The sequence below is a fragment of the Balaenoptera acutorostrata genome, chromosome X (genome assembly GCF_949987535.1).
Source record: "Balaenoptera acutorostrata chromosome X, mBalAcu1.1, whole genome shotgun sequence".
NCBI lineage: Eukaryota > Metazoa > Chordata > Mammalia > Artiodactyla > Balaenopteridae > Balaenoptera > Balaenoptera acutorostrata.
In genome coordinates, this window is record NC_080085.1 from 18,717,927 (window position 1) to 18,789,115 (window position 71,189).

The 71,189-nt window shown below is 43.9% G+C and overlaps 1 protein-coding gene across 2 annotated transcripts; it reads left to right on the top strand.

Annotated features, from left to right (window-relative positions):
- The first annotated feature begins 4,954 nt into the window (after positions 1-4,954).
- SMS (spermine synthase) lies at positions 4,955-55,360 on the top strand. 2 transcript variants are annotated; one of them, XM_057538963.1, is made up of 11 exons: positions 4,955-5,286; positions 22,111-22,231; positions 25,968-26,058; positions 26,639-26,703; positions 31,594-31,769; positions 32,769-32,923; positions 33,371-33,460; positions 45,703-45,817; positions 46,674-46,753; positions 53,352-53,467; positions 54,837-55,360. In XM_057538963.1, exons 1-11 carry the CDS (start codon positions 5,238-5,240, stop codon positions 54,874-54,876), a joined length of 1,098 nt encoding a protein of 365 aa, XP_057394946.1. In that variant the 5' UTR covers positions 4,955-5,237; the 3' UTR covers positions 54,877-55,360. The 2 variants fall into 2 exon arrangements, with proteins under 2 accessions (XP_057394946.1, XP_057394947.1); XM_057538964.1 differs by lacking the exon at positions 4,955-5,286 and adding an exon at positions 6,016-6,034.
- Positions 55,361-71,189: the final 15,829 nt, after the last annotated feature.

The window sequence follows — 71,189 nt, forward strand, 5'->3', positions numbered from 1 at the left end:
TCATTTTACAGAGAGGGGAAAGAGGCACAGAGAGGTCGGTGAACCTATTCACTGTCACACAGCTAGTAAGAGATTGGGTAGGGATTCAGCTCAGAAATTGGTGGAGATAGGCGATGGCTCCAGAGAGGAGGGGGGCAGGACACCCTCTCCAATCACACACTCCGTGATGGGGAGGGGGCGCCTGCTGGTGGGAGGTGGGCAGACTCACACACCTCGGGTTTGGGGAGTTATAAGAAAAGTGGGGACACTTTGAGGCAACAGGCAGGGCAATCAGAGGCAGCACCACGAAGGGGTGACTAGCCAGACTCTGGAGCCACCTGCCTGGGTTTGAGTCCTGGCCCCAGCACTTTCTAGCTACCTAACCTCTTTGTGCCTCAGTTAATCCATTTGTAAAATGGGGATAATTGCACCTACCTCTTAGGGCTATTGTAAGGATTAAATATGTTAGCATTCGAGGCTGAGGAATGCTTCTTTCTGGGAAAACTACAACCACGAGGCTGGTTTCGCAGCCGCCTTCAATTCTGCTCCTTTTTGCAAACATCTCACTTCAAGTCCACCCCATCAGGCATTTACTTGGAATTTGCTACAGGTGATGAAGTTCACTTAATTTCTATACAGCTTTACCTTACAAACTTGGTTTGGCTACATGTCTTTTTTTTTTTTTTTTTAATTGAAGTAAAATGTACATAACATGGAAGTAGCCATTTTACAGTGAAAAATTCACCGGCATTTAGTACATTTACAATTTGGGGTAACTGTATGTAATTCCAAGACATTTTCATCCCCCCCAATAGGAAACCCTATACCCATTAAGCAGTCACTTCACTTCCCTCCTTCTCCCAGCCCCTGGCAAGCACTAACCCGATTTCTGTCTCTGTGGATTTACCTATTCTGGACATTTCTAGTGGAATCATACAGTATTTGTCCTTTTGTGACTAGCTTCTTCCACTTAGCATAATGTTTTCGAGGTTCACCTAGGTTGTGCCATGTATCAGTACTTCATTCCTTTTTGTGGCTGAAAATATTTTGTTTATCCATTCATCTGTTGATGGAAATTTGGTTGTTTCCACCTTTTGGCCATTGTAAATAGTGCTGCCATAAACATTTGTGTACAAGTTTTTTTTTTTTTTAATTTTTATTTATTTATTTATTTATTTATGGCTGTGTTGGGTCTTCGTTTCTGTGCGAGGGCTTTCTCCAGTTGCGGCAAGCGGGGGCCACTCTTCATCGCGGTGCGCGGGCCTCTCACTATCGCGGCCTCTCTTGTTGGGGAGCACAGGCTCCAGACGCGCAGGCTCAGTAGTTGTGGCTCACGGGCCTAGTTGCTCCGCGGCATGTGGGATCTTCCCAGACCAGGGCCCGAACCCGTGTCCCCTGCATTAGCAGGCAGATTCTCAACCACTGCGCCACCAGGGAAGCCCCCAAGTTTTTTTTTTGAACAGCTGTTTTCCATTCTCTTGGGTATACAATACACCCAACAGGGGAACGGCTGGGTTGCATGGAAAATGTTTTCCACAGTGGCTGCGCTCTTTGACATTCCCACCAGAAATCCCTCCACATCCTCGCCAACACTTGTTATTTTCTCGCTTTTAAAATGTATTTATTTACTTGTATCAGAGCCAGCCTCATGGCTTTATCTATTGGGGTTCACACTGCTTTGGGGTTTGGCAGCGGCAGTCTTCACTTTGCACTGGAATCTCCTGGGTTTTTATATATTTATTTTAACAATCCAACGCCTGAGCTGCACCTGAGTCCGGGCCCAGGCAGCAGCAATAGCTTTTAAAGCTCCCTAGGTGATTCCAGTGTGCAGCCAAAGTTGAGAATCATTGTATCAAAGATTCCAGGCACCTCTCGGTTATACGCTCTTTTTAATCAGAAATTTAAATCGTGTTTAACTAGCTAGGCCAGGCCCACATTCATCTGAGAAATGGTGGGCTAGTGATCCAGATATCTGTCAGACATTGTAACCCTAACAGCTAAGGCCAGTTCTTTTTTTTTTTTAAGAGAGGAAGTGATTTCACCACAGCTGCACACAGGGGGCAGGGAGGCAGAATGTCTCCTAGGGTCCCAAGTGAACTGGTGAAAAAGCAAAAAACAAAACAGTAGAACAAACGGCTACTGGGTAGCCCTTGTCCCTGCCTCTCCCCCACCTCTCTTCACAAGGGAGGTTTGGACTGCAGCCCAATATAATGGCCTGTGCATTCTTCCAGCTGGGGAAGTTTCCAGATAGCACCCCAACTTCCCTACCACGGCCACTATCTTCTCCTTTTTAACAGAAATCTTTTCTGTTTTCCATCCTCTTCTTCCCAGGAGGTAGTTATTGTTGCTAACTGTGCAGGACAGTGTGGCTCTTTCTCTGAGTTTTTAAAAACTGTTGCAGACGTGCAAGTTGGCCTGACTGCCAATAAGCAGATGGGCCCATGTGAATGTGAGTTTTGGATAAGAGTAATATCTAACATCGAGTAGGATTTTGCTAAGAGGTCACTTTTCCGCTCTAAGTATTGACTTCAGCTTATTTTCACTGCCCTCCAGCCACGCCCCCCCACCCCTCAGGAGCACCTGCAGTGGAACAGCCGTGTACCATGGGGACCCGCGGGGCATCACAGCGAGAGGGCGTCAGGAAGGACCACACGTAGCAGTGGGGCCTGTGTCTGGTGCTTTGGGGAGCATTTAAGGAAGCCGGGCGTCGCTCTGGATTGGATGCTGTCAGGAAGCAGGGGTGAGTCCTGATCAGGAGTCTTAGTCATTTCACCTGAGAAGCGGGGAAGACCAGACAAAGGTTGGGATTGGTGAAGAAGCAGCAGTCTCTCCTAGGAGCCAGGACCCAGGGACGTTGGGTGGGTGACTTTGGTGGTTTGGACAAGTTCCTGCTTTGTCCGTGTTTTGACATGATTACGAAGTGGTCTTGTTCTTGTTCCGTCCCATCCTGGTCACAGAGTGGCCTTGTCTGATGTCGGGGTTCTGGGGAATTGTTTATGTTCAACAGAAGGGCACCTGGCCAGCTCCTGCTGGATGCCAGGTACTGCTTTTCTCTGTCTCAGGCCTCCTCTGGGCCAAGAGCAGACGAGGGCAGGCAAGAGGACATTAATCCATGATATCTACATTTTCACCATTGCCAGGATTTTGTTGATGAGGAAATGCAGGCTGGCATTGGGTAAGTCTCTCCTGCTTTTTTGTTGCAGGATAAGTTGCTGAATTCTCTGATGTGGTAACAGTTGCACAGGATACACTGGTCAACTCTAACACAAGCAGTTCCCACAAACAAAGTGATTATTTGTCCTCTAACAGGCCTTGAAGCCAGGGGCCTAGATTATAAAACCCAGGCAAGGAGAACACGTTACAGAATCCAAATAGGTACCCACAGCCCAGTTGGAGGTATTTAAAAAGGCCTCAAGCCCTTGATTCCTGTCCATGTCCTACCTGTAACAGTCTCGCCAGGATTGTGTCATTGGTAGGTAATACAGGCACTGTGAACATGCTTAAAATTACCCAACAATGCCGGCTCCATTTCAAGGCCCATTTATCTCTGATGCTATGCTAACATTATGAAGCGTTAGGGTTTTGTTGTGGCTTTCTGATTAGTTAATGGCAGAGTATCTCAGGGACTTTTATCTCCGTCTATTTTGCACTTGCAGAAGCAAGGCGGGGCACTATCGCTGGCCACTGCCACCTGCCCTGGAGGACACAAGCTGCTGAGCAGGACCGGCTACATAATTTGCAGGCCCAGTACAAAATGAAAACACGGGGCCCCTTGTTCAAAAATTATTCACAATTTCAAGACAGTGAGAGCAGAAAGTTAAACCAAGTGCAGGGTCGTTCTGAGCCTGAGGAGGCCTGTGGGGCCTTGCTGCCCCTGCAATGTGGCAGACAAGGACAACTGGGTTCCCGGGGACCTGACTCCGGAGGAATGGCCAGAACTGGAGAGCATCCCAGGAAGCAAGCAAGAGCTGCAGTCTGAAGAATAGAGACTGAAGGCTGAGATAGCAGAAGAGCTATGGAAATTGAGGACCCTGGGATCCACAGAAGAAAGGAAAACATGCAGGGCAACAAACAGGTGGCCTGGGCTGGAGAAAATTAATGTGGGGGCTGAAAAGGGGCCCCGGTTCTTAACAGGATGGTCTATTAAAGGACACTTCTGAAGACACTGCCCAGTTCCTGTGGAAAGGTGAAGGACTCAGCAAAACAGCCACTAGGGACTGTTTGCAGGAGAGATTAAGCTTAATATCTAGGTTCCTCCTGCCCTTGTGGAGGTACAAGAGTTCACTGATCTAGACTTTGTCCAGCCATTACAGCAATTCCTGAGGAGCCTGGGAACGCCTAGAGAGGCACAGAGGACTGATGGGATGATGGAGGCATTTGACCAGTGATACTGTCAGTGTCATAAAGAGGGCTTTAGTGCCCAGACACTGATGTTCTCTCCTTTGTCACATCTTGTTGATCACCAGCTACAACCCCGAAGTCAAAGACAAGCTCACAGCGAAAAGGTTCACTGCCACGAATGTAGACATCAGTGGTGGACGAGCAACTCTAGAAGCTGTAATTTCTCAAGTCAACATTAACAACGTTTTCCTCTCACTTGCTTCTTCCCCATTCCCATTTTTCGCAAAAACGTAGGCAACTAACTTGAATACCCAAGAGCTTTCTGTTCTGTGCCGAAACGCAGAGCCGGCCCTGGCTATAGATGATGGAAATGACAATTCTAATAGATTAAGTTGTAGCATTTGAAGAGTTAAGGAAAAGGCGGCAGTACTTTTAGACTCCAGGGTGGATCCCAGCATTTTATTTTCTTGGCTTGGCCAGGAAATCAGAGGGGCCTGGGCTCGGGGGGCCGGTCTGGGGGAAGTGCAGGGGGTGGGCCCCCCGGAAGTCGTGCTGCGTGGTTTAAACCTAAGGTGACCTAACGGATGGCGGGAGCGCCCGCCCGATCCTCAGCGCGGGGCGCGGCCATTGGTGACGCACGCCGGGGAGCACGGCGCCCACGTTTCCACCATTGCCTTAGCGCGGCCTCACACCCGGCGCTCGGAGTCCGGGGCTGCGGGCGTCCTCGCTTCCTCCCTCCCGGAGGCGGGCCCGACCCCGCCCCCGCGCCCCGGGTGGCTCCCGGCGGTCCCTCCTACCTCCTACCCTCGGCCTCCCCGGCGCGGCGCACTCCCCGCCGGCCGCAGCCTGACACGCCGCGCGGCCCCCCAGTCTCCCCGGCCGCCTCCCCCAGGCATGGCCCAGGGCCTCGCCTCACTATGGCAGCAGCACGGCACAGCACCCTTGACTTCATGCTCGGCGCCAAAGGTGAGGGCGCGCGCCCGCCACCTGCCCCGTCGCTCCCGCCGCCGGGCGGGTTGGGGCTGGCGGGGCCGGGCGGGGCGCGCGCCGCGGGCCGAACAATGCGGACGGCCGCGCGGCCCCGGCCCCGGCGCTGGCGTCTCCCGGGCTGCCGCTTGCACCGGCGCTCGCGTGGAGGCCGCGCTCCTGCCCCCGCCGCGCTCCGTCCCGGCGGCAGCGCGGGGCCCGGGGGGGCCGCGCCGGCTCCCTCCTCGACCCCGATCGGGCCGCCGTCCGGGGCCCGGGTCGCCCACCCGCGCCCTACTCGGGCTCGGCCGCCCCCGCCGGGGGTCCCCTCGCGCCCTGGGTGCAGGAGGAAGAGTCCGGGTGGCCGCGGCCCCCCCTGGGGCGGGGGGCGTGCGAGGGGCCCGCCCGCGGGACCTTTCCCCGTTCCCCGAGGCGGGTAAATTCCCCCGGGGGTGGGGGCTCCCCTCGTGCGAGCCGGGGCTGGGGCAGGACCGCGCCGCGCTCGCAGAATTCTCAGCCGACTGCGTAGGAGACAGATCCCCCGGAAAGGGACGGGGCACGGGAAAAGGAAACGATGATTATATTATTATTGGGGGGGTGGGGGGTGAAGTCCCAGCGCGGGAACTATAAGTCTCCGAATCGGGGAGGCTCGGGAGACTGCGAGCCGGCCAGAACAGAGGGCTGGGAAAGTCCGGACAGACTGCAGAAATTGTGGAGAGGAAGGGTATTTTGCATCCTTTTTTCCTGGGTACGTCTAAGGCGGAGGGGAGGAGGGGGGAGGGGTAGGACTGCTGGTCTTTTTTCTGGTGGATTTTTTTTTTTTTTTTTTGCCGGGCCCAGCGGCATGCGGGATCTTAGTTCCCCGACCAGGGATCGAACCCGTGCCCCCTGCATTGGGAGTGCGGAGTCTTAACCCCTGGACCGCCAGGGAAGTCCCTCTGGTGGCTTTTAAACCTGTGAGTGCCGCAGACTTGAATCTGCGCTTCCGGTTTGTCCCACTTGGAGCGTCTCACCCAGGTCTTGCTTTTTCACTGTCTTCCTCCAGTTGGCTGGAGCCACCTTTTCTGTTACCATTGAAAACATTACTTTCACACTCTCTTTCTCCCCTGCCCCTTTTTTTAAACTTATGAGTAATCACTTTGCATTTTCTCCTCCAGTTTAAAGGATTTTCGAAGGCATAAGATGAGGGGGAAAAAAAAAAGACCTCAGGGATTTGGACAAGACCTAGTTTTGTGTCCTGTGTTGATTGGCTCTGCTTGTGACTTTGGCTTTATTTCTCAACCTGTCTGAGCTGCTTCTTCCCTGTGGTAAAAAGGGGGAAGGGTAGGGCGCACTTCGTTGGGCACCCCCATCCCCCAGGGCTTTTAATGTTAATGGAGTTGCTGGAAAACGCTACAGGGTTGTGAAGTAATATCAGTGTATTTGGGTGGTGGGGAAGTGACTAGGAGAAAAAGCATTTCTTAGTTCCCTCCTTTCTTAGGTGAGGCTGGAGGGAAGGGAGGCGGCTGGGGAGAATCAGGAGATAAAATGGTGATTGGAGCCGGCTAAAAGGTTTTCTTGAGTAATTAGCCTGCCAGTTTCACTGGGAGGGTGAGGCTTGAGGAAGAAATAGTGGTTCAAGGCCACTCAGCTGCTGAGTTGAGTTTCTGGTGGCAGGCTTGTGTGAGCGCTCACCTGTGCTTATTGAGTGTGGGTTTTCCAGGCTCTAAGGAGGGTAACGATGAGGCCGGAAGATTCTGGCCCTTCCCTCAGCCTGAGTGTCCTTGCCTGAAGCCTTAAACAGCTTTCAGCTAAATTCAGGTGTTGTCTGTTGAAATGGTTGCTCCCAATGGACTTCTGTATTCTGTTGTAGAAGCCGGGAAAACCTTCCCTTAATTGTATGAAGAAAAAGTGAGAGAACTTGAACGTTTTGGGCAGGCACCGGCTAGGGAGGGAGAGAGAACCATGGACGTGCAGTTTGGAAGGGAGCAGGAGAAGCTGGCGGGCTCGAAGTTGGCGAGGTGTGGAAGTGGCATCTAAATAATTTAGTCGTGTGAAGAAAGTAAAAAATAAAAAAATTGAGAATTCCCAGTCACTCTTTTTTTTTTTTTTTTTTGCCTGCGTTGGGTCGTCGTTGCTGCGCGCGGGCTTTCTCTAGTTGAGGCGAGCGGGGGCTACTCTTTGTTGTGGTGCGCGGGCTTCTCATTGCGGTGGCTTCTCTTGTTGCGGAGCACGGGCTCTAGGCGCGCGGGCTTCAGTAGTTGTGGCGAACGGTGGCATGTGGGATCCTCCCGGACCAGGGATCGAACCCATGTCCCCTGCATTGGCAGGCGGATTCTTAACCACTGCGCCACCAGGGAAGTCCCCCAGCCAGTTACTCTTAATTCCCAGATTGTTGATCTTCAAGATGAGAAAGTTTTTTGTTTTTTGTTTTCAAAGATGAGAAAGTTTTGATGACAAGGTGAACATTCTAGAAAGAGATCCTAAGGGGACATGTATGTATGCGTCTGTATTAGATCTTGAGTCCCTACAGAACTGTTTTGGGAGTAAGAGGACCCTGATTCTTATTGTATTCCCCCCATCACTTGATTTTGGGGGGAGGCGTGATGCCCTTGCTGTCTGTAGGTATCCACCCTTGTAGAATAAGGGGATCTGGCTAAACTAGGATCTGTTTTTGGTTTTCATTAAGGGGCACTTGGTGAGAAGTCCACCACCTGTGAGGTCTTCAAAAACATTTATTTTAATTGATAATAATGAGTCAAAAGGCATTACTCTTGGCATGTGAGTATTGGATGTGACTCAAGGGTGAGTCAAATGCCTGTGGAGCCTGGAATTATGTTCTTTTTCTCATTTGTCAGTAATCCTTCCTCATGCTCCAGTTCCATGATGTGATTTTAATGGAATTAAACTTGAACCACTTAGTTATGTTATGTTGCGATTCTGTATAACTTGGTTACCAGTGCAAGCCAGCTAGTACCCAGCAGCCACTGGGCCACTGAGGGCAATTATAGGTTGGGCCTGGCGGTGCCTGTTTAGTTCTGGCTGATGAGGTAACTCAGGAAATTTTAATTTCTGCTGAAAAAAAATCTCACCTTTGATCCTCTCATAAGTGAAGAATTGGACTGTGAAGGCTCTTGAGCCCAGAAAACATTTTGTGACTTCTCAGCCTGAGGCTAGCAAGAATAAACATGTCCTACATTAGTATAGCTTAAGCATCTCTGGGCAGGTGGAGGACACGTGGTTTGTTTATGCTAGGCAGCCAGCGAGTGTTCTGCGTAGACCGAGTGAGGTACGAGTGAGGTACGCACGACCTCTGCCCACCCTGGAAGGGTAGGGTTGCAGTCTTCCTTTCCATGTCCATTTCTTCCCCGGGCTGGGAGTGTCTTTGAAGGGTGACCTCCAGGGTCTGTATCCTGGACACAGTTCTGATACATCATAGATGTTTGAGAAGTACTGGTTAAATGGACCTGATTGATGTTATGATAAAGGTGGAAAGCTAGTTCAAGTCCACTAGGGGAAAACAAGGCACACATTTACCTTTAGAATTAAGAGGATGGGTCCTGAGTGAGGAGATGTGACTGATGCTGTTGTGTCTGTCCTTTGGATCACTGAGTTATAGTTTACGTAGGGAAACAGAGTGACTTGTGTCATTCAAATTAACAAATTAGTTTTATAACAGAAATTTATTTAGTAAATTAAGGACACGGGAGTTCCCTGGTGGCCTAGTGGTTAGGATTCTGGGCTTTCACTGCCATGGCCCAGGTTCAGTCCCTGGTCGGGGAACTGAGACCCCACAAGTGCGCAGCGCTGCCAAAAAAAAAAAAAAAACCCAAAACAAAACAACAACAAAAAAACCATAAGCCTGCTTGGGAATTATGGGCTTAGCCGAAAAATGTTGAGGGTAAGGGTTCTTAAGTTGTGTGCCTTTGGCCCTCATTGGGGAAGCCTGTGGAGCGCTTCTCAGAATAAGAATTTTAAATGCATAAAATAACCCATTTATTTAAAATAACATTCTCAAAATAAAACCCCTAATATGTGACATAGTAAATAGTAATATGTGCTTCTTTCATAACACATTAAAATACAGTCTAGCTGCAGGCCTCATAATTTCCAAATTTCCGTAATTTCGGAGTAGAGCCGAGAAAATCAGTATTTCAGCTGTCATTTGATCAGGAAAAGCTGTGCTTCTGTTGTGACAATGGCCAGGTAGTTGATAATGTGTGGTTTTACAAGCATAATTGAAAAAAATGCTAAGTTTCAATTAGTGAAAATAAGGATGTATACTTTTTGCCATCCATGTTCACAGAGCCCGTGAATTGTGTCCCCTGGCCCTTGGGAGTCCATAGACCCCAGGTTCAGGCCCCCCAGGAGCTGGAGAGAGAACTGGGACTGTCATTTCTCTATATTGTTCCTTTTGGGAGGAGGTTTCCACTCAGGCCAAAGCTGTAAGCAAATGTCCCCACTTCTTCAAAACATCTTTTTGAAAACAAAAAAGCCAGTGTTTACTAATTGCTTCCTGGGCTACGCATTGCCCTAAGCGCATAACACATTATTTTATGTAATCCTCACAACAGCCCTATGGTGGGTTTTATCCCCATTTTAAAGATGAATAAATAGGCCCATTGAAGTTTTTCTCCTTTTAAGTGGGCTACCTGTGATTCAAAGCCCTGTCTATTTGATTCCAAGTCCTTTGTTAATTCCACAACCATGAAGCCTCTTAGTTAAGGCAATGGCTGCGTGTCCCGCCCTCCCCCCTGCGCCCCCCCCCCCCCCCCAGTTTATCACTATATGGAGACCTTTTTTGTCTCTTCACCTTGGGAGGTGCTACCAGCATCTAGTAGGCCAGGGGTGATTTTAAACATCCTACAGTGCACAGCATTGACAAGCCAACATATCTGTGGTGCTGGGGTAGAGAATCCCCGGTGTAAGTTCTAACCAGGTTGTTGCAGTGATCTGGATGACAAATCATCAGCAGAATTTCCCTGGTTCTTTTTGGAAGTGTCCGTGGTGCAGGGAAGGAGGATGGGCCTTACCTTCCCCTGAGGTTTGCACTGGGGCCAGTTAGCACTTCCTACCGAGCAAAGCCTGTGGCTTCAGGTGACCCCCGCTCCCATTTCCTGAACCATCTTGGACCTCTCCACCAAGCTCCCGCTCTTCCATGTATTTATTGAGCTCCTTTCTGGCGGAAGCATATCATCTTCATGTACTTAATTAATTAATTTAACATCTTTATTGGAGTATAATTGCTTTACAATGTTGTGTTAGTTTCTGCTGTATAACAAAGTGAATCAGCTATATGTATACATATATCCCCATATCCCCTCCCTCTTGCGTCTCCCTCCCACTGTATTTTAAATTTATTTATTTATTTTGGCTGCATTGGGTCTTCGTTGCTGCGCGCGGGCCCTTTCCAGCTGCAGCGAGCAGGGGCCACTCTTCGTTGAGGTGCGCAGGCCTCTCATTGCGGTGGCCTATTTTGCTGTGGAGCACGGGCTCCAGGGGCTCCAGGCGCGCCGGCTTCAGTAGTTGTGCCACGTGGGCTCAGTAGTTGTGGCTCGCGGGATCTAGAGCGCAGGCTTAGTAGTTGTGGCGCACGGGCCCAGCTGCTCTGCGGCATGTGGGATCTTCCTAGACCAGGGTTTGAACCCGTGTGCCCTGCACTGGGAGGCGGATTCCCAACCACTGCACCACCAGGGAAGCCCACCTTCGTGTATTTTAAATAGCTATAACTATAAGCATAAAACCTAAACAGGTTTTGATTGCATCTAGCTTTTTTGTTCTTTTGTTCAACAGTAGAAAAAGCTTTCTCCCTACCCCCTCAGCATTATGATTGTCCCATCACACTTTATCCACCACTGTGATAGAGAACACCCACACCCGCTTTAACGATGAAACCTTGGGCGGGTTATGAATGGGAAAATGCATGCGTGGGCCCCACTCTAGACTGACTTGAATCACAGTCTTTGAGGGGAGGGTGGTACCTGGAATTTACATTTTTAACCAGCTTTCCTCCCAGCAAGTCTGATGCTGATTATATGAGAACCAGTATAATAGGATCCTCATTAAAAACAAAAAACCCCCGTGTATCAGAAACCTTCGAGGCACCCATCCACGTCATTAAGTCCTATGGATTCTACCTGCTGCCCTCTCAGATTCCTTGCTCACCTTTTTCCTGGCTACAGCCCTTGGCCACAGTCTCCCTACTTGTCTCCCTCCCTTGTTTGGGAAGGGCTCAGTCAACAGAAACGCAACAGATCCCTGTCCCTTTTCCCATTTAAAAGCCCTCCTGTGAGTCCTCATTACTCTACAGATGAAGTTGAAACTCCTTATCAGCACTTCCAAGGTCCATGAAGGTCCATTTCTACCCGATTCTCCATCCTCACCCAACACACACTTGAGTCTCACACTCCTTGTGCTTCCAAGTAGAACCTGGACTCAGAATTTTCTAACAGCTCTGGGGAAGGTATTTTTCTGTGTGACGTAGGTGTTCTCTCATACCTTAATTGTCTTTGAAAATGTTTTCTGGACTGCTTGGGGGAGGTCCCTTGTTAGAGTCTGCCTACATTTGGCATGCTCCTTTGCTTTGTTGGGATTTTTAAAAAAACTCCCTTTTCCCCAACTCTGCAAGATTCTTAATTGCACTGATCATGCTCTATTTGACCCCAGGCTGAATAATTGCACATTGCTGGGAATTCATTTTGTGAGCTTGCCATTAAAAAATTGTGTAAACCTTAATGGTTTTTTAGAATATAGTTCCGCAGTTATACCTCTGTCTTTAAACCAGTAGAGGTGGTATATGGTAAAATTAGTTTGTGCTTTATATCAAAAAGCCTCATCTAGTTCCTACTTGGTAGTTCTCTATTGTTTTAAATGCTTTGGAAGGGATAACAGCTGTTTAAGAAATTGATTCCATAATCCAGGCGTTTAGGAACAATCACCCCAGCTAACAAGGGAGGTATTTTTTCAAGTAATCTGAAGCTCTGCAGGTGATGTTTCTTAAAAAGAGTGTTTTCCAATTTAATAAGCAACTGGTAGATTTGTCTTTAGGGTGTTTTGTCTGTTTTGTTTTTGTGGGGGAAAGCCAGTTTTGTTTTGCACTGGAGGAGTTACCAATTTGGAATCTTTGTATCCTCTTTTTTTTTTTTTTTTTTGGGCCTCCCTGCCTGGCATGTGGGATCTTAGTTCCCCCACCAGGGAATCAAACCTGTGCCCCCTGCAGTGGAAGCGCTGATTCTTAACCACTGGACCACCAGGGAAGTCCTGGAATCTTTGTATCCTCTTAATTGTATAATGAAATTGGCCATATTTGAATCAGCATTCAAAGGCCTTCCCTACCTTCTTGGGAGGTAGACTGAAGTGCTGTGGTCTCTCATAGCTTTGAAAAGTTAGAGCTTTTGGTGTTGGACTTGGGACCCTGGGTAAGATTTGGCATTACGGGCTTTATAATTTGAATTGAGACCACCGTGTTTATACTAACCCTTGGCACGTAAGGATTGGCTCGAAAGTTACTGGATTGTGGTTGGGCCTCTGTTTAAAAACGTGTTCAAGAAAGCTATTATTGAGTTTAGTTTTTGGAGTCACGCATGCTCTGCGCGTTTTAATCCACCATTTCACTGCAGTTGTAACCTAAGCCTGCTGCTGTGTGCTGCGGCTCCAACCACCATTTCATGGTAGTTTAATTACAGGCTCAGTTCTTTTGAAAAGTCAGGAAACCTCCTCAGTTGAATTCTGCCAGCCAAGTATGTAAACCATTGCACAAATGCTCTTTTAAACCCTTACGACTGGGCATTTTTCCAGACCCCAGGAAAAAGGCAACTCTGGAGCCCAAAGTTGTGGTGGGCCTGCAGTTCGTTAAACTGATGATGTCACCTGTGTTCTGGAATGAGCCCCTGAGTTAGTGGCCGCACTTGTGATCAAAGGCATTCATGGGCTAAGCGGCAAAGTCAAAAGGAGCTGGTAAGAGCCAGGAGCATGTTCTGGGTTCCTGAGCTGACTTGACCCTCTGGGTAGTTTCCCATGTACCTTAATTTCGCCCTTTGCGTGAAGGCACCAGTGATACCAATATCCCACACACTGTGTTGTTGGGTGGGATGTCCAATAAAATGTTTGGAAGAGTGTCAAATGATACATAAAACACTTAACACTAATTGCAGTACTTAGCGCTGAGTACTTTGAAATTGTGCCAGTGGGTAAAGATGATCTGTTATAAAGAGGTGTGAATTTCACTTACTGAAAGATAAGGAAAGTTCTGCTGGCAGAAGAAGAGGCAGAAAATAAAGGGTTGGCATGTGATTTGAAGGTTGGTCTACTTAAAGGACCTCTCTAAGTTACTAAAGCAGAATTTTATGAAGACATTTTGATTTTTAAGATAACACTTCCATGGGTTTGTGTTGCATGACTGTTTTCCCTGGAATGGAAATTTCTCCTGTGAGAATCCTGAGCAATTTCTAGGATACTGTTACATTTAGCACCAAATTGTCTCTTCTGAAGGACTGCAGATCACAGTGGTCAAGCAAGACCGATAGGATAATGGGCATTCTGAATTTCTAGAAAATATTAGAAGATTTCTCAAACTGGGTTCAACATGGGGCCCTTTCTCTTTTTTTTATTGAGGTGTTACTGACACGTAATATTGTATTAGTTGCAGGCTACAACTAATTACAACATCGTAATTCGATACTTGTATGTGTTGTGAAATGATCACCACAATAAGTCTAGTTAACATCTGTCACCATACATAGGTTGAAAATTATTTTTTCCTGTGATGAGAACTTTTAACACCTACTCTTAGTAACTTTCACATATGCAGTACCGTATTAAAACTATAGTCACCATGCTGTACGTTACATCCTATGACTTACTTATGGGACCCTTTTTCTTAGAACCAGTGCCATGGATCACACTTGGGGAAACAGTAGTGGTGTAGGTTTTATAAATGGTTTAACACTGAATTTTTGAACTGTTTAATGCTGCAGCTAAGTGGCCCAGTTGGTCTGGGGTTGTGAGGAAGGGGATCATGGGCCTGTCAGTCCAAGTGTTCCTAAGTGGGGTTTGTCTAGGTTGGAGAGAAAAAGAGCTTACTATCAGTTTATTCCCTTTGGAATATGATAGGTCTTAAAAAAAAAAAAGGCATTTTGTGAATGTTTTTTGTTTGTTAAGAGTTCCCATGTATATTTTTTTCTTTTGATGAAGGATATGGCTTTGCTTGAAGAAACTCCAGAAGCTGTTCAAATAATGGTTTATGCATTTGTCTTTTTACATGTTTTTGTTTAAGTTGTGTGCTCATTTTAGACTACCTGCAGGGTGTAGGGAAATAGAAAGGGGGAAACCCAGATCTCTCATCTTATCACAAGTAGATAACCTGTTGATGTTTTGGTGTCTGGTACAAATGGCTTATTGTCCCATATTTAACTAATCAGGGGGCAACACAGTGTCATGATTAAAAGCACTGGATCTTTGGAGCCCGGCTGCTTGAGTTTGGATCCTAGCTCTTAGCTCTACCACTTACAAGCCTTAAATGTGTATGTAACCTTGGGCACATCTTGACCTCTAGGCCTTATTGAGACATCCTTGCCTCCTTACTGATAGCATTCAGTCTATTACCATTAAGTAGGATGCTGGTTGTACGTTTTTTTTTTTTAATTTTTATTTATTTATTCATTTATTTTTGGCTGCGTTGGGTCTTTGTTGCTGCGCGCGGGCTTTCTCTAGTTGCGGCGAGCGGGGGCTACTCTTCGTTGTGGTGTGCGGGCTTCTCCTTGCGGTGGCTTCTCTTGTTGCGGAGCACAAGCTCTAGGTGCGTGCGCTTCAGTAGTTGTGGCTCGCGGGCTCTAGAGCGCAGGCTCAGTAGTTGTGGTGCACGGGCTTAGTTGTTCTGCAGCATGTGGGATCTTCCAGGACCGGGGCTCAAACCCGTGTCCCTTGCATTGGGAGGTGGATTCTTATCCACTGCGCCACCAGGGAAGTCCCCAGTGTACAGTTCTGAGTTTTGACCAATGCACACTGTCCTGTGAACACACCACTGTGAAGATGAGAATATCTGAGAGGATTTTTTTTTGCAATTTTATTTATTTATTTATTTATTTTTAAACTTATTTACTTATTTTTGGCTGCGTTGGGTCTCTGTTGCTGCACACTGGCTTTCTCTAGATTCGGGGAGTGGGGGCTGCTCTTTGTTGCAGTGCGCGGGCTTCTCATTGTGGTGGCTTCTCTTGTTGCGGAGCATGGACTGTAGGCGTGCGGGCTTCAGTAGTTGTGGCACTCGGGCTCAGTAGTTGTGGCACACGGGCTTAGTTGCTCCGCGGCATGTGGGATCTTCCCGGACCAGGGCTTAAACCCATGTCCTCTGCACTGGCAGGCGGATTATTAACCACTGCATCACCAGGGAAGTCCTCTGAGAGGATTTTTAAAGCAGATACTTGAATGATTTCAAACTGTATTTGGAGTCCATTTTCCTTATCTTCCTCTTTTAGCTTTAGGGGTCTGTCGAGAAGACCAGAAAGCTGGTAAACTGCACAACCCAAGCCTGGCTCATAGGTTCTGTGACATGAGAGTCTGGGGTTTTGGGGAAAGGATACCTGCATTTATGTTTCCCCTTGCAGGGAGCTGCAAACGGATCTGCCAACAGCTTCGGGGCCATCTTCCCACTGAGTGCAGATCTCTGAGAGGGGGAGGCGGGAGGAGGGGTGGGGCCTCTGACCTGGATGGTAAATGGGAAGTGTGCATGGAGGAGGCACGTCAGGGGGCTCTGGAAATTCCAGGGTCTGGGGAGTGGGAGGTGGGATGGAAGGAGGCTGGGTTTTGGGCCTCACCACTTGGGCATGGTGCAACCATGGGAATAATTAACCACCTGTTGGAGCTTAAATTGCCCCAGCTTTGTGGGAGAGAGAGACCTAGGAGACAGTACAACTGGGGGGGGGGTGGTCCTTGATGGTGAAGTGTGGCATTTCCAGCGCATATAAAGATAACGTTTAGCAAGAATAGAAATTCATCTTCTAATTTTATAAGCCAGGTGCTGCTTAAATGTGAGAGAGCAGAGAGGAATGCAGCCACCTAATTTTGCAGAGGGGACTAGTGTGGCTCTGGCCCGCAGCTGGTGCAGGGTGATGACCCTGCAGCGCAGAGACTTGGCTTAAAGCCCTCATACTTTATGTCCAGAGTTTTCTTAGTTGAAGTGTTTGAAGTTGGAAAAGACTTAAACGCACAAGTCATGGTCACGGGGTGGAGAGTCCCAGAGTTTTTCTGGAAGTGTGAGAATTGCTTATTTCCTGAGGGCAGCCTCTCTAGTGGAATTCACTTAGTTAAGGAGGTTACAGTATTTTAGCCTCTTGAAGCTGAGGAAGAGGGAATCTAACTGAAGCAGGGCGCCTGGTATAGATTTTTATTGGGCGGGACTCTCTTTTCTACTTGGGCTAGTAAGGTTGGGGGGCACAGCTAATCTACTTATGTCCACAGGGCTGCCCACCTGATGGGTAATGATTAAATGGCAGTGCCTGACTGTGAGGGACGGAGGGCTCGAACATTGGTGCTGGCTTCCTTACAGGAACCCTGTGAAGTGGTGCCTCCATTTTATGTTTGATGAAATCAGGTCTGTAAGTGAGGCCAGTGAGTTTGAGTGGTGCAGAGAGGCTGTGGTGGGGGACTTGTGGGAGAAGCTTCAGGGGACCGTTAAGGGGGATCTTAAGTGGCAGAGGGGTATTAACCATTGGTGGGAAGGAGTGGGGAAGTCTGGACAGTGTGGTGAGCATTTGGGTGAGAGGCAGGTTGCAGCTGGATGTACAGATTTGGGATTCGGCTGTCTGGAGCTGATGGCCAGGGTCAGAGGAATGAGGTTCATTCTCCAAGAGAGGCCTATAAATGGATCCCTGGGACAAAATGAGGCAGGGAGATGAAACCTTGTCTTCCCTTGTCTTCTTTTGACAGTGGTATATTTAATTTGGACTAGACCTCCAACAGACCTCCAAGTTGATTCTTCTTAAGTTATTGTTGAATAAACACACACAAAGTGGGCAGTGGTCTGGAAACGAGAGGACACTGAGTTGCCCATTGGACAAAGGACACATTTGCCCTGGGACAGGTCTCTGTGTTTCTGAGCACTTTGGAAGGCTCTGAGTGCTTCACTAGTTGCACATCATTCTTGCCTGGGCAGAGTTTTCTAAGAAGTTGTGCCAAGCAACATTTTATTAGCCTAGTTTAGATTACCATGTCTACCTGATAGCAGTGTGCTTATATCTCTTTTAGCATTGAATCTATTTTCATATTTTCTGATTCATAGGCACTTAGACATCTCTATTTTGTGTTCCCAAATTTGGGTGCACTCTGACCCCAGGCTCCTGCTCACGCATGTGTAGGGCATCTAGTAGTTCTCAAGGGACTGCATTGCCCGCCTCCCTTCTGCCCCTGGGAAATTGGGGTGTGGGGTCTTTTTTTTTTTTATTTTAACAAAGGCGGGCTCTTCTTGTATTTAGTGGGTATGGCTGGGATTATCAAAAGTCCTGTAAGGAACAGGAAAGTCATTTACACTGTATTTTCAACCCGCGTTGTGGAACCCTGATAGAGCAAGCCCATTTTGTTTGGTCGTGTTACATGCTCCTTACTAGACAGGCATAAAGGTTGAAATTGGATAATTAATTTCAGAGCATTTTCTGGGGGCCTGTCATGGGTTACCTGTGGCTATAGCTGGCAGGGAGTTTGGACTTTTTTCAGGCCTCCTGTTGTGTTGAATATTTTCTATAACCTTTTGGTGACTGGAGTGTAGTTAGCTTGGAGTTAGTGGGGGTTTATTTTTCTTTTTTTATCTAGTGGTTTAGATCAGTGGTTCTCACACGTGGCTGCACATTAGAATTTCCCAGGGAGCTTTAAAAAAGTGTTGCCTCGGTTCCACCCCCAGATTTTTCTTTAATTGGTCTAGGATGTGGCATCAGAAGTTTTATAACTCCCCAGGTGGTTATAATGCACAGCTAGGATTGAAAACCACTGGTCTACGTGTTCCAGAAGCTCTGCAGAGATACAGGAATAAGGATGATTAATTTAGCTAGATGAAATTTTCATTTACCCACAAAACATTTGTTGAGCACTTGAGATCAAGATGACCAAGGAAGCTACCTTGTTAAGGCTAGTGGATCTCATTTCTTTGGTTTCCAGTTTTCATCTTAAAACCTTGGTTCTGGAAAAGAGATGCTAGGTAGTTGTTTCAGCTCCAGCTCTGCTTTCTGGAGTCCTCTCCAAGGGCTGGGAGCAGCTTGGGTGACAGGGGAGCCCCCAGGTCAGGAGGAAGGTGAATATGAAGTGAGGTGAACAGTGGGCAGAACGGCATGGTCCCCATGTCCCTGGCAGGGCCGGCACAGTCTGGCCACAGGGACTGGGCGGTGGCGACAGCCAGCAGGATCATTCAGACCCGGGCTGTTTGTACTGAACTGGGGGCGTAAGCCCACAGTATAGGAATAAGGGAACACTAAACTGGATCTCTTTTGTAATGTGTTTTCCTTCAGCTTGAAACCTGGCTGGAGGGCCTCCATTAGCCCACTCAGTGCCTTTCTGCTAATTGTGCCAGTTTGAAAAAGGGGATGGTCGCCACGCTGGGCTTGGCCAGCAGTCAAGGGCTTTGCGTGTATCAGACAAAGACACCCCCTTTTCCTGCCCAGGGGACAGAGTTTGCTCCAGCTCAGCTCCAGGGCCCTCATTCGGTGCACAGCCTGGCCAGCGAGCCGCAGGGTGGCCCTGCCTGCACAGCCCTCTTCACCAGCGTGGGGGTTTTGGTCCTGTTTTGTGATGTGCCAGCTGAACCCGGTCTTGAGGCCGTTTACCGGGAGTGCTGATTTGTTTTATACACTTTCAAAACAGAAAACATCTGTTCTGGCCAGGGAGGGATTGAATAATTGCATAGTGGCTTTCCTAGTCACAATTCAAGTACTGCTGGGCGCACTTGTCTCCACCGCCCCGCAGCTCAGTCACTTCCACGGTGGCCCGACCCCACCAGGCCCACCAGGCTTCGTTGACAAACACAAATGGAACGAGGTCAGTTCTTTGTATCAAGTTTGAAATTGAAATTTTTTTCAGGGGCTGAATTCAGTCTTAAAACCACAGTTCTGGGGGATATAATTCAGGCCTCCCCCTTTTAATTTCCTGAAACCAGTTCCAGAGTAGCAAAGCCAGCTAGATTATTCTTTGCCAAATGAGTTTCCCAAAGGCACAGTTTTGCTGGGAACGATGGAGACCCGAATGAGACAGGAGGCCGCTGCTGGGCGGTGCTTGTGCTCGGGTGGGGCGGTGGTGTGGGCGCTGCTCCGGTGGTCCCTTCCCGATGCGGGGCTTCTTCCTGAAGGGGCCTCAGGTCGTTTTGGCCGGGCCCAGGGCGTGGCTCCCCCCATGCTCTTCGACCCTGCCCAGGTCCCCGCGGCCTGCTGGGCGCTCGCTGCCTTCCCTGTTGGGTGAACCCCTGTTGGTATTTTTATGGGGGGGTTGCATTCCCTTCGCTCTGCTCACTTCTCTCACACTTGTTGGTACCCCACCAGGTCTCTGGCCGGGGCTACTTGTCTCTACCTACTCCTGGTGTGCTGTTTGGGGATGCAGTCTGTCATTTAGTTTTGTTCTAAATGTTGTCTGTGAGGTTTGGTTGTGCTATCCTAATTGCTCCGTGTTTGGAGGTTGAGAAGATTAAAAAAATCACTACTCCTTCACTGCCATTTTTGCTACTCCATTTGCTTTTGTTTGTTAAGCAGAGTTAAAATAGGACTTTTGGTGGGTATATTAGTCGGCCAGGGCTGTTGTAACAAAGTACTGTAAACTGGGTGACGTAAAACTACAGAAACGTGTTCTCTCCCAGTTTTGGAGGCTAGAGTCTGAAAACAGAGTATCAGCAGGGCCACACTCACTCCCTCTAAGGGCTCTAGGGGAGAGTCCTTGCTTCCCTCTTCCAGCTTCTGTTGGCTCCACGTGTTCTTGGCTTGTGGCCATTTTCACGCCAGTCTCTACCTTTGTTGTCGTCGTTGTCTCCTCCCCCCTCCTCCCCCCTCCTCCTCCCCCTCCCCCTCCTCCTCCCCCTCCTCCTCCCCCCTCCCCCTCCCCCTCCTCCTCCCCCCTCCTCCTCCCCCCTCCTCCTCCCCCTCCCCCCTGTGTCTTCTAGGCCTCAGTCTCTAATAAGGACTTAACTGGAATTAGGACCCACCTGGATGCTCCAGGATGATCCATCTCTAGATCCTTAAATTAACTACATCTGCAAAAACCCTTTTCCAAATCAGGTCGCACTCCCAAGTTCTGGGGCTTAGGGTGTGGACGTATCTTTTGGGGGCCACTATTCCACCAACGACAGTTGGGATGGATGAAATCATCTGCTTTTTTTTTTTTTTTAATTTTTATTTATTTATTTATTTATTTATTTATTTATTTTTGGCTGTGTTGGGTCTTCGGTTCGTGCGAGGGCTTTCTCCAGTTGCGGCAAGCGGGGGCCACTCTTCATCGCGGTGCGGGGACCGCTCTTCATCACGGTGCGCGGGCCTTTCTCTATCGCGGCCCCTCCCGTTGCGGGGCACAGGCTCCAGACGCGCAGGCTCAGCAATTGTGGCTCACGGGCCCAGCTGCTCCGTGGCATGTGGGATCTTCCCAGACCAGGGCTCGAACCCGTGTCCCCCGCATTAGCAGGCAGATTCTCAACCACTGCGCCACCAGGGAAGCCCCATCATCTGCTTTTTAAGTGGCAATTTACATTTTTAAAAATGTCTGCGTAGGCCAGAATAAGACACATGTGCTGCCCAGTTTGGCCTCTGAACCCAGTTTGTGGCCTTCGTTCTTATCGTGCACCGGAAGGTGTTGGGAGCATAGTTCAGATGTCATTGGAGATGGACTCCTGCGTAGATTGAGGAAATCCTTCCAGTCTGTTTTGACACTCCTTAGTTTATGGAAGGAATTCTAGTGTAATTTTCTTGTGAAACCACAGTGTGGTCAGCTGTGGATCTTGTTTTTTTTTCTTTTGCCCTCGGTTCAGGTCACAGGGATGCTTTGTTTTGATGCTTTGCAGCCCCTACTCTTTTCCTTCATGTGGAAAAAGCACCAGCCTGTGGAGGGCTCCTGAGACAGTACACAGTAATTCCTTTTGTCTCATCTTGGTTCTTTATCTTACCCTTCTCAAGGAGTGAGTACTTTTGCAGATACAACTAGATAAGAATAAATTGCATTTTGTTTTTACCTAAATATCATAATGATGGATGTTCTTGAAGATTGTGGCTTCAAGTGAACCTACAGAGGTTAATGCAATTTCTGTAACCTTGACCTCAGTCCTTGACCTGAGCTCCACTTTGGTAGCAGGGGGTGGGATGGGAGATGGGGTCACAACGCCTAGCAGCTTGTACCATATTGAATTGTTGTTCAGTTTCTTCCAGTTAGAGATAGGTTACTGAGTGGCGCCATCCTCACTGTAGAACACCTGGAGCACAAAGCCAAAAGTTTTGAAGTCGTTTATGATACCCATCAACAGTGGATGGAATTCTTTTTCTAGTACTTTGTATTCTCATTAACTTACTTAAGCTAAAGTGGAATGTCTTTTATTGTGTTTGTATTTCTGGTTTCTGGCTAGCCTGAATATTTTGTTAGGCTATTTCTAGTTTGCTGAATATGTCTGCATTTTTGGCACAGCTATTTTGTGGTTGGTGTTGCCATTCTTATTTTTGTTCCCTGGTAATCTGAAGCCTCTCCTTGTGTAGGGTTCAGAACGTTCATGACAAAGGCAATAAACGACGCTGGCAGCTCTGTTCAGGTTTTCTTAAAAGTTCATTCATCAAACTGTGCCTCGCTGGCTTTGCTTCTGAATGTTTCACTCTGACCATCTTGCCTTCTCCCCCTGTTCTCCAGCTGATGGTGAGACCATTCTGAAAGGCCTCCAGTCCATTTTCCAGGAGCGGGGGATGACGGAGTCGGTGCACACCTGGCAGGACCATGGCTATTTAGCGACCTACATAAACAAAAACGGCAGGTGAGGCGGCCTTGAGTGCTCCTCTTCAGGTCTGAGCACTTCAGCAGTGTGTGTGTGTGGGGGGGGGATGTGTGTTTGTGTATGTGTGGGTGGATGTGTGTGTAAAGGGCGGTGGTGGGGTGGTGTCCTGGTTTTCTTCTTTCCTCCTTTGGCATCTTTGAGGAGGGGGCTAGAATTCAGTGCCTCTCAGCTCTAGCTGCACAGTAGAATTGCCTGGGAATGCCTTCACAAAATCCATGCCCAGGCACTCCCCCCAGAGATTGAGGCCACTGGGCATCGCTGTTTCTCCAAACACCCCCTGGTGATTCTGTGGGGCCAAGACCCAGAACCCTTGGGCAGCATAAGCAGCGTGAACCGGCAGGCAGTGATCCAGATGGCCGTGCTTCACTTCCAGAGTTTCTGCTGCAGCAGGTCTGGGGCAGCACCCCAGATAGCATTTCTGACAAGCTCCCAGGGGATGTCAATGCTGCCGGTCAGCTGACCCCACTGTGAGAAGCACTGTAATAAGTGGTTATCAATGAACGCAGACCGCAGTCAAATTCAGGATGAGAAAGTCTGCAAGTAGCTTGACAGGAAGCTGAAGGGATCCAGGTGCTGTTTTTGTTTTTTTGTTTTTCTCCTTAAGACTTTATAGATGATCTAGACTTTTTACCTGATCAATATGTAAATGAAAGTCACCCTAAGACTGGGAAAGGAAATGACTGATAACAGAAGACACTGGTGCATTGAGCTCTTTGCATTTCCCTAAGTCTTGGTTTTTATCTTCTAGACTGTCTTGTGTGTAAAACCGTTAAGATTCTTAGTAATTTGCACTATTAATTTTAAAATGTGAACTCTGGGTATTTTTGATGGCTTTCATTCCGTTCTCAAAGTTCTAGAATTCCACGTGGCTTCATTAATGTCCTATATTCTCTCCCTTGTTTTTCTAATTAAAAGAAGACCCCCCCCCCCAATCTTACAGAGGCCCAGAAGACAATGCTGTGAGGTGAGGGAAACTTGTACTTTTGAGCTCAGCCCCGCTTCCATTATTTTCTTTATAAGGGTACATGGTTCACCCCTGTGGTGGTGATTGTTGTTTCTGACTATGTAGCAAACGTCCATATATGCCTGTAGCAGATACCTCCAACGTATCTAAAATGATTTCTTCTCAAGGGTGACCCAAACCCTCTACTGCCACCGTCCTCGGGCTTTGGCCCAGTTAATGGTGAGTCCCATAGAAGCGGAGGTCTGCAGCTGGCCTTGCGCCCTCCAGCCTCTCTTTTCCATCCTCCCTGCCCCCATGTCTCACTGTCCTAGCTGTGGTCCGTCATTTGGGGACACAGCAATCAGACCTTGCCTCTCTCCCAGCTCGGTAGGTTCCTCCTCCACTCCAGGTGAAGCCTTGCATCTCTTACCACCTCCTAAGGGCCTTTGCAGCTGGGCGCGACCAACCTCTTTACCTCAGTTCTTGAATCTTCTGCCCTAGACACCAATCCCAGTTTTCTAGAAGGCTTAGGATTCTTCCTGGAAGGGAGTTTTTGAGTAATGAGAGCTGTTGGAAGTTGGTTCTGAAAGCAAAAAAAAGAGAAAAATTAACATGCTTATTAGTTTACTTTTTTTTTTTTGGCCGTGCCGCACAGCTTGCAGGATCTTAGTTCCCCAACCAGGGATGGAACTTGGCCCCTTGCAGTGGAAGCACGGAGTCCTAACCATTAGTCTACTAGGGAATTCCCTAATATGCTTAGTTTAAAAACTTGTTTTCCACACTGGTCTTCCTCTCCTCTCAGTTGGTTAGCTGGGACCCATCCCCATGCGGCCTGTCGTGAAACCTCACTCCTCTCTTCCACGCCCAGGCACCTGTCGGCTCAGGGTAGGGACTGCAGCTCCCAGCTGGGCTTCTGGCCTGACTTCTGGTTAATGACCCCTTTGTGTGTGGTCCTGGTCCTCAGTCACCTTTTTTCTTGGTCTCCATTTTCTCCCCCTTGCAACTCTTCCTCTTTCTTTATTTCCGGTTTTAATCCGGTGAGGTTTGACTCTACCTTTCGGCATTCTCTGTGTTCCTAGGTTCTCTGGTGGGGGATTCTTTGCTAGAACCACCTAGCTGGTTAAGAGGTGGCATTTCTCTCTCCTTCCTTTACCCCTGGCCCCTCTCCTTTGTGTGGCTGGTGGTGGTGGTGGGTGGGGATGGTCAGCTCGTGCAGGTGCAGATGAGTTTGTGGTGTCCTGGGCCTGAACTTGATTTTGAGGCCATTTAAGGGCTGAAGGTGAAAATTAACTAGTTGTATTTTTTTTTAGTATTTATTTATTTTATTTATTTGGCTGTATCGGGTCTTAGTTGCGGCACGCAGGATCTTCATTGCAGCACGCGGGATCTTTTGTTGCAGCACAGGCTCTCTAGTTGTACTGTGCAGGCTCTAGAGCACACGGACTTAGTTGCTCTGCAGCGTGTGGGATCTTAGTTCCCCGAACAGGGATTGAACCTGTGTCCCCTGCATTGGAAGGTGGATTCTTAACCACTGACCACCAGGGAAGTCCCACAGTTGTATTTATTTTTTAATCCAAGCACACTGCCCGTATTCTCCAAACAGAACTCTTCATCTTATTTAGTATCATTCAAACGTTTCTTTAACCACACCTTTTAGTAAGAAGTGATTTTATATCAGATGTGCACATACACATCTGCATATATACAAATATACATGTCTAATTGAAAGAAAAGTTTCTTCAGATAATTCTTACACATGTGTGATAGACTCTTTATTTCATAAAAAAGCTGGTCAGATACACTAAATTAGAGGTTAAAGCTTTTCCTGTAAGGAGCTACATAAGGTCTCTGTCACATACTCCCTCTTTTTTCTTAAGCAACTCTTTAAAAACGTAAAAAAACATATTTAATCTGCAGGCTTTACAAAACATGCCGGGGGCTGGATCTGGCTTGCAGGCCCCGAGCTCAGTGAATTTAGCCACCACCTGCTTGCAGTCAGAAAAACACGGCTCTGGGGACTTCCCTGGTGGCGCAGTGGTGAAGAATCCGCCTGCCAGTGCAGGGGACACGGGTTCGAGCCCTGGTCCGGGAAGGTCCCACATGCCGCGGAGCAACTCAGCTCGTGTGCCACAACTACTGAGCCTGCGCTCTAGAGCCCGCGAGCCACAACTACTGAGCCCGCGTGCCACAACTACTAAAGCCTGTGCGCCTAGAGCCCGTGCTCCGCAACAAGAGAAGCCACCGTAATGAGAAGCCTGTGCACCGCAACGAAGAGTAGCCCCTGCTCACCGCAACTACAGAAAGCCTGCGCACAGCAACGAAGACCCAACACAGCCATAAATAAATAAATAAATAAATAAATTTATTCAAGCAAACAAACAAAAGAAAAACCACGGCTCTGTTTTGAACTCTGAGGGTAATTGGGAGAACCCAGTTTGCTCTTCACCACCCTCCCTTCCTTTTAAGGAGGAGTCAATCACTGCTGAGGAACCTTCTTAAAAATCAGATTCATAGAACTTGCTGCTGAATCACTTTCTGGACCCAAGAACCTGTTTTGAAAACGTTAGCACTTGATGGCTCTCTCTAAAATCTTCCCTAAATGATTGGCTTCCCTGCCCCCATGAAGAGGCTCTAATGAGAAAGCAACAGGGATAATTATGTAATTTAGGGAAAAAAAGAGCGGTGGTTTTGCCTTTTAACTGGGTTGGTATCTTTTTTCTTTTGAGTGCCGTGATACAATTCCTAACCTTAAAATTATGCTTTCCTCTGTAGCTTTGCCAATTTGAGAATTTACCCGCATGGATTGGTGTTGCTGGACCTTCAGAGTTACGACGGTGATGCGCAAGGCAAAGAAGTTGACAGTGTCAGTTTTCCACTTTTGTTTACTCAAGTATTTGAGGATCACAAAAACTGCTCATTTTAATGAAAAAATTATTTTCACCTATTTGCTGACTTTCACTTAATTTTTTTTCAATAAAATTTCTATTTTATCTTAAATATTCACTTAATTTTAAACTTGCCTCCCTTCAGATAAGTGATTTTAAAAGAAAAATAGTTGTTCCTCAGTAGTTTTTAGGAACCTGGCTGTCATCTTTCCCTTGACTGCTTGAGTACTGAGTTATGATTTTACTTTGCACTGGAGGGAATGTAAACCTTTATCTAGGATGTTACAGCTGCAATATCCTTGAGCCTTTCCCTTTGCCATTATTTTGTTGGTACCTCAGGCTGAAGTGAGGTTGGCACTATGTTGGGCTAGTTGGCGTGGGAGTGTGGAATTGGGCCAGGCCTGCAGGCTGCTTTAGAGGTTGGGGAGGACAAGTGTATCTGGGCATCTACCAGTGTCACAGCTCTGTCAACACAGCCTCAACCTCCTGGTCTGTTCTGGAATTTAGCTGTTCCACTCAGCTTATTCGATAAGCCCATTTCTTTTCTTTTAATTGCAGCTTTTGAACAAAGTAGAAGAAAGAATGAAAGAATTGAGTCAGGACAGTACTGAGCGGGTGAAGCGGTAAGTCCACTCCCGAATGTTCTTTTATATTTGGTTAATCGATAAAATAATCAGAATGGTGGTGTTATCCCTGAGCAGTGTCTAAGATGTAGAAGAGATCAAAGTCCTGCTTCTGGCCACTTGGTAGACTGACGTAGTGGGCCCTTACAACAGAAGACTAACTGTGTATGAGAGAGAGAGATGCTAGACAAAGTGGAACAAAGGCAGAAGGGAGTGTACAGTGATTCCAAGGGGCTGGAACTGTATAACGCAGAGAATTAGGTGGAGCTGGCACCTCAAAGGGGAGCTAGAAAACTCCTCCTCGACCCTGTCCAGTAAAGAGAAAAGATTGTCTTGTCTTTCCTCAGAGTTCTGGGCCCCAGAGTAGAATTAAGCAGTTTTAAGAGATTTTGACAGCATGGGATGATAGAAAATTTGCCTCAGTGCTTTCAGGTAAGATGACATTGATATTGCAAGGTACTAAGAATTTCAGAGGCCACCCACCTTGAGCAGCCCCTGGTGGGTTCTTTTCAGATGAAAACGAAGACCATTAACCTTTCTTGAGGAGTGCAGCCACTATGCCACATGTGACTATTTAAAACTAAGTTAATAAAAAAGAGTTCAGTTCCTCAGTCTCATCTCATGTCACTAGCTAATAGCTAGTGACTGCCATATTGGACAACACAGATAAAGAACATTTCTGTGGTGACAGAAATGTTCTGTTGGACAGAACAGAGGTATTTGTCAGTGGTGTCAGACGTTAAAAGAGCTTTGATAGAAGTAATAGTTTTGACATTTGTTGGGAGGGGTAGAGTCTGGTAGGTCCTGGGAATTAATCATGGCTGCACAGCAGGTAATTCTGAGCGGTTCGGCCTTGCCCTGCCTGGGTGGCTCCTTATCAGGCCCTCAAAAGTGGGCTTGTCCGTTGCTCATAAAGGGAAACACACAGATGCAGAAACACAGAGAGACTTTAGTGAGGTCGGGGCGTCACTGATGGAAGTGACCACCCAGAATACAGACTTCTCCATTTCAGGGCACTTTCCACCAGAGGGAATCCTTACTGGCTGTTTAAGGATGTTTAAGTACTTAATGGCTCATCCTGCTAAATTTGATCAGCCTAGAGGAAAGCCCCAGGGCAGATGCAAGATAACTGGAAAGTTGTTTAACCTCCAACATGGGCACAAAGCAGGAAACTGCATGTGAAGAGAGCAGGACACAGTGTAGAACTCAGCCACTTGATTGAAATCTGTCGGAGCACCCAGACTTGTTTACCCCACCCAAGTTCAGCTTACGTGTCCTCGGGCCCTTCCCCATCCGTAAAGAACTTGTCCACACCTACACTCTTTTCTGGAATTTCCCTCTTTTCCTGCTTACAGAGTTTTCCTAATCTTTCCTGGTCCATCTGAATTGAATGGGTTCCCACTGTGTCTTTAATTCGGTGATAATGAATTGGCCAACATCAAAATGCCTGATTTTTTTTTTTTTTTTAAATTGGTCTGGTTTTTATTGGGATTACTTCTAGGAGTGAGCAAATAGATGGAATGCATTTATGGGCTTCCGCACTCATGAGAAGTCTGGTTCCTTCGTGGTTTTGGTATGGGAGTTTTTGAATTGAGAATGCAGTTATACTTCCGATTTTCAGTTCAAAACACAGCACAGGCCTTGTTTTTCCTTGTCACTGTTTTTACATCTTTTCATAAACTCAGGGTGGAGGGGGCAGGAAGTTGTTGGGAATACTTTGTTGTAGGCCCTTTGTTTTTGGCCTCAAAAGGACAAGAATGGTGCCACTTTTCTGTCTGGGGAGTGACATTGTTAGAGACTGAATCATTAACAGATGACTCAGTAACATCTGAAATGATTACTCCCCTGTGGCCAGTGATTTAAATCTGCATTAAGAAGCCATGGGATTTATTAGAAACTTTATTTTCATATCCTACTATTCAAAACAAAAGGAACAGGAAAAGCAAGCTTACATCAGTAATGTTTTGTTGAAAAGAAAAATTCTTGCAATTTACACGGTGTACCTGAGGCCCAGGACATATTCTGTCTTTCTCTCTACCATCTATTTTCAATTTTCTGTAGTGAAGGTTGAAAAGAGAGTTATGTAGGGCTCCAGAATATCTCCCAAAGCCCATTTCAGGGAGATGCGCTTCATGTTAGTGAAGCCAAATCCAGCCTCTGTACCCCAACACTGAATTAAATCTCAGAGACAGAGTTTTGGGTGAAGTAGAGAATAGCTTTATTGTTTTGCCAGGCAAAGGGGGCCACAGTGGGCTAATGCCCTCAAAACTGTGTGTCCCAACTTGGAGGGGGTAGTGAGAAATGTTATAGTAATGGTTCAAGGAGAGCGTGATCAGCTCGTGGACATTCTTCCGATTGGCTGGTGGGGAGGTAAGTGGGCGTCAGTATCATCCACGTTCTGGTTCCAACCAGTCTGGGGTCTACGTGCTTGTGGGCAGCATACTGTCATTAACCGTTAACTTCTCCCACCTGGTGGGGGCTTCAGTATCTGCAAAGCAGCTCAAAGATACTGTTACAGTGTGTGTATCCCTTGGGGGGAACCAGGACCCTGCCCCAGAGTTACACTATTGTTTCTCTTGACTGTTCCTCCCTTGTCTCTGTATCCCCTCCCTTCCCTAGTTAGCATCTGTTTGAACTGCCCGTTGGCACTCAGGGAAGGTCTTGGAGGCTGAATGAAGCCCGGTTTCCTGTAATCAAGAAATGGGGGACACAGAAAGGCTTTTGTGCCCAGGAGCCCCACAGGGTCCTGCTCGGTATGATCAAGGGGATGGCTTCCCCATCCTTAAAGATCCTTGCTTCTTTGCATGTCTTTAAAAACCACTGTGTTGCTGTGGAGGAAAGAGCTCTTACCTGCACCCAAGGCACCATTGACACAATTGAGAATGGACATTGTTTTCATTGGGTTTGTGCATAGTTCAGTAATTGCCTGTAGCTGGCTGGCTGTCGACCCCGAGGGGTGGGTTTCCTCCCCTGAAAGCCCTTGAGTTGCTATTTGTTACTTTCATCCAGTGTCACAGGTAGCTCATGCTCCCACCTCATGCCACCCACCACCCATCAGCGAGAGGTGGAAGAGGCTTCCCCCAAGTCCTGTTTGCCTACTCTCGGGGTTTGTCCTGTTTGGGGTGCCACATTTTACAAGAAAAACCTCTGATCTGCCTAATTCCAACAGCTGAGTTTGTTCTCCTGGAAGATGAAGAAGTGGTTAAATTAGGAGGAGTTAGGATTAAATGACAGTTTATGGGAATTTGCTTTGTAAAGTCAGTGCTTTTTGCAGATGTTAGTATTTCCTCATAGAATGAACCTTTAACAGGTTCAGACTGTATTCCTGGAAACAGGTGAGCGGAAGAGCAAAGACCTATCAGAGTGAGTCAGAGGTAGCCCAGCCCAGCATTTTAGGTACCTGTGGCTTGTTTACTGTAAACCCCACTGTACTTGAGAACACAGGACTTGCCCACGGTTGTGTTATGTATGCAGTGAGTTCTCATCTTGTTTGTGTTCCACTTGATTTGCCAAGCCCCCTTTCCAGGTCTGGTTTTCCTTGTCATGTAGTGTCCTCTGCTGTTAGTTTCTAGTACATTCACCCTATCTAAAATACTCAGTATTAACAAAAAGAACTGAATGAGAAAATCATCAGTTTGCAGCTATTCTCGTAATGGTTCAGGCAAGAATCTTCTAGATGCCAAAGCCACTGGTGAAGGTGTGTTGAGAGATCAGGACCTTGACCCAGTTTCACAGGACCGCTCCACACCCTGCTTAGTAATTTCAAAGGGAAAAAAGGTACCTTTGCAAGTGGAGGGATCTCGTGGGCATCCGCTTTAACCATGTGGTCACACTTAGCATCACCAGTAATAGGACAGGAACACACCTCGTGCCCCTGATGTGATGCTTGCATAATATGCCAACTTGACTCTGTTGAAGAGATCTTCAGGCAAACCCACTTGAGGGATTTCCTGCAGAACACCTGGTCTGGACTTTGCTGTGATGTGAATGTCATGAAACACACGGGGAAGGGGTGACGACGCCAACAGACTGTCTTCTTTTTTAACATCTTTATTGGAGTATAATTGCTTCACAATGGTGTGTTAGTTGCTGCTGTATAACAAAGTGAATCAGCTATACATATACATATATCCCCATATCTCCTCCGTCTTGCGTCTCCCTCCCACCCTCCCTACCCCACCCCTCTAGGTGGTCACAAAGCACCGAGCTGATCTCCCTGTGCTATGCAGCTGCTTCCCACTAGCTATCTATTTTACATTTGGTAGTGTATATATGTCCATGCCACTCTCTCACTTTGTCCCAGCTTACCCTTCCCCCTCCTCATGTCCTCAAGTCCATTCTCTGTCTGTGTCTATTCCTGCAACGGACTATTTTCAATTAAATGAGGGTAAAAAAGGACAACAGCAAAATACAGTATATGATTCTTCATTCAAAAGTAGAATAGCTCTGAAGGAGATAACTGGCAGTTGGGGATACTTGAACATGGATTCCTTACTAGGTGCTGGTATTCCATCCATGTGGACTTGAATGGATGTGGTAGTGACAAAGTAGCTATGTAGGCAGCCTTAACAGATTCCTGCTGGAGTATTTGGGGGTGAAGGATGATGTCTGCAATGGCCATTTTCTCCAGCTTTTTTTAGGGAAAATTTAAAGTATGCCAGAAAGGTTTTTTAAAAAGTAAATTCTTAATGTACAACAGTGTTGAAATTTGGTAGTGGCCATGTTTGTATAAACCTCAAAGCGCAAGTTTTAGATTGGTTGTGTACTATTTAGGAGTCTGCGTGGGGTCATGTGGCTTCTGTGCATGCTTGTTCCCAGGTCCTCTTTTAAGGCAGCCTCACCTAAGCAGCCTTTCTTTTAAGGCTCATTCCTGTTTTCCTTTTTTTCCAGATTACCACCCATAGTTCGAGGAGGGGCCATTGACAGATACTGGCCCACTGCAGATGGCCGCCTGGTTGAGTACGACATAGATGAAGTGGTATATGATGAAGACTCACCTTACCAGAACATTAAAATTTTACACTCAAAACAATTTGGAAATATTCTCATCCTCAGTGGGGATGTTAGTAAGTATTCCATCCCTACCCCAATCGCATGACAAAGTGACAATGTGTTAGATTGTGTTTTCCTGACAGATACCACCGTTGTGGATTTGTCCAGATTTGTCCATGGCCCTGCTGGGTTGTTTTTTTTTGTTTTTTTTTTTGAGATGAATATTTACATTGGATTAACCCTGTGGCTTGTCTGGGCTTTCATGTTTTATAGTAGAGCCATGAAAATTTTGTCTTGTTACTCTTTTTTCCTTAGTTTTCTTAGTGATTAGTATTTAGATTGTATTTCAAAAGAAAATGTAATTGCCTTTATTTAAAAAAAATTTTTATTGAAGTATAGTTGATTTACAATGTTGTTAGTTTCAGGTGTACAGTAAAGTGATTCAGTTATACATATATATATATTTTTTTTTTCGTTATTTATATTCTCTCTCATTATAGGTTATTACAAGATATTGAGTAGAGTTCCCTGTGCTATACAGTAGGTCCTTGTTGGTTATCTATTTTATATTGCTTATTTTTTAAGAAGTCTTTTAGATGGGAAATTTCAAACCAAAGTAGACAAAACAGTACGATGAACCCACATATACTCACCATTGAGTGCCAACAATTATCAACTCCTGGCCAATCTTGTTTCCCCTGAACTCTGGTCTACTTTTCTCCCTCTCATATTCTTTTGAAGCAACTCTGCTTCATATTTCATCTGGAAACATGCAATTACTTTTTAATTATCATATCAGAACAGGCTGAAGACTGAATTTTCTTCCTACTGACTAAAGTATATATGTATATAATCTATGTAGGGAACATTTTATGTTGGGTGTTAGATGAGTAGGGTTGATGAAAGTCCACAATCCAAAAAAACCAAAAAACAACACCTCTGTATACTGCTGTTTTTAAAGATTGAAAATGAAAAATTCTGAATTTTGTAGATTCTAGCACTTTCTGGTATGATAAGTCAGGTGGTGTATGGCTTTGGTTAGAGTCACCATTTTGGATGTTTCTTCTTCCTAGATTTGGCGGAAAGTGATCTGGCGTATACCCGGGCCATCATGGGCAGTGGCAAAGAAGATTACACTGGCAAAGATGTACTGATTCTAGGAGGCGGAGATGGGGGCATATTATGTGAAATAGTCAAACTGAAACCAAAGATGGTCACTATGGTAGAGATATCCTTTGTTGTATAAGAGATCAAGTTAAGTGGGCTTTGTTTGTTTTCTTCCTCGTTTTTTGTCTTAAGACTCAAGTTAATGTTACGAGGTAAATTTGTTATAAAGACTACCTTGAACAAACATTTCCACTTAGTACCAGTACCTTTTTATATGGCCACCAACAGAGAAGCAGAGTTGAGAATTCAAGAGCAAGTAACCTTTGTACTGTGTCTACTGTTCAGCAGTTGCTGAAATGGCTTCTTCATTAGAAGAAAATTGAGTTCCTTTTGAGTGTCCTTGGTGCACAAATGAAGTCATTGTCTCATTTATCGTTTTTTAAACTTATGATATCCAAATTAGTGTTAAAAAAATGTTATGTTCATCTTAACCTTTTTAAAAAGTGTATTTCAGAATTCTTTGATACATCCAAATCCAGGGGAAATTTCTCCTTAACATATTTCGAACATTGACCAAATGGTGATTGACGGATGTAAGAAATACATGCGAAAAACATGTGGTGATGTCCTAGACAATCTTAAAGGAGACTGCTATCAGGTAATTATATTTACCAGGTAATGTTTTTTATTATGTCAACTGATAATATGTTGATCAGAAATGTGCCTTCTGAAAACAGCTTTAAGTACAATTGGTTAAGAAGATAAATAATCAAGATGATAGGTCATCTTGTAGGGGAGGAAAAATTTTCCCTCTACCCTTCTAGTACATGCCTGAGACCCCCGTAATAAAAGAGTAACAAGAGGAAAAACAAGTTATTAAATGTTTTAAACTCATGTATTTATGGGAGATGCACAGAAAAATGAGCAACTCAGGTAGCTTTAGGCTTAAATATGATCCTAATAGGGACAGAGGGACGTAGGTGTCTTAAGGGAGAGTAGATGACTTAGGAAAAATGAACAGGGCCCTTAGAAGAGTAGAAAAAGAGATAGTTTGTGACAGAGTTTGTCTGGGTGTGGTGTCAGCCTCGTCTGCTGTGATAAGAGGCCATCTTCCCTGGTTGAATTCCTCGGTGAGGGGATCTATGACAGTTGAATTCCTTTTGGAGGATCTGTCTTTAGGCAGATAAAGGGGAGTTCAGAGAAAGCCTCTCCCTACATTTGCTGTTTTTCAAGTGCCTACAGCTCAAAATGTTCAATATGCCAAAGCACCGTATTTTGAGGTAGCCTGTTCTGCTATCCTTTATTCTCTTTATGTGAGTTCTATATACATTTGTATTCAGGGAAGGTGTGTACATATAGTTTAAAAAAAAGAAAGAAAGAAAGAAATTGCTAACTCCAGATTCTTTGAATTTAATAACATTAATTCATTCTTGTATAAAAGATGCCCTGTACCTTTTTATGACCTGGCAACCACCACTTTTGACTTTTGTCTCTTTAGCCTGAGTCTCTCTGTGTCTGGGTCTTTGAGAAGGAATTCAGGTATTTAATTAGAGGTTGTAGATGATGTTTAATATAGGAATAATTGCTTCTTGCTAAGCAAATAAATTCCTAAATTCTACTGTGCTTGTAAGTTGACCGATCATTATAGTTTGTAGGATACATTTTGTATTGTATTTTGAGGATTCATATGTTAGGTGCCCATACCTACATTATTTGGTAGAGCAAGATAACTAAGCAAATGCATATTTTTGTTTGACCAGACTCTTAAATGTGTACCTCTAGTTTTATAAACATATAGATGAATGCTTTCATTTGTTATGTAAATTACTTACACCTACCCATGTTCTCTAATATGTGTGTATCCAAATTTGATTTCATGGTACATGTGTTAATTTTTTAAACAGAGAGAAATTATATCAATGTTAAAATGCAGTTGTGATAGTTTTATGGGCAAAAGGGAAAGAAAGTGCATATTTTACTTACACTGTTGGAAAGTTTAAAAAAGGAGGGAGGATGCAGCAGTTCCAATCCTGGGCGTTTTATTTGAAGAAAAGGGAACACTAATTCGAAAAGATACGTGCACCTCCATGTTTATTGCAGCATTATTTACAATAGCCAAGATATGGAAGCACCCTAACTGTTCATCAACAGATGAACGGATAAAGAAGATGTGGTGTATATGTACACAATAGAATCCTACTCAGCCATAAAAAAAGAATGAAATCTTGACATTTGTGACAACATGGATGAACCTTGAGGGTATTATTTCCACTTAGCATAAAGTCAGATGGAGAAAGAAAAATAGTGTAAAAATACTGATTTCACTCATGTGGAATATAAAAAAATTTTGAATAAAGGAACAAACCAAACCAAATAAAAATACATAGATACAGAGAACAGAGTAGTGCTTCCCAGAGGGGAAGGGGTAAGGGAGAGTGAAATGGATAAAGGGGATCAAACTGTATGGTAATGGATGGAAACTATGCTTTTGGCAGTGAGCATACTGTAGTGTACACGGAAGTCAAAATATAATGCTGTACACGTGGAAAAGAAGAGGGGGAATTTAGGTTCTTCAGAGCATGACAGACTTTTCACAATGAGCTAAAAATTACCATTGTTTGCAAATGTTTGCATTGTTAGCCAGACCCTCTGCCTAAAGTGTTAAGCCTCACATCTGTATCAAGCGGCTACTGTTTCTATTTTGTAGATGAAGACAGTAAGTTTAGAGAGTTTAAAGGGCAATTTATAGGGTAACTTTAGAGGAATCTTTCAAATTCATGTCTCCCTGGTGGCTCCTTAGGTTGACTTATGGATTAAGAAAAAAATATAACAAGAACCGCAAACCTAAACCTTCAGTACTGTGGAGTTCCCTTTCGGGAACAGAACAGCCACCAGGGGGAGTCTGAAAAATTCTTCTGAGGCTGAGAGTTTTCCTGGAGCTCTAAAGGGGTGGGGGTTCCTGGTCTATGGGACAGCAGTACGCAAGCCCCTTAGCCATTAAAATACTACCATTAAAAAAATACCAGGTCCTTGCAACTGTTTATCATTTATAAAACATAATTAATGTTATCCTTTTTGAGAAAATAGATTTACAAGCAGTAAATCTAGCAGTTTAAAGAATTTTCAATTATGTCCAAAAAAAAATTTAGTTAAGTATAAAGATATGAATCTTTTTTTTTTTTTTTTTAAGGATTTTCTTATTTATTTATTTATTTATTTATTTATTTTTGGCTGTGTTGGGTCTTCGGTTCGTGCGAGGGCTTTCTCCAGTTGCGGCAAGCGGGGGCCACTCTTCATCGCGGTGCGGGGACCGCTCTTCATCGCGGTGCGCGGGCCTTTCTCTATCGCGGCCCCTCCCGTCACGGGGCACAGGCTCCAGACGCGCAGGCTCAGCAATTGTGGCTCACGGGCCCAGCTGCTCCGTGGCATGTGGGATCTTCCCAGACCAGGGCTCGAACCCGTGTCCCCTGCATTAGCAGGCAGATTCTCAACCACTGCGCCACCAGGGAAGCCCTAAAGATATGAATCTTAAATCTGTTATCAACACAATCCATAAATCTATTATCAACACAATCCATTATAAAAATAATAAAATAATTTGGTATTAACAGGTGACAAACCATTTGAGAATATTTAGCAGTCTTAATAAAAACTTGGTAAGAAAATTGCAAGAGAAGGGAAACTACCTAAACATAGTAGAAACGATCAGAAATGTAAAGATACTGTATTAAATGGCAAAATACATAAGCGGTTTCCACTAAAACTAGGAACTAGAAGAGGATGCTCTGTTTAAGCTTGTTTTTGAGTCCTTAATGCAGTAAGGTAGGAAAATGAAAACATTATAAACATAGACAGAATCACATTACTTGCAGAGTATATGAATGCTCACAAAATATAGAAAACTCATCTAGAAAACAAGTTGAATTCATGAGAATTTGGTGTAGTGATAGGATAAAGGCAGACTAAAACTTTTTTCCTTATTCTAAATGCAAAAGTTTGAATGGAAATTGAGTGTGGGCCAGAAATCCTTTTCAAAATAATGACCAGTTAATACTAGGAATAAATTTAACAAGAATGATTTTGAGACTGATAGAATTATGTTAAGATCTTATTGAAAGACAAGCAACTGAAGTGTGAATATGTGGAGAGACAAGTTATTTCTTAGATGAAAAAGTACCATAATCCCCAAGGGGGTTTTTAGAATTAGACCAAATGATTTTGAAGTTCTCTTGAAACCATAATTATCTAAGACTAGCCAAGAAAAAATGTAAAAATGATCACAGTGAAGGGAGATTTGCCCTCTTATTAATTTACTGTGAAGTACAGTAAGCAAATAGGAAGTATGATGATGACAAATATAGAAGTGTGGCACAGAGCTGACCACACCTTGGTGTATGTGTAGACACAAAGCTAATATATGGACTAAGGTGTTTTCAGTTTGGGAAAAGATTTAGTTGATTTAGTAAATGTTGACATAATGGGCTGTCCATCTGCATGAGAACAAAATTAACCCTAGAAGCCATAGAAAAAATAATTTCAGATGACTTAAGCTCTAGATACTAAAACTAATACATTTAGAGAAATTTAGAGTATCTAACCTTGGAATTGGGAAACCTCATAATGAAAGACAAGAAACCAGTAACTAATAACATCATACTATATAAACAAAGCCAAAAGTCTGAAAATGATGGTAACAAACATGATAGGGAGTTAATCCCTTTAATAATACAAAGAGCCCCTACTAAAATTTTAAAATATTAACTAAAGGTGTAAAGGATATGAACTGGTGTTGTAGACCCCAAGTTCGAGTGCCCAGTGCACAGTGAGGCCAAACCAACTGAAATGGAATTTGGAGCAAAGTTTATTGCAAAGGGCAAGCAAAGAACAGGCAGCTCATGTTATAAAGACCCGAACTCCCTGGTGGTGTCTAGGGAAGTGGTTTTACAGGCAAAATTTGGGGGAAGGGCTGCAGGGTGTGTGACCTTCCTCTGATTGGTTGATGGTAACAGGGTGGTGGTCCAGAAATCTCAATCATCAGCCATCTTGTTTCAGCCAGGCTGGGTCCATGTGCTTGTGCACAGCCTGAAGTTATTGTCCTCTGCCTGGGTGGGGGCTTTAGTTCCTGGTTAAGAACTCAGTTATGTATCAGATTGTTATCTATAGGGACACAGAAAGACTTGTACCTGGGAGGGGCCTGCGGTGCCCCACTCACTTTAAATTCCCCCTTTTCTTTGATACTCCTCAGTCTTGATGGGAACAGGTGTGGGATAAGAAAGGGAATAAACTTTTGGATAAAGAGGTTAATCATAAACTCCACCTAGGGAGTCCACTTTTGGGGGCTGGGGAGATGACTCAGTTTTAATCCCCCACCCCTGTTTCAACCTTCTCCAAATCTTTGAGGGAATGGGGGTGATGCCCTGTCTGGCTACTTCCTGCTAAAATGGGGCATAGTCCTGCCTCACCGTGGGGAATGGACACTGAGTTGGAAATACTCCCAAGTTCCAAGTCTTGAATCAGAGTCTTGTATGATTAAGATCTCAGTTCCTGGGACTTCCCTGGTGGTCCAGTGGTTAAGACTTTGCCTTCCAATGCAGTGGGGTAGAGGTTCGATCCCTGGTCTGGGAGCTAGGATCCCACATGCCTCATGGCCAAAAAAACAAAACATAAAACAGAAGCAATATTGTAACAAATTCAATAAAGACTTTAAAAATGGTCCACATCAAAAAAAATCTTTGAAAAAAAAAGATCTCAGTTCTTTAGTCCACTGTTTTGGTGTGCCAGATCTAGTTAGGAGGAGTAGTGACAACCCAAACAGACTTTGGAAAACAGATATCATTCCCTGAGAAATTCAGGAGAATGAGCCTGAAAACCAATCTGGACCTGGCACTTAGATAAAATTAGATTAACTGGTTACAAGTCTCCCCCTAAGTAGGTTATAACTTTTGATGTGATATTAACATACATGAAAGGAGCTATTGGCCATTACATGTCTCCTTTTTCTGCTAATGTATGATCTAAAGCAATTTTGTTGTCTAAAAAATTTAATAGTTACAAGAGGAGACCTTGAGATAAGGTTGCAGCTGCCAGCGGGCGCTACTTTGATAATGGCTGGTGGTATCCCAGAGTCTGATACAGTTCAGAAAATTCAAGGTCTCAACAAGACAGATGTGTCTAAAATCCTGTCCTCAAAGGCCACCTAGTTCTACCTTGGATGTCTGAACCACAGCTCTTCCATTTTGACTTGACAAATTCATTCCCCTCCTCAATGGCCAAAGCATATGTATCATATGACCAGGCCACTCTGGTCAGTAAAGTTTAAGTTAAACCGTGTAGAAGCCAGAATGACTCCCCCATACTTCCATATGTGAAGATTTTTCTATCATTTTCCCTTTTGATTGCAAATCTTTCAGTAGACCAAAGTACTTGTCCCTCGATGTCAGGGTGGTTGCTGCCTCCCCCTGGGTCCCTCATGTTCCTCTGTGCTAGGCCTCCTTTTTGTTTATATAAATTTGCCTAGGTATCTACTTTGGGGGAAAACTAATCAGATACTGTCAGCAGGCTCAGAGGTATGCTAACGGGGAAACATTTCATAGGCTACACATTTTGTTAATTATACCGAATTGTAACACAAGCAGTGTGTATGTGCTTTTAGCAGTAGACTTAAAGCTAGCAATGATATATGTCATGTATGAGTAGTTATACCCTGACAACTTCACTAGAAAGTTTTCTTTCTATCCTGAACATTGGGGGCAACAATATGGTTAACACAGTAGCTTTCAATTTTGATAGGGCCTTGTCACACACAGGTCATGGGACATCTGATCTTCATCTCAAGATAGATTGCTGTTATAAGCTTCAGAAACAAACTCAGTGTCTTTAATAATTCGATTAAACTTTACAACTATATAACAAGGAGCTATCTGGGAAGTAAGTCTTAGGCAATAAATATAGACCCCAACAGAACTAGAATTTAATATCTATTGAAACAATCTTTCTCCAAAATTACCCTCATTTTTAACCAAATATTTTAGCCAAATTATTAAAGTCAGACTTTCACAAACTTGGTCTGATTATTTACATACGTGTAATTGATCCTTTAAATTGGCTGTGCTGGAACTTTTCATAAGGAATCCCAGACTGAATTTTTAAAAGGCCCCTCAGGGCCAGGAAAGCTATGCCAAGGGCTTGCCACAGATTCTGCCTGCCATGTCTGTAGATCTGGGTGAATTCCTCTCTTCTAGAGGTCTCCAAAACATCTTGAGACTCCTGCGCTTGTCAGGTAGTGACCTTTCTTGTTCACCTTGATAAGGTTGCTGGGAAATCTGAGTTGCCAATTTTTGGAGGGCTCAGGTAGGAAAAAAAAATCATTGTTTCATTGCTATAAGTCATAATTAGCTTGAGGGGAAGTGTTTCCTTATATCTGGAAAACACAGATCAAAACCAGTAGTATTTTAGACAAAAACCATAAAAATTATAACCATATTCACCAGTTCACTCAGTAATCCTTTTTGTTAACAGTGTTTATGAAGCCACCAGGTTTTTCTGTTAGGATTCTGTAATTGCTTATCCAGTTCATCGATATGATCTGAAATTTATGAGACTTGGACATGTCAAAAAGTCCTTTCTATGAATCTTCGTGAAGATGAAGCACTTTTGCAAAAACAGTAAAACAGTAACTGTCTGAGTGACAAGACTTAAAAGGTACAGTTAAACACCTGATCCCAATGTAATTGACAAAAAACTTGGTTATAATAACTAGAATTATGAGTAACATTTTATCAGGACACACCAGACTTTGAGAAATTCCATATGATTAAAAAAAATTTATTGGAGTATAGTTGATTTATAATGTTGTGTTTCATATAATTTTAAGAATATAAGAACATTTGCCCATACCTTATAACCTGATAAGGCTTAACATTCATTTGACAATGCTTCCCATGTAATTTAACATACTGAAGTATCCTAGTTCATTTAATCTCTGAGATGCCTTAGGGTTCTTCTGAAGCATCCTAAAGTTAGCTGGAGGTCAAAACTTCGAAACTCTAACTTCAGTTAGAGTTTGGTATTTGGGACGTTTGTCAAAAATATTAAAAAGTTTCAAAACACCTGGTCAAATAAGATCATAGGTCATTGTGAAACAATACCCATTCACCTAACCAAAATGACAATAAAAGATCTCAAAGGCAAATATAGAAAGTTACAGTCAGATCCCTCAGAAAGGCAAAAAAACTCACAATCTGTTATTGAAAGCAGCTTAGCATTCTAAGAAAACTTTGTTTTGCCAGCAGAGAGAGAAAACCAAAAAACCAAACTCCAGTCTTGCATCAGCCTATTCTTGATAACAAAATTTATTTACTTAAATTTAATCCAATCTTAGCCTATCCTGATCATGTACAAAACTTTTCTAAGTGTTTCTTTTTCACAAACGTTCTAAAACTTTCTGTACCCATGTTATTTTGTCCTTTATTTTCTTTTCTATTCAGAAACAACCAGCTCTTGGACAAAATTACCTTTTTCCCTTTAACAAAACACACTTCCATTCTTCATACCTTCTTTTACTGTAAACACATCCTACTTTCCTTGTATGTTGAAATATTTCCCTTATTTTTTAACCATTTGAAAAGAAAGTTTCACCTAGAAAACTTACCTAATTTACATTTAATTTACTCAAATGTCTCATCAAGTTTTTCTTGTTGAGAAATTTTATAACAATATGAACTTACTGACTTGCAGTAACCCTAGATGCCATAAAAGTATTATACTTAATACTGATGACTCTGAAGACGTGTATATTAAACCAACATGCTTAAGCTAGATTTAATACCAAATATCAATTTAATAATATTTCCCAGATCACATGAACCTGAAATTTACTCTAACTAGTTTTTTATATTTCTGAGAATTTAAATAAGCACATAATTTCTTTTAGGTCAGTTAAGTGGAACTCATCCACAAACCAATCTTGGCAATGCCATTTGGAGATAGACACGTATTTATAATGTACACATAGACATACATATGCCTATATGGACACAGATGTAAAAGTTTTCCTGTTTGCGTTAAAAAGCCCCCTTCCCTGTCCCTGTCGTCCCCCCCGCCCCCACCCCGGTCTCAGGGATCACAGACGATTAAAGTTTCTGAGAGCCCAGGTAGATCATTTTCATCTCGAAGGTAGTAGCTAACCTCTACTAACTGCACACACAGAAACCAGTTTTGGAATGTCAAAAGAGCCCCATCTTAGCCATTTTCAGGGTGAGATTTCCTTCAGTTTTAAAGTAGCCAATTCGGTTTAAATCAATAACAGTAATAGACAGTAATACATATCACTCACGCACATTCACATGCTTCCCTTCCCAGATGAACTTGAATCGGCATTCAGGTCACCGTGACTCCCTTAATGAGGGTTAAAACCAGGAAGAGAGAACAGGATTGGGACTCATGTACCGAGACACTCATGCCCCCACCCAAAATAAAAGCCAAACCAGTTCCAAAAGGCTCACTTAGATACAACATAGCATAAAAGCCTATACATAAGGAATTTCACCCCATTTCACTTCCCTTTTATAAAACAGTTCTAGTTGAAAGATGCTGTTATAATTTAGAGGGCCATTGTTGTCCAGATCCCAAGGCGTACTGAGGCCAGGCAGTGTTAGGATGAAATATCATTTTCTTTCATTCATGGGAGCAAAGCTGATCTCCCAGTTCCGCAAAATGTACTCTAGGGGACTACAGGATGGTGCAGAGCTGTGGTCATCCACAGTTACTCATGGCTGGTGGTGTCAAATACCAAGCAAAGAGCAAACCAGTGCAATGCAGAGCAATCTCTCAGGGTCACAGTTCCCTAGCCCCAGAAAGGGAGATAGCCAACCAATGCCCTATCAGAGGTGAAGCCAAATGACCAAGCCTAGTCCCTTTATCTTAGGGAATTGTGTCAAGCTCGATTTCTGACTTGTTACATATGATATATATATATTTTTTAACATGTTTTTTGTAACTAGAAGGGAAGATTTCTTTGCTGTAGGCAAAGCCAGTGCAATAGGGAAGAATAACCCTGGTGTCAGTGTGAGCTCTATTACCAGAGATATCTCAACCAGCCAGTGCAAGTACTGACTGATACACAGATATAAAAAACAAATACGGTCGCATAGACAAGAGATCAGATGAGGTATAGTTCAAAATTGCTTTCCCACTCCCTGATGGAGGCCTCCAATCAGATTCGTCTGACTCCCAAAAGAGAATCAGATTGACTCACACTGAGCCCAGAGTGGCTCACTTCCTGAAAGGGAATGAACCTAGACAGAGCCGGTAGAATTCCTAGCTCACGCGTGCTGGAGAGACTCACCCCAAACCGATACCTAAGGTGGGCCGTAGGTCAGAATGTTTCTTGGTTCTAAACAGTCCTGTGCCGAAAGGGCTGGCATCTGGCATCGCCAGGGAGAGTCCCTCCAAGTTCCTCTGAGTGAAATGAGCTCTGGTGGCTTTGGGGACTCAGGGACACAGGCTCTTGGCTGGCTCATCAAAACTGGTGAAACCAAATTCGTGTGCCTGATACACAGTGAGGCCGAACAAACTGAAACTTCAGCGTTTGGAGCAAAGAAAGGTTTATTGCAAGGGCCAAGCAAGGACAGGCAGCTCAAGCTCTAATGGGTTTTCAGGGAAGAGTTTTTTGTTTTTGTTTTTGTTTTTAAATTTATTTATTTATTTATGGCTGTGTTGGGTCTTCGTTTCTGTGCGAGGGCTTTCTCTAGTTGTGGCAAGCGGGGGCCACTCTTCATCGCGGTGCGCGGGCCTCTCACTATCGCGGCCTCTCTTGTTGCGGAGCACAGGCTCCGGACGCGCAGCCTCAGTAGTTGTGGCTCACGGGATTAGTTGCTCTGTGGCATGTGGGATCTTCCCAGACCAGGGTTCGAACCCGTGTCCCCCGCATTGGCAGGTAGACTCTCAACCACTGCGCCACTAGGGAAGCCCCTCAGGGAAGAGTTTTTTAAGGCAAATTTGAGGGGAGGGCTGCAGGGTGTGTGGTTTTCTTCTGATTGGTTGGTGGTGAGGTAACCCGGTGGGTGGTGGTACTGGATTCTCAGTCATCAGTCTTCTGGTTCCATCCAGTGTGGGGTCCATGTGCTTGTGCTCAGCCTGAAGTTACCAGCCTCCACGTGGGTGGGGGCCTTAGTTCGTCTCGAAGATCCCAGAGTTATGTATCAGATTGTTAGGTGTAGGGATACAGAAAGGTTTTGTACCCGGGAGGGCCCGCAGGGCCCTGCTCAGTTTCAACATCCCCCCCACCCCCACCTTTTTTGATACTCCTCAGACTTGAGGGGAACAGGTGTGGGACAAGAAAGGGAATAAAGTTTTGGATAGAGAGGTTAATCATAAAGTTGGCAGAGGAATTCGGCTTTAGGGAGACTCGCTTTCATTGGTACTTTTCAGAAGACGAAAGTCAAATAGCCTGCAAACTTATGACAGGCTGCTTACCCCTCTTGGTGGCGTGAAGTTCTCATGAAAAGTTAGCAAGGGACTCGACAAAATAAAACAACAGGGACAACATCCAGTACTGGGAAGGCTGCAAGGACACAGGTGCTTTTTGGAGCAAGAATTGCCTTCAGAATTAAAAATTAAAGTGCACATGCCTTTTGTTCTGGCAACCCAGTGTTTGGGCATCCAGGCAACAGTCATCTCTACAGGAGGTTTGTTACGGCTGTGTTTGTAGAGACCAAGACTTGAAGATGGTAAGAATATATAGCATTTTTAGTGGTATGTTACATTTTTTAAAAAAACATTACCTGGAATGGTGTTAGGTGAAAGTTGCCAAGTTCAGAACGATGTGTGTAATCCTAGTTATACAAACGAGAACAAGCATTTGTGTTTATGTGCAGGTGAATGTGCACAAGACTTCATCTGAGCACAAGGGAAAACTGAGCATATCAAACAAGACTGATATGTAGTTGGAGGCAGCTGAGGTGTTAGTGCCTTCTAGATCTTTGCGTGGTTGCGCTTGATGCATTAAATGAAACAAGTTATGTAACAACTGGACAGGAAGATCCAGTTTCTTCAAGAATTGTGGTTTTGAGGATATGTGTAAGAACATTTATAGGAAAAGATCTGGAATAGTTTATCTTAGGGAATTGCGGCAAGCTCGATTTCTGACTTGTTACATGTCATTTTTTTTTTTTTTTTTAACACGAACATGTTTTTTGTAAGTAGAAAAATGAAAAGACAAGGAGAATAACCCCTTTCTTGTTCAGGAATTTGCCTACAGCTAGGTGGGTCCCTAAGCACATAGTTTCAGTACTCCAAAGATATGGCCAACCCCAAACTTATTTCCTGTATTTACTGTAAAGGGTCTGTATGAGAATTCCAGCTCCTACCTGCTATACTCTGCTTGTTAATAACTCTGTGATTGTGAGAGCTGGCATTTATCACATGGCTTTATTACCATCAGTACTTGAGGTATTAGAGGTAAGATGCAAAAAATAAATCAATAGACAACAAAGTCATTCAGTGCTTAGTACAAAAGAAAAACTAAAAGTAGAAGAAAATACATGTAGTAGGAGAGGCAGTATAGATTAGAGTTAAAAGTGTGAACTTGGTTTTCAGATCTAGGTGTGCTTCTTGGGTCCGTTTCTTATTGGGTGCCTTTGAGCAGGCTTTGTGACCTCTCTCATTTGTGTCTCTATTTGTAAAATGGGGATGGTAATAGTACCTGCGAGGAGTTGTAAAGCATGCAGTAGTAGGTCCTGAATTTTAGCTCTTAGCAGGTATGGGTGGAAGTCATTTTTGCCTGTGCGGCAGGGTGCTGTGGCCCTCAGCCCCCGCATGCGTCTCCCCTTTCCTTCTACAAGTGTTTAACTACTTCATATGTGTTGGCTCACCCGCATCTATTCCTGTTCTCTCTGGAAGGTTCTAATAGAAGACTGTATTCCAGTACTGAAGAGGTACGCCAAAGAAGGGAGAGAGTTTGATTATGTGATTAATGATTTGACAGCTGTTCCAATCTCCACATCTCCGGAAGAAGGTAGATTCTGTTTTTTCTTTTTAACCAAGATAATGTTCATGGAAACGTTTTTCTTGGCACCATGTGAGAATGAAAGGATCTTAAGAGATTGTCTAGTGAAGTTCCTTCATTTATTAAAGGTAGTTAAACGGAGGCCAGAGGTGGAAAGATGGCTAGATTTGGCTTTGGTCAAATCCTGTTTTGCCATTAAATGAGCAAAATTAATTCAGTTGTTTGAAATAAGCATGAAATAAAATAACTCATAATCATACCATTGAGACATTAGCTTGTTGGATAACTTATTTTTACATACTGTGATTTTTTTTTAACCTGTACTGGGACAATATGGTGACCTTTCTAAGCAACACCAGAGACAGTTCCCCTTCTCAGACCACAACTCGAAATCACTGCTAGCTTAGGATTTCAGTGTTCATGTTTCTTCTATTACCTTGTCTTCCTGCTGAGTTTCCAGACTCGGATCACCACCTGATGACCCTCGCTGACCCTCACCCTTGCAGTTTCTCTCTTGAGATGTTGCTGCTTTCCCCCTTACTTAAAGCTGTTGTCCTTCAGATTTCAACCACTGCCTTTGTGTCAAATCTTTATGGGTATGGTGAGAACACTGCTACGTACATGCACATTTGCTTTTGATCTTGCTTGTGTATGCGTGAATGTGCACATGTGTCCAAGACACAAAATATGTGACAGTATGCTGTCATTCATGAATAAGCCCTCAAATATTGGGTCTTAAGAAGCTCATGGCTATTTCTTTTATTTTTTATATTGTTGATATTAATGTGAATGTTTGACTTTAGATGTTGTTTCTGATGTACGTAAACTCATATTTATAAAACTTAATTTTTTTTTTTACATCCAGATTCCACATGGGAGTTTCTCAGACTGATTCTTGACCTCTCAATGAAAGTATTGAAACAGGATGGGAAATATTTTACACAGGTATAGACTTACTTAAGTGTTTTTTCCCCAGAACTCTCAAATTTTATGTTTTGTGCTTCACACAGCCAGAATACTTAAGGAGACATTGACATAAAGACTAATGGTAGCACTAACTATTTAGTTACTTGTAAAATTAAGCCTAAATGAAGGTTAAAAGGGAGTGCGTATAGTATGTAATGGCTGTATGCTCTGACGATGTAGGGATAGTACAACTACTAAAAATAGTGGTGAGTGGGGGAGACTGGGACAAGTATATGCAAAAATCTTTTGTGTATTTTCAGTAATCATGTTGGTGGTGATGGTATTAGTACTGTTATTCTGAGGTTGTTATATTTGTAATGTGGCATAAAGCAATTGAGCAATTATGCAATATTTTAATTTTGTCACCCCCAACATTGTCAATATGGAAGGAAGTAGTTGAAGATGTAATAGGGAAGTGGATAAATAAAGCCGTATTGTACTGAAAAAAATTTCAAGGACAGACCAGTATAATTGGATTATGTTCTCAAGCAGTAAGTTTGTAAATAGCTGGCCTGTCGTTTTTAGAGAATTAATGAATTCTGTTGTGTCCTGTTACCACAACCTTCCGATTTATTAAACTTGGACTTTGGCTGTAGTATGAGCCGCTGCCACCAGATGGAAACACAGACTGTGATTTCCCCCCCCATCCCCAAACTCTAGGACAGGGGTCCCCAACTCCTGGGCCAAGGGCCGGTATCGGCCCGTGGCCTGTTAGGAGCCGGGCTGCACAGCAGGAGGGGAGTGGCGAGTGAGCCAGCGAATCTTCGTCTGCCGCTTCCAGTTGCTCGCATTACCGCCTGAACCTTCCCCCCCACCCTTCTGTGGAAAAATTGTCTTCCACAAAACCGGTCCCTGGTGCCAAAAAGGTTGGGGACCGCTGCTCTAGGAAATTCTTAGTGGAAAAGCCATCAGCATAATTTCATAAACTGCTTTGGCTTGGCTGTAGTATGAGTTGCTGCCACTAGATGGGGACACAGACCGTGGTTTTTCCCCTCATCCTCTAGGAGAGTCTTAGTGGAAAAGCCATCAACCTAATTTCATAAACTGCTCTGGCTGTAGTATGAGCTGCTGCCACCAGGTGGAAGCAAATTGTATTTTCCTCATTTTCTAGAGGATTCTTAATTTTAAAAGGTTTGAAGTTAGTATTTCTTGATATGTAAAAAATACATATATTTATAACCTGCTAAAGTCCTTAACACTTCGAAAATGACAGCAAAAGCAGCTAATTGATGATCCGTCTTTTTACTTGGTACAAAAATCCCTTGATTCGTAAGCAGAAGATAAACAGTATTGTACTCTAGTCCCTGTAATTAATTCTTCAGCATTTTCAGGAGAATTCCACCTCCCCCCCAACTTTTTTAAAGCATTATTATAGTTAAATGTCAAGAACTACTAGAAAGGTCCTAACTTTATTCTCCCGAGGAGGCATTTTTAAGCAGACCCCAGACAGTTTACGGGATCTGAGATTCATAGTGCCGAAAACAGCTTGGCAACTTAAGAGACACCTTGAATTAGTTTCCGTCCCATCCTGTTTTCTTCCTCCTCCCCCTGCACGGGTAATTAATCCTGGACCTTGCACTTGGTGAAAGTGTTGGCAAGCTTCAAGGGAACAGACAACTGTCTACGAATGGACTTTTTTTTACCCCGATCCTTAAGAATGATTTTTAAAACACATTCTAGAATTGACTTTTTAAAAGCCAGGGGTCCAGGGGTCCGTAAACCACGGGCCAGATCTCATCTACTGCTAGTTTTTGCAGTTTTCTTGGCACACAGTCATGCCCATTCATTATAGAGCGTCCATGGCTGCTTTTGCTACAGCGGAAGCTTTGGAGCACTTTTGGTGAAAACTATATGATCTGCAAAGCCTAAAATATTTTCTGTCTGGCCCTTTACAGGAACCCTGTAAAGGGTTCTGACCCCTGCTTTACAGGAACTCTACAATGAAACCTGCTCAAACCAAGTGGTCTTATTCTTATAAAAGCAACCCAAATTCAGTGAGTTGGATATTTCTCAAGCAGAGCATATATTGATAGAATTTGGTTCTTTTTTTGTTTCTGCACATAGAAGTCTCATGGAGCTTAAGTTGGGGAGAATGTGAGGCTCTGGCATCTTTAATCAAAAGTGGCTGAAAACAATTTGGATCTACTGCAAACCAGTCAGTTTGAGTAGAGAATAGGTACAGTTAGGAAGAAAGCGTGACTGTTTTCTTTTGTTGTATTTACCTGGTAGACTGCTTTCTTGGGGAACTGCTTTCTCAGTATGGACAACTAATAGAAAGGCTTACTTGACAGATCATCCCCACCCATTCCTAAATACTAGTGATTCAGGCTTTGATAACCTGGCCTTTGCCAACCAACTTTTACTAAAAATCACCTTGAATACTCAAGGCTGTGCTGGTTTCTAACAATTGTCCAAAAGATGTATTAGGACATGCTTCCCACCCCCACATTCATTATAGTTGGAAACTCAAGGCGATCTCTCTTTATGATACCCGGGAATCCCACAGTATGTTGGGTGGTTGAATGTGTCATATGGACCAAGGGGGCGTAGGCCTTTGAAGAAGCAGTAGTCAAGAGCTGCAGTGTGGTTTGACTCAGTAGGTACTGATGTCATTCCCACAGTGTAATACTTTCTTCAACTACCACGTGGTATGCTCAGGAGATACCTTTAATTCACACCCACCCCCCTTCCCTGAGCCTGTAGCTTAGAAATGGAGTAAGGTTAAAGATGGGACAAAAATGTTGTTTGGCTTGTTAACTTGGTGACTGACAAAAGCTAAATGTTCCTGCCTAAAACTGCTTGCATCACAATGGCAAGTTCATGATGTCACTAGTGTCACTGTGGCTGGTTGAAGCCAGCCTTGTCTGTGGGCCACAAAGCTGGGGAAGGCGTCCTGGAATGTGTGGGGATCCATCGATCCACCTCTGGCAGGCCAGGGGAATTTGAATCCAGGGGAGAATTGCTTTTGTGGGACTAGGAGGCAGGTTCCCCCCCACCCCCCATTAAAAAAACTGTAGGTTATTTCAAAGTACAAAAATATGTGTGTGACATTCATATTGGTTATGATACAAAGATATTAACTCCCCCGTCCCCCCATAGTCGTGGATGTTACCAGTACGCTTGACTCGTCTGCATTCCTCCCTAATCCCCTCCCACCTTCTGGAAGTGTAACCCATTTTTAGTGTGATTTTTTTGTTTCAGTTACTCTTGTGCTTTCTTTATAGATGTTTTACACACGTGTGATCTCCTAAATCATCATATTGTTTTTGCTTGCTTTTGAACTAGATAAAAATGGTGTCATTAAGGAGGTATTCTTCCAGACTTCCTTTTTTTTTTTTTTTATAAATTTATTTATTTATTTTATTTATTTTTGGCTGCATTGGGTCTTTGTTGCTGCACGCAGGCTTTCTCTAGTTGCGGTGAGCGGGGGCTACTCTTCGTTGCGGTGCGCGGGCTTCTCATTGCAGTGGCTTCTCTTGTTGCAGAGCACTGGCTCTAGGCACGCGGGCTTCAGTAGTTGTGGCACGTGGGCTCTAGAGCTCAGGCTCAGTAGTTGTGGCGCACGGGCTTAGTTGCTCCGCGGCATGTGGGATCTTCCCGGACCAGGGCTCGAACCCGTGTCCCCTGCATTGGCAGGCGGATTCTTAACCACTGCGCCACCAGGGAAGCCCCAGACTTCTTTTTTAGTTGCGGCATGTGGGATCTTTTCAGTTGCGGCATGCGAACTCTTAGTTGCGGCATGTGTGTGGGATCAAGTTCTCTGACCAGGGATCGAACCCGGGCCCCCTGCTTTGGGAGCGCGGAGTCTTAGCCACTGGACCACCAGGGAAATCCAGACCTTTTTATATTACAGAAATCACACAAGCTGTTTAAAAGATACAAACAGAACTAAAATCTATAAAGTAATAAAGCAAGTGTCACCTACAGCTAACATGAGGCAAGGAGAAACTTCTTAATTCTTTGCTATTAGATTGTTATTATGCATCCCCCATGTGTCTTAAGAAAAGAACAGTGTAGTTCCATTTAAATATATAGAAAAGTGAAATGTATCACATTACTTTTTTTGGGTAGGTATCTGTGGGTTTTTTTTTTTTTCTTTTTTAAACTGCTTTTTGACAATTTGGGGGAAGCATAAATTGAAACTATCCTATTTCTTTACCACATTCTTTGTAAGGAGGACTTCCCATATACCCTCTATAAAGAGAGAGCGTGGTGTCATTTTTAAGATGGCAAGGAAAACCTTGAACTGTGAACCTTGGTGGCATTTCCATTCTATAGCTTCCCCGGTAGTGAGGTGTTCTAAAAACAACCGGGCAGTGTTTTCTATTTGTGAATCTTAAATTACACTTGTGGTGTTTATATACTCTCATGGTGAACTTGATGTTGAAACCAAATTATATGCTGGCCAAGGGCACTTTGGCCAGTTCCCACTGCAGGATCCTAGATGATGGGTTACTAAACAGGCTGGCACTGACAGATGACGATGTGCTGAGCGAATGCGCTAGGTTAAAACCGCCCGGGCCAGCCCTTGGAATAGTTCTGTCGACCCACTTGCCCGTGACTGACTGGTTCTTTGGTTTTGAAAGCCATCCTCAGGAATGCTTATATCACAGGCTGCTTTATTTGTGAATAATTTTCATCTTACATTATACTTGGCTATTTTGAGGCAGATTGATAGCAAAGTTCTTATGAAGGAATGTGATCAGTGCATATATTCAGTTGTCTTCCAAATGTTAAGAACTTCAGAGGTTGGGACTTCCCTGGCGGCACAGTGGTTAAAACTACACGCTCCCAATGCAGGGGGCCCGGGTTTGACCCTTGGTCGGGGAACTAGATCCCACATGCATGCCGCAACTAAGAGTTCGCATGCTGCAACTAAGGAGCCTGTGAGCTGCAACTAAGGAGCCAGCAAACCGCAACTAAGGAGCCCTCGAGCCACAACTAAGGAGCCTGCCAGCCACAACTAAAGAGTACATGTGCTGCAACTAAGGTGCTGGTGAGCCGCAACTAAGGAGCCTGCTGGCCACAACTAAGGAGTACATGTGCCACAACTAAGGAGCACGCCTGCCACAACCAAGGCCTGCGCAACCAAATAAAATAAATAAATAAATAAATATAAGAATTTTAGAGGTTAAGAGGAAGTAGTTGGTATTAAATACCCATCTTGTTTTCTAAATCCATTATGAAAAGCTTTTGGGGGAAAATTGTGCTCAAATGATAAACCCTACCCCAGATCTACTGAATGAAAATCTGCATTTTAATAAGTCCCCCTATGATTCATACATACATTAAAGATTGAGAATCACTGCTCTAGAATTAGGCAGGTACTGTATCCATTCAGCAGCTCTACTATGTCTTGGCCAGCATCTCTAATTCCCTTCACCTTTTTTTTTTTTATAATGGTCGTAGAGTGGCTGCTGCAGCTCCACACATCCCATCTAAGTTGGAGGCTGGAAGAAAGTTGAAGGAGCCGGATCACTGTATTTATCCTTGATTGTCCAGAATCAAATATCACTTATATGTGGAATCTAAAAAATAATACAAATGAATCTATATACAAAACAGAAACAACAGACTCACAGACATAGAAAACAAACTTATAGTTACCAAAGGGGAAAGGGGAGGAGGAGGGATAAATTAGGAGTTTGGGATTAATAGATACAAACTACTATATATAAAATAGATAAACAACAAGGACCTACTGTATAGCACAGAGAGCTATACTCAATATCTTGTAATAACCTATAATGGAAAGTAACCTGAAAAGATATATATATATTATATATAATATATATAGTATATATAACTGAATCACTTTGCTGTACAGCTGAAACTAACATAATACTGTAAATCAACTATACTTCAACAATTAAAAAAAAGAACACATTTCAAAAAATAAATCTTTCCCAGCAGACTTCCACTGTATTTCATTGAGCAGTCCTACCTGCTGGGGAGACAGAAAAGGGGTGGCAAAAAAGGGAGAAAAATTAGAACAATGAAGTCAAGAGAAAATGTTTGATAAAGAGTAGAACTGGGGAGTATCCTTAGTGTATACATCCTGAATAGACTTTTGTTCTCTTATGCCTTAAATCACAGATTTTGGGGAAAAGCACAGAGGTGTGAATATAGTTCTGTGTCAACATCTTAGACTCTTAAGAGGGTTGTAGTTTAAGCTATTCTGGAAATCAAGAACATTATCTTTTTGATACTTCATTCTCAACACAGTGGTGACTATTGGGAAAACTTATTTTGAATGGGTTATGTGTATGAATCTTTGCTAATTGCATGGTGTTGATACAATGACTGTGTCACTAATGAGAAATTGGTCTCCTGCTTTCTGTTGCTTCATACTCGAATAATTTGAAATGGCTTGGTAAATGAGGTAGAAGGATAATGAGCTAATGGATCTATAAATAGAACTCAGTGCAATTTGTGAAAGTACAGAAGCCTTATCTCATTTTCAGAGATGAACTTTTATCTAAAGCTAGAATTGCTCATTTATTAGAGACCTTCAAATGAGTGGGACCCTCAGTAGGACTTAAAAATCCTATTGTTTGCTTTTCTCTCTTTGATTTAGGGGAACTGTGTCAATTTGACGGAAGCCCTGTCACTCTATGAAGAACAACTGGGGCACCTGTATTGTCCTGTGGAATTCTCGAAGGAGATCGTCTGTGTCCCTTCATACTTGGAATTGTATCCTTTGACCACATCACTGTGTTGCCAAATCAGAACCTGCATGTAAATACCATGCCTGTTTAACATTTTAAAGAAACAGAATTAGTTGTATAGTACATGTAAGGCCCTGATTTCCACCCCCCCTAGATGCTGGGGTGTGGCCTGACACAGCTTCTCAGGTGGTTTTAATGGTCTGGCACCACTGGTTCTCACAGGCAGTCCCCAGACCTGTGGCATCCCCTGGGAACTAGTTTCTCGAGCCCTGCCCCAGCCTGCTGCCCAATCAGAAACACTGGAGGGTGGGGCCCGGTGACCTGTCTTGACCAGCCTGCCAGGAGATTGATGTGCACTTTAAAGCTTCAGAAGCCCCAGTCTAGACACGGTCCCAGCTGGAGCAGGCTGACTGAAGAAGCTCATTGTCCTTTTATGTTAAAATTACCCTACTTTAATATTAGTTTCTACACTTCACTTGATTCTGATTTGCAGTAGAGATAGAGCTAAAAATAATGGTGGGCATCACAAAGTTAATGTTGATGTTCTCCATTAGTTCCACTTAGTAAAGTTAGTCCAGGGAAATAAGAAAAGAACCCAGAGAAAAGCCAAATGAAAGCATTATCATTGGAAATTTATAGTGCATTTCTTCCTCCTAAAAACTGGACTGTGGTCTGCAGACCAAAGCTACCTTACCGGAGGTGGCGGGGTCTAGCTTCCTGTGAGAGCAGGTTTCATGGCTGCCTGCTAGCCTGAGCTCTGTGACCATGACAGCCCCCCAGGGAGGAGGGGCGGCCAGGTTCCTCCTGGCCTGTGGAGAGCTTTGACACCTCTCCCTGGCGAACAGGCGAGCATTTGTTATAGCCAGCTCTTCTTTATACGTTGAAAGACTTTAGAAGGCAGTTGATGACACCTGGAGAAAAGGCTTTCGCCCTCTGGCTCCCCTCTGGCTCCTCTTCCTCTCCATCCTTCCACCTTTTTCCCCCTTCCTAGCTCCCTCTCCTTCTCCCACCTCCCTCCTTTCTCTCTTCCTCCCATCCCCCCACCCCACTTCTCACCCCCCTCTTGTCTTTGTCTCTCCTCCCCTCCTCATTTTCGTACTATTTCCCCAAAACATTTTAGAGTCCTTGGAAGCAGAAGTGTTACCTGAGAGAATATTTGTGTCCCTTTAAACTTTTCTTTGCTCACCCGCCAACCCACCCCCCCACGACGTCACAGGTGGTGGGCATCCTGGCTGCAAAGTGCCCTTGTTTAAGAGGCCTTCATTCTCATTACCACAGTGCTGTAAGCTCTGAAGCTTTCATCCATCTTCCAGTTTGTAGGCCAGTAAACAGATTTTAAGTGATGCCTGTTCTTCCTTGAATTACCTGTGCTTATTCCTTGACTCCTTGTCCAGGTGGGTATTTTACACTGTTTGGAAGAAAGCTAAACCTTGAAAATCAATTTCCCCTAATCATGTGTGCTGCAAATAGCCTTCCTGACCTTCGTATGCTGTACATGACATCGAAAGGAGTCAGGCAATTGATTGTGAATTCCTTCAAGTTTCCTTTTTTTAATTATTTTTTAATTTAAAAATCAAATGGAAAATGTATATTTTGATGAGCTAGGGTGTTATTTTTTTGAAAGTCAGCTGAAGGATGATTAGACAGCACAGTGAAGGCTGCTAAATGCACTGAACCCCTAGAATGTGATTTTTGTTTTTGTTTTTGTTTTTCTGTGTGGGCTTTTTTTGTTTCTGTTTTGGTAGACTTCGAATTCGGTTGTTTGGAGGAATGAACATCATTGTTTTCTTCTGGAGGGAAGCTCTTGACGGGAGTTTCTTTCCCCCCCAAATTGACATAGGTATTACAATTTGGTGCTTATAAGGAAAGACTTTAAAAAATGAATAGCAATGCTTCGATTAAAATTACAAATGAGAAATTTCATGTGTCTGTTGTTTTATTTCAGCCAGGTCTTCTCTTTCTCACTTCTGATCTCACAGAACAAAGATGTCTCCTTGGTCTTTTTTTACTTCTGTTATATCACTCGGTGCCATTTATCTCTTTCTAATAGGATGGCCTTAGGGCCTTTTTTGAACAGCAGTAATGACTTCATTTACCACCGTGGTAAATGACACACAACCTATTACATTCACCAGTTGTTCATTATAAAATTGACCTAAGGATAGGAAAAGATTTGGCCTTACTGTAAAGTTGAAAGTCAGAAGCTTCTTTCTATTCCAACTCTTATTGGTATATTAGATGTGAAAATAAAGACCACTTTGGAATGCTGCTGTGACGTTTTCTGAGTTTTTTGATGCATAGATAGATGACAGTTGTGGAGAGGCCCACAGCCACAAGAGCAGCTTAAACTCACCTAAGGAAGTACGTGTAACAGCTTGGTAGTGTACTTGTGGGTCACAATCCACATCAAAGGTGAGGTTATATTGACCTGGATTGTTGAACATCACTGGGTTATCCTGTTGTTGTTGTTTTTTTTTTTTTAAGATTTATTGATTGATTGATTGCTATGTTGGGTCTTCGTTTCTGTGCTAGGGCTTTCTCTAGTTGCGGCAAGCGGGGGCCACTCTTCATTGTGGTGCGCGGGCCTCTCACTATTGTGGCCTCTCCTGTTGCGGAGCACAGGCTCCAGACGCGCAGGCTCAGTAGTTGTGGCTCACGGGCCCAGTTGCTCCGCGGCATGTAGGATCCTCCCAGACCAGGGCTCGAACCCGTGTCCCCTGCATTAGCAGGCAGACTCTCAACCACTGCGCCACTAGGGAAGCCCTGGGTTATCCTGTTTTGCTTTTTTTTTTCAAATTTTTTAATTTTTAAATTTTTTTTACTTTTAAAATTTATTTTTAGCTGTGTTGGCTCTCTCTTGCTGCCTGCGGGCTTTTCTCTAGTTGTGGCGAGCGGGGGCTACTCTTCGTTGCGGCACGCGGGCTTCTCATTGCAGTGGCTTCTCTTGTTGCGGAGCACAGGCTCTAGGCGTGTGGGCTTCAGTAGTTGCGGCACACGGGCTCAGTAGTTGTGGCTCACGGGCTCTAGAGTGCAGGCTCAGTAGTTGTGGCACGCGGGCCCTAGAGCGCGCGGGCTTCAGTAGTGTGGCGTGTGGGCTCAGTAGTTGCAGTGTGTGGGCTCTAGGGCACGTGGGCTTCAGTAGTTGTGGCTCGTGGGCTCTAGAGCACAGGCTCAGTAGTTATGGCGCATGGGCTTAGTTGCTCCGTGGCATGTGGGATCTTCCCGGACCAGGGATTGAACCTGTGTCCCCTGCGTTGGCAGGCGGATTCTTAACCACTGCGCCACCAGGAAAGTCCCCCTGTTGTTTTTTAAAAGGTTGTATGCTTTATCAATGGAATGAGTTCATTTACGATGAATTTGTAGTAGGCAAAGCATTAAAAATGAAATATCCAGTGTCTGTTTTGAGACAGTAAGTGTCAACCGAGAACATTCCTCCTCCTGAGATAGGTTCATGGTATGAAACAGATATTCTTTAAAAATGAATATATGTCCATTTTTTCTTTTTTGTTGGATTGGCATGGGGGAAAAATAATAAAGGAGTTAGACTCAGGTGGGAACTAAATTGGCTTTCAGCAAATACTTTTCTTGTGATAGAGGTTAAAAACAGCATTGGTAGATAGACACTAAGAATCCTACTCAACCCCCGCTCTCCGACTCTTATATAATGCTTTCAAAGTCTCTATACTGTGTAAGATTAAAAATGATGATACTACTACTGTTAGAACACAGTTTGGGGTAAATAGAATTAGAGGGTTTTCTTTTTTTTAATTAATTTTTGTTTATGGCTGCGTTGGGTCTTTGTTGCTGTGCATGGGCTTTCTCGAGTTGCGGCGAGCAGGGGCTACTCTTCGTTGCGGTGTGCGGGCTTCTCATTGCGGTGGCTTCTCTTGTTGTAGAGCACGGGCTCTAGGCGCCGTGGGCTTCAGTAGTTGTGGCTCGCGGTCTCTAGAGCACAGGCTTAGTAGTTGTAGCACACAGGCTTAGTTGCTCCGAGGCATGTGGGATCTTCCTGGACCAGGGATCGAACCCGTGTCGCCTGCATTGGCAGGCAGATTATTTACCACTGCGCCACCAGGGAAGTCCCAGGGTTTTCTTTTTTTTTTTTCCACTTTAGAAAAGAAAGCAAGTGTATCTGCTGTCTAGCTATGGTATTGTTAATATGTGGCATAACTTTATACTTGAAGACTAGCTTGAGGCTGAGGCTAAATCTGCTGATGAATTTCATGACATACAGGTAGGTCCTGCCAAGAGCTGAGAGTTAGGAATGAGATGGATCAGGTTGGGCCAGGCTGTGGAAGACACATTCAGGAGAGACTAAGGGATGCGGTATGGGAGGAAGAAGGGAATGGAAAGAAATTTTTTATTCTGGGTGATAATGGTGAATTCTGAGCACAATCATTACTTTCTAGTAGAGAAAGGATGCCTGGTTTTTTTGAACATCTTTGTAACTGTTAAAAGCATGCAAACTGAACTCGATAACTAAAAACAACCTCTACTTTTGCTGCATTTTAAGGAAATGTTATAAGATCCAAGCACTGTTAACGTTACTTTAATGGGTGTAGTGTTATTTACTGTTGTAGTCTCCTTTATATTCTAAAATAGAATATACTGTAATATATAGCTGCTTTTTAATTAAAGACAAGACAAATGTGGTTGTAGTTTAAATTCTAGTCAACACATCAGCAGATGTCGAGAACTCGTTTATTAAAAAAAGTAATGCTGCCCTCTCCTGAAAATGTGATTGGATATTTTAAAAATGTGATTAATGGTGATTGATCCACCTGGGCTGGAGGAAGGCTGGGCTGACAGTGTTGCTACTAAAGCGACAGAAAACTGTGCTGCGCCTTCCTGTGCCGTTGACTAGACACCTTCTTGCTTAACTACTGCTGACATAAGAGTTTACATTTGTCTCAGTAGATTGATCAGTTTTATTCTGTTCCCATGACTTCTGGGATAGGGTGGAGGGTGAAGGGTGTGTGTGTGTGTGTGTGCGAGGGTGAGGGCGAGGGTGAGAGTGAAGGTTGTGTGTGTGTGTGATGTATCGTTGGCCTGTACCCAAGACTCTAGAGCAGTATTATTCAAAGTGTGGTGCTTCAACCAGCTCTTTGTGTTCTAAGCACATTGTTTCGTTTGCTTCAGCTGAAGTGTTTTGTTCGCAGCACGTCTTTGTCAGTGAACGAAGCATTACGTCGGTCTCCACAACAGGGTGCGCTCCTTACCCAGTCTTGGAACAGCACTGTGAGTTGCACTGTTCTTGAGGCCAGCTTGGCAGCATTATTTGATTTGAGCTGCTACGTGGCCTTGAAATAACACTTAACCTTCTGTATCACCCTGTTGCTGAGTGTCTTTGTACCACATAATCTTTTACGGTGCTGTGCTTTGGGTTAATACACAACTTTCCTTTACATTCTCTTGCTTTTAAAATAGCTTTGTGAATTATGATTATCACTGAGTAGGCCAACAGTCAAAATTTGAAATATGCCCAAGGGTCCTGTGGCTAGTAGCAGTCTGAATTTAGGTTCCAGCCTTCTGAATTTGCTGTCAGAAAGCTCACATTAGGGGTTCTTTCTCAACCTTTTTGGCACCATGAAGTCTGGCAACCTGGTGAAACCTGTGAGCCCTTCCTCAGAAGCATGTTTTCTAATACATAAAGTAGATATGATTACAAGGAGACAGGTTACAATGCTTTTCAAAGACGTCTGATTTAATATTTGTGCTTTAATAACTTGTTACATAGCTGGATCTAGTTGTGGGTCAAATATTGTAATTTTGAAGCATAATGAGCATAAATAGAAGATCTGCAGCAACTGAAATGTGCTAAGAACGCATCTGACTTCTCTTGTTGACAAAGTCATAGGTACTGTCTGTGCTAACATGGATTGTGACCTATGCTCATGCTTAAAGGACATGCTAGATTTCAGTTAGAGGTTAGTGAAAATAAAGATAGAAAGGTTTTCCCATCCAAGTTCAGAGCCACAAAGAATTCTGTCCATAGATGCCAGGTTAAGAACCCCTGACCCACAGTTTTTGCTTCCATTGTTTCATTGTATTTAGGTGGTGGGGAAGGGTAGCTGGGTCCCTTCACCCTGCTGTCACAACGTCAAATCAGTACTGGCAGATCAGTTCTCCTCGGCCAGAACCATTTAAAATCTCAATTACCTAGTGCAGTCATTCCACTGATTTCTGCTTTACTCATTATTTCAAAAATGAGAAGTAGAACATGGGAAGAAACAGCCCAGTGCTTTTGGAAGGCTATTTGAATACTCTTGGATGTGATTTCCCTGGGAAATCAGATGATAAATGTGACTGGACAGGTGTGCTTATCTCCTGTATCTAGGGGTCCCAGCCACGGTTCATTAATGCAGACCACATCCCGGGGCAATGACCAGTCACGTGGTGGTCATTTCAATGAGTGATTCCTTTCAGATGAATGGGTCCCTCTTTGGGCAACTTTGCAGGGAATGTAACAGAATAAATGAGTCAGGGGTTCTCCCGGGTAAAGTAAGCTTAACAAGCCAGATCTGTTTTGATAGCCCTCCAGTATCCAGAGAGAGGACTGGTGGGGGGGGGGGTTGCCCTACCCTATGGGGCCTAGAGATGAAGGCCCAAGATTGTAAAGATGGGCAAGGGGCAGTTCTCTGTAGATATGGGCTTTGACACTGGAGTTGACTTGTTAGAGATCATTCCTGGTTCTGCCTATTAGGCAATCCTTTTTTCTTGTTTTAGGGCTAAAATAGTCTTACATATCGGTTGATGATTATGTTGGTGACTTAGGTTCTCAGTAAGTGATTCTGACAGCTCTAAGTTTGTTTCAGAGAGATGGAAATGCTCCTTGGATGACATTCCGTGTCCTCTACTTTCTAGACAACTCTGCCTTTGCCTGCTTTCAGTTGTCTGAGTTAAATTTGATACATGAAATTACCCCTCTGTCCTTCCTCCCAGGGCTAAGGGGGGGAGCTTCTGTCAACATATCCTGTGCATTCATTGCATGGTCCCTTCACACTCAGTGATGCCGTTTTTTCTCCTCAGTCTTATTCAACAGTCGTCATCCCTTATCTATTGTCCGCATACATTTAAATGTTTAATGTCTGAAGAGACGGTGAGTCCTGGTGGAAAGAACACGCCTGAGTGTGGTTTCTGACCCTGCCAGGTAAGGGTTCGAGGCATTTAACTGAAGCATGGTGGGGGCAGTTGACAGACGGCTAGAATATAAGCTCCAAGGCCGTCACCGGGTACCTCTTGCTCAGCTTGTCTAATGTTTTGTGCATGAAGTTAAAGTGTAGAGTAAAAGGGAACTCTTAGAATTGCATTTTCCAAGTGGAACGTACAAGAAAAGGCTGGTGTGAAGAAGTTGACAGAGGGTTGGGCATGTTCAAGAAGAAAAGCAGCCTGTGATGGTAAAGGGAGAAGTCCCCCCACCTTCACGTGCTGAAGGAGGAAGAACGTCCAGCCTGCTCTAGCAGGGTGCAGTCTCAGTGCGGGTGAAAGCGCTGTGTTGGTGAAGGGTCCTTTCACCAGGGCTTGCGTCTTTTGGTTTCCTTCTTGGTGCCCCCAAAGACTGAAGAGGAGCAGAAACTCAGAAAGGTGTAGAGCAAGCACTCAGACCAGAAAACCGGAACGACGTGTAGGATCTGTGGCCGTTTGGGTGTCAGCCATTGCTGTGAGTCTTCCTTTCCTGTTTGTTTGCGCTCCACCGTTTATCACCCTTGAACGTCTCTGCCCTTGGTGACTCCCTACCCATTGGATGAAATTCTTACTCCAGGCCTCCACTTCGGTCTGGGTCAGCCTACAGGGGACTGTCGCTCGGGTTTCGGTGGAGACCAGGCAGCAAGGCCACGCACGAGACCCTGATCCTGGCCACTTGCGCTTAGTTTGAGCCTGACCCTTGGCTCCCACTGGATAAATCCAGAAGTGTTTATGCCTTAAAATAATTAAGCAGAATGATAAATTATAAACCATCAGAAAAAATTGGAAGTCATGAGGGTATATGGAAAATATACAAGTAAGTGGAGGACACAAATATAGATGAGACACTTACTATAGAAAGCTGGGTGTCAGCTAGTTAAGGGGGAGGGAGTGCTGGAGTTGAAAACAGCATTGTGTAATCATCATCATGAAGACTGAATTAGGCAAGAATCATCCCCTGATGTCAAATCTGCGGGAAAATTTTGACAAGGAGCATATTTATGTGGCTTTAAAGTGTCTCCCACAGATTGCTTATGAGTTGTGTATCAGTTTCCTATTACCACTTGAACAAACTACTGAGAACTTAGTTCCTTGAAATAACACAAATGTTTCAGGTCAGAAGTCTGAAATGAGTCTTACAGGGCTCGGATCTGGGCACTGGCAGGGCTGGTTCCCTCTGGAGGCTCTAGGGGAGAATCCGTTTCCTGCCTTTTCTAGTTTCTAGAGGCCACCTGCGTTCTCTGGCTTCTGGGCCCTTCAGTCTCAAAGTCAGCAGCACAGCACCTTCAAATCTCTCTGCTTCCATAGTCACATTACCTTCTCTTTCTGACTCCTGCTTCATCCCTGTCGTAAGGCCCTACTGGGATTACATTGGGCCCATCTGGATGATCCATGATACTCTTCCCCAGTTGAAGCTCAACCACAGCTGCAAAGTCCCTTTTGCGATATAAGGTAACATAAGTTTCTTGGATTAGGATGTTGACATCCATAGGGGGTGATTATTCAGCTTACCACACGTTGCTAGAGAAAATAACTTTTTAGTGGAGAAACTGAACAACACTTTGGCTGGGTGATCAAAATCAACAAGGGGCAGGTGGACATCCTATGCTTCCAGTGTTGTGAGAAGGGTCCGTCATCACCTATGCAGCATTAGGCTAAGAATGCATTACCTGAAGCTGATCTTTTTTTTTTTTTTTTTCAATTCACGAATCACTTGGTTTATTGTACACAATTAGCATACAACACAGGTTAGTCAAAGTAGGGAAAAGAGGGTAACGAACCAACCCAAGGAGAGTCCACAGGAGGCTTCTCAGCGCAAGCAGCGGTCTCCGGTCTGGCAACAGGTGCCTGGATCTAACCTCTAGGAAACATTACATCCCAAATGAGAAATGTTCTATTTTCAAAAGGCCTGTATTCTTTAAAACTATCAATGTCAAAAAAGAGAAAAGGCCGTGAAAAGCTTTCCAGATTAAAGGAGGCTAAAGAGACAAGGCAAATAAATGCGTTATTTGACCCGACACTGGATCCCGTATTGGAGGAAAAATCCTGTAAAATTGCATCAATTGACAAATTGGTATACGAATGGTAGTTTTGATAAAGTATTGTATCTGTATTAACTTGAGTTCTAATTGTAACTTTCCTCTAAGTTTGAAAGTATTTCCAAGTAAAACATTAAACATTAAGAAAAAAAAAAGGAATTCTGTTGACACAGTTGGTCTCCTGTCTGCCTGAGGGATGTGACAGCAAAATTTTTGGACGCAGAATCAGAAACCTCAGAGGAACCAGGCTTAAGGGGCCTGTCTAGCACCCAAATAAGCATGTGCTGCTTTTAAGATCTAGCACAGGAGACGGTGAAATGTGATGTTTGTGAGGCAGCAGAAGTTCTAGTGGCTAAATTACGTCTTTCAGGCTTTCTGACTGCTACACAAAGAAGAAAACGTACCTGTGAGGGCTCCCTCAGGAGATCACGAAGACCGAGGGGAGCGGTTCTCTGCCCGGGATGTCTGCTGCGGTGGAGCTAAATGCACATGCCAGCAAGACTCAGAGGAGGGCGCACCACTGGGCTCTGGGTCTGCACTTGGGTTCTTGGGGCTCCCACTGGCTTAGAGACAGAAGGCCCCCGGCAAAGATCTTGCTTCAAAGACCCCACTGTTTCTTTGCTGTTAGATGTTTCTTCCTGAGCTTCTGCTAATACACTGCAGGGCATGAGGGGTTTGATTTTTTTTTTTTTTCTTTCCCACGTATGTGGCAGAAGAGAGGAATGGAGAGCGAGAGTGGGACTGAAGTCTTCTTTTTACTTAAGGCAAAACTGGTTTTTTAAAATTTTAAATTTGAAAATAGGGTCACATTAAAAAGCTATTCAGGGACTTCCCTGGTGGCCCAGTGGTTAAGAATCCGCCTGCCAACACAGGGGACACGGGTTTGAGCCCTGGTCCGGGAAGATCCCATGTGCCGTGGAGCAACTAAGCCCGTGCGCCACAACTGCAGAGCCTGCACTCTAGAGCCCGTGAGCCACAACTACTGAGCCCGTGTGCCACAACTACTGAGGCTGTGTGCCACAACTACTGAAGCCTGCACGCCTAGAGCCCATGCTCCACAACAAGAGAAGCCACTGTGTTGAGAAGCCCACACACCGCAGCGAAGAATGGCCCCCACTCAACGCAACTAGAGAAAGCCCGTGCGCAGCAACAAAGACCCAATGCAGCCAAAAATAAATAAATAAATAAATTAAAAAAAAAAAAGCTATTCAGGGAAATCCCTGGAGGTCCTGTGGTTAGGACTCCGTGCTTCCATTACAGGGGGCACGGGTTTGATCCCTGGTCAGGGAACTAAGATCCCGCAAGCTGCACGGCCAAAAAAAAAAAAAAAAACTATTCAGTTTTACGAGAAAACTGATTGAGGACTTAAAAAGGTTCAGGTGGAACTGTAGTTGCCCTGCTATTTAGAAACAGGAATAGAAAAATGAGGGCAGTACTTCACAAACTTGACTGGATGAATACCCGAGGATCTCCTTAAAACACAGTCTGGTTCTGGAGGTCTGGGCAGGGCCTGGGAGCCTGCATTTCTCACAGTCATCAGTGGATGCTGCTGGTTTGTGGACCACACTCTGAGTGGTACTGAGCTGGAGCACTGGTAAGTGGAAAATCAGGTGGGTGGCCTTGCAGGAAAACTCGCAGAAAGCTGTTGCATGAATCACTGCTGAATCAAAATATTTTAAGTATCAGCATTGTTACAGGTGGCCTCCAAAGCAATAGATGATGCCACGGTAATTGCTAAAATGAGTTCCTGTTTGACTTCCAAGGGTTAGGAATGTTCTCATGGGCTGTGTTAAAAAGGCAATTGGATAAACCATTAATCTGGGGCTCAAGTTTAACCTCCCAGTACTCACCAAAGGGCATCTACACCCTCAGCATTTGAAAAATTACAAAACTGGTGGTGGATGGAGGCCAATTAGTGGAGACTTTGAAGCAGTGATCAGTGCAGATATTTTCAAGTTCTCCCTGCAGTTTGAAAGGATGTGGAGACCCTGTTAAGTGTGCAGACATTGCCCTGACAGCTAGAAGTTTCTAAACACAAGGATGAGGGATTATACTTTTTATTCAGCTAAACATGCAATTTACTGAAGCCTGGATTATGCTTTGATTTCATGGGTTTAGGTAAATTTGTTTATTTCTGTGGAGGGTAAAACCAGAACAAATTTTAATTCGTTCTTGGGTCTTTTGCAAGTTTATTCAAAATACAACGAAGAATAAGGGGGAAGGATTAGAGGTTACACGATTCAGTCCTGACGTTGTACTGGAACAGCTTTCAGGAGCACTTATTGGCCACTTTTGCCGCAGCCTCCGTGGAGGGAGTCCTAGAACACAATGTTTGGGATATATTTAGGGCAATGTGTAGAGGAAAGAACATGTGGGCACCCTCTTAAGCAGCAAAGAAAAATGAGCAGAAAACAGCAGCTCAAAAGCAACAGGGCACTGTGAGGGCTGCTGGAAATAGAAGCATGAAGGAGTAAGTGTAGACTAAGGTGAAGGCTATAAGGAAAGCACACGTGTTTCAGGTAAGGGATGAGTAGGGATGGAGGTGATTTACTGCAAGTGCTTTATAAAGCACCAAACATTTACAAGAAGACAGCAAAACCGAATACAGTTGACCCTTGATAATGTGGGGGCTAGGGGCTCTGACCCCGCACACAGTTGAAAATCCAAGTATGACTTACAGTCAGCCCTCGGTATCTGCAGTTCTGCATCCTCAGATTCAACCAACTCTGGTGTAGTATTGTAGTATTTACCACTGAAAAAATCTGCATACAAGTGGGCCCGTGCAGTTGAAAGGTATTGTTCAAGGGTCAGCTGTACTATTTTTCTCTTCTACAGCTCTATAAAAAGAGAAACTCTTAGATTTTCCATTAACCAAAAGGCCATCAGGCCCCTCCAGTCTTATTTCTCCCCCACCAGAAAGTTATCTGGGATGGTGTTATGGGCTGAGTTGTCCCCCCAAAAGATGTTGAAGTCCTAACCTCCAGTACCTGTGAATGTGACCTTATTTGGAAATAGGGTCTTTGAAGATGATCGAGTTAAGATGAGGTCATCAGGGTGGGCCCTTATCCAATGACTGGTATCCTTATAAAAAGGGGAAATTTGGACCAAGAAACACGTATGATGTGAAAACACAGGCAGAATACCATTCTACAAGCCAAGGAATGCCTAAGGAGAAAAGCGTGGAACCAATTCCCCCTCATAGCCCTCAGAAGGAATCAACCCTGCCAACACCTTGATTTCTTTTCTTTCTTTTTTTTTTTATTGAACTATGGTTGCTGTACAATCTTATATGTTACAGGTGTACAATATAGTGATTCACAATTTTTAAAGGTTGTACTCCATTTATAGTTATTATAATATATTGGCTATATTCACCATGTTGTACAATATATCCTTATATCTTATTTTATACCTAACAGTTGGTACCTCTCACTCCCCTCCCCCTATTTTGCCCCTCCCTCTTCCCTCTCCCCACTGGTAACCACTAGTTTGTTCTCCATATCTATGATTCAGCTTCTGTTTTTGTTATATACATTCATTTGTTGTCTGTTTCTTTTTTATTATATTCACTAGTTTGTTTAATTTTTTAGATTCCAGATATAAGTGATATCATACAGTATTTGTCTCTCTGACTTATTTCACTTAGCATAAAGCCCTCCAGGTCCATCCATGTTGCTGCAAATGGCAAAATTTCCTTCTTTCTTATGGCTCAGTAATATTCCATTGTGTATATATATATATACCACATCTTCTTTTCGATTTATCTGTTGATGGACACAGGTTGCTTCCATATCTTGGCAATTATAAATAATGCTGCTATGAATATTGGGGTACATGTATCTTTTTGAATTAGTGTTTTTATTTTTTTCAGATATATACCCAGGAGTGGAATTGCTGGGTCATATGGTAATTCTATTTTCAGTTTTTTGAGGAACCTCTATACTGTTTTCCACAGTGGCTGCACAAATTTACATTCCCACCAACACTGTACAAGGGTTCCCTTTTCTCCACATCCTCACCAACATTCGTTATTTCTGACACCTTGATTTCTTTTTTTTTAAATTTTATTGAAGTATAGTTGATTTACAACGTTGTGCTAATTTCTGCTGTACAGCAAAGTGACTCAGTTATACATAAATATGCATTCTTTTTTTAATATCCTTTCCATTATGGTTTACCATAGGGTACTAAAGATCGTCTGTGCTATATAGTAGGGCCTTGTTGTTTATCCATCCTATATATAACAGTTTGCATCTGCTAATCCAAAATTCCCATTCCTTCCCTCCCCCCTCCCCCTCCCCCTTGGCAACCACAAATCTGATTTTTATGTCTGTGAGTCTGTTTCTGTTTTGTAGATATGTTGATTTGTGTCATATTTTAGATTCCACATATAAGTGATATCATATGGTATTTTTCTCTTTCTGACTTACTTCACTTAGTATGATCATCTCTAGGTCCATCTATGTTGCTGCAAATGGCATTTTTTTATGGCTGAGTAGTATTCCATTATGTATATATTCCACATCTTCTTTATCCATTCATCTGCCGATGGACATTTAGGTTGATTCCATGTCTTAGCTATTGCAAATAGTGCTGCTATGAACATAGGGGTGCATGTATCTTTTCAAATTATAGTTTTGTCTGGGTATATGCCCAGGAGTGGGATTGCTGGATCATATGGCAACTCTATTTTTAGTTTTTTGAGGAACCTCCATACTGTTTTCCATAGTAGCTGCACCAATCCGACACCTTGATTTCTGACTTCTGGCCTCTAGAACTGTGAGACAATACATTTCTGTTGTTTAGGTCACCCAGTTTGTGGTACTTTGTTACATTAGCCCCGGGAAAGTAATACAGATGATCTTCAAAATAGATGGCAGAAGGAGGAGTGTTTATGTACTAGTCAGCTATTATTGCAGTAATACTGCATAACAAGCAAACTTGACATTTCAACAGCTTATAGCAGCAAGTATTGATTTCTCTCTCACCCATCTGTGGTTGGCTGGGGTTCAGCTGATCCAGGCTGGGCTCTGCTGGGCTCTGCTCTAAGCTGTTAAGTTGGGTCGAGGTCTGCTCCACATGTGTCTCCTCCTCCTTGGACCAGTGGCTACCTGAGACATGTTCTCCTGGTGAAAGATGGGGGTGCAGGAGGGCAAGCACCATGATGCAGGCATATTTTCAGCCTCTCTTTGTGCCGTGTCTGTCACTGTCCCATTGGTCAAAGCACATTGCATGGCCAAGCCCAAGGCTGAGAGGCAAGGAAGTATGCTCTGTCAACCACGAAGCCGTGGCCAGGATATGGATGACAGGAGAGTGAGGAATTGAGAACAATAATTTAATCTACCACATTTGACTTAAGAATTTAATGTAAAACCCAAGGAGTGCTTTATGTCTCCTGTTCAGAATTCATGGTGTTTAAGGAAAGAAGAAAATGTCTTATTGAGAGATAGCACAGATTATCCACCTTGACTCTGACAAATGTGTGGAGACTGAATCTTATAGCCCTGTATGGCACTTGGAGTGAAGCAGTCAAGAGAAGACCTCCTATTAGCAAAGAGATTACTAAAGCCTTTGAAGCAAATAACCAAAAGCACTAACAGGTACCTCATAAGTAAAATAATACTGTGAATTTCACAGACATCCTACACTGGTATGAGATGTCAAAGTCTGTGCCTTCCTGGAAGGAACGTTGTTCTGGAAACTTAGGAAGGGTGCCATTTGGAGAACATATTCTCCTGGTAATTGGGAAGCCTGAAACAGAAGACTGAATTGTATTTGCTCCTTGGACATGGAAGTCAAGAGTTACAAGCATTCTTCCTTCTCTCCACTCCTTGCTTTTGTAGTAGTATCAAGACTGGCTTGAGAAATCATCCTAATTTTCCAGACATAAAGTCAGTAGTGCTTCACACATACTTAGTGATGTTACAATTTACTCATCACATTCAGGACAAGCCATGCCGACTCCTGAAAAAAACTATTTACTCATGGGATGCAGGATGTGAAAGTGGGCCCAGACCACTGGATTCATATCCTGGCTCTCCCACATCCTGGCTCTGGGGCCTTGGCCCTCTGTGCATCTGTAAAATAGGGATAATAATGCCTCCTTTGTCTTATTCCGTTTGTGCTGCTATAATAATACCATAGACTGGGTGGCTTATAAATAACAGAAATTTATTTCTCACAGTTCTAGAGTGTGGGAAATCCAAGATGTTGTGCTAGCAGATTTGGCATCTGGTGAAGACCCTCTTCCTTATTGATGGCTGTCTTTGTTCTGTGCCCTCACACGGCAGATGGGTCAAGGGAGCTGTCCGGAGTCTCTTTTATAAGGGCACTAATCCTATTCATGAGGGCTTTACCCTCGTGACCTAGTCACCTCCCAAGGGCCTCGCCTCCTAATACCATCTCATTGGGGGTTAGGATTCCAGCATATGAACTTGGGGGACATGTAAATATTCAATCTATAGCAACCTTCTTCTGGATCATTATGAGGATCAAATGAAAGAATCCATGCTTAGAGTGGTGCCTGGCTCAGACTAAGTGCTCAAATGTTAGCTTTTATTATTTACCAGCAAGTATCAGCTTTCAAAAATGAAATTTTTGAAAATTTCATTTGTAAATTCAAAATCAGAAATTATACTAATGCAACCAAACTGCCTGCTATGTTAAGCTACTGCTGCTTTTAAGAGAAATCAGGTGATGGAACGTTTGCTTCTCCAGGCTTCAACTTTATTAGATGTTGCCAAATTGCTTTCCAAACTGGGGTAACAATTTACACACTTAAGATCAGGGCATGAGAATTGAAGTTGCTCCATTGCCAACACTTGGCATTGTTAGACTTTAAGTTTTTGCCAGTCTGGAGGTGTGAAATGGTAACTTATTGTGGTTTAAATTTTCATCACCTGATTTTGAATGAGGTTGGGCACATTTTTATAAGTTAATTGGCCAGCCAATATTCCTCTTTGGAAAAATGCCTGTCTTCTGCCCATTGGCTATTGGGTTTTTACTTTCTTATTGATCTATTGTGTTTACATCTTCAGGATGATAATCCTGTGTTGCTTATATTGTTACAAGTATCTACTCCCAATCTGCCCTTGTCAAATCTTTTTAAGATGCCCTTTGCTTTAATTACATTTTATAATCATCAGGAGACTAGCTTTGGCTATGCTTGGTCTTTTCATTTCTTAATGGTATTTTCTGATGCACACGAGTTTTTTATTTGAGTGTAGTCAAAATTTGTCAGTCTGTTTCCTTTATGGTTTCTGTTTATTGTGTTTTTTTTAAGAAACCTTTCCCTACCTAGTCTGATTTTATCATATATATATATTTTTTCTTTTTTTTCCAGTATTTTAAACTTTTGCTTTTCATAATTAGGTCTTTCATTTAGCTGGCATTCCCCACCCCATTTTTTTGGTAGCATGTGAGGAAGGTTTTTTGTTTTTGTTTTGTGTTTTTGGTATGCTATGAATTGTAAGGGTATTTTTTTCCATTGTGATCACTACTTATCCCAATACCCTTGATTAAATTGTCCATTCATTCCCCAGTGATTTGAAATGCATTTGTTGTCCTACATTAAGTTACTCATTTATTCATGGGCCTGTTTCTGGGTCCAACACTTTTGAGAAAGTGATAGTTGGTGGGACTATGCCAGAAATGTACTTTTAAAAGATATGCAGATGGCCACAGAATGCCAATGGATTGTATTTCTTTCTAGAATATTAAAAAAAAGAAAAATATGTTGAGCACAGTCTAGATGAAATTTTTTTTATCATGGCCTACTATACAATTTATTTTTAAACATTAAACATTTTAAATGAACAGCTAAGTTACATGGGATCGGTTATAGGCTAAATAATTGCATTATAACAAATTACCGAAGATGCTCTGAATAAAACATTTGATCAAATGTTGTAGTTATACCTGAGATTATTAAGTTTGTGGACAGAACACTTCAGCATATGAAATCTACCAAAAAGAAGCTGTATCTTGGGAACAATTCAAATGCTAGTAAATGTGTTAAGCCAGGCCCCATGCACCATCTTAAAAAAGAAACATGACTTGGTTGGTGATGATCACGAAATTGTGCTTAGCTAAGCAACAAAATCCACGTGGTTATCTGTCTTTTTTTCTTTTTTAATTTTATTTATTTATGGCTGCCTTTGGTCTTTGTTCCTGCACGCGGGCTTTCTCAAGTTGCGGCGAGCGGGGGCTACTCATCATTGCAGTGCGCGGGCTTCTCACCGCGGTGGCTTTTCTTGTTGCGGAGCACAGCCTCTAGGCGCACAGGCTTCAGTAGTTGTGGCACGTGCACTCAGTAGTTGTGGCTCGCGGGCTCTAGAACGCAGGCTCAGTAGTTGTGGTGCACGGGCTTAGTTGCTCCGTGGCATGTGGGATCTTCCCGGACCAGGGCTCGAACCCGTGTCCCCTGCAATGGCAGGTGGATTCTTAACCACTGCGCCACCAGGGAAGTCCTTATCTGTCTTTGTTCATACTTTATAACCCATCTATTCCCAAAAGTGATCAGAG

Coding starts and splice junctions, on each gene's coding strand:
- SMS (XM_057538963.1), top strand. CDS start 5,238: ATGGCAGCAGCACGGCACAGCACCCTTGACTTCATGCTCGGCGCCAAA. Junction 45,818..46,673: donor CTCCACATCTCCGGAAGAAG/GTAGATTCTGTT, acceptor TTTTACATCCAG/ATTCCACATGGGAGTTTCTC. Junction 53,468..54,836: donor GTCCCTTCATACTTGGAATT/GTATCCTTTGAC, acceptor CTCCTTGTCCAG/GTGGGTATTTTACACTGTTT.